Source organism: Oryctolagus cuniculus, chromosome 9, assembly GCF_964237555.1.
Source record: "Oryctolagus cuniculus chromosome 9, mOryCun1.1, whole genome shotgun sequence".
NCBI classification, from domain to species: domain Eukaryota; kingdom Metazoa; phylum Chordata; class Mammalia; order Lagomorpha; family Leporidae; genus Oryctolagus; species Oryctolagus cuniculus.
Window position 1 is genome coordinate 53,843,446 of NC_091440.1, and position 72,089 is coordinate 53,915,534.

A 72,089-nucleotide genomic window follows, 5' to 3' on the forward strand; every position below is an offset into this window, starting at 1 on the left:
TCTAGATTGCCAAGCAATGCTTGCATAATTTTTCCCACCAACATTGCCAATTCTTGAAATATATAGCCAGGCAATATTTACCCAGAGCAGGCAATTTTTAAAATTATTTATTTATTTGAGAGGCAATGAGAAGCAGAGAGAGACAGAGGTAGAGAAAGATGGAGGCATAGAGTGGTAGACAGAGAGAATTTCCATCAGCAGTTTCTCTCTCCAAATGTGTGCAACGGCCAGAGCAGGGCCAGCCTGAACCCAGGAGCTGGAATCTTACACATGAGTTGGAGAGACCCAAGTCCTTGAGTCATCACTGCTGGTGTTGGAAGTGGAGAGGAAACTTGAGCCCATGCATTACTATTTGGGGTTATGAGTATTTTAACTGCTAAGCCAAATGCCTTCCCCTTGGCAATTATTTATTAATGAGCAATCATTCTTTTCTTAGCCACTTGTGCAACTATTAGTAGTATTAGAATTGGTAATCATGGAATTTAAAACATTATGGGGAATTTAGGGAAAGGAAGGTATTTTCATAAAGTAAAAATTATTTTACTTCATATAGAATGTAAATACATAATAAAGGTTATTTAATGTAAAATACTTTGTACTTCTATGTTTGTGGGATGGTTATAATTTGTTTTACATTATGCAGACTGAAAGGGTTTTCTGTTTTGTTTATAGTTCTACATCACTATATCCCTCAAATCTCTCTTTTTTTTATTACATGAAGATACTAAGTTCTATGTCCTGGTTATTACTCTGCTAAAATCAGCCTCTTAGAGTTCTTGTTTTCATAAGGAATTGTGATTTGGATGCTTTAGATACAAAGAACTTTTGATAACATTTATTTATTTTTATTTTTTAAAAGATTTGCTTATTTTATTTGACAGAGTTACAGAGGGAGAGAGGAAGAGACAGATCGCAAGAGAGATCTGCCATTGCTGTTTTACTTCCCAAATGGCAAAAACGGCTGGACTGGGCCAGGCCAAAGTCAGGACAAAGCTTCTCCCAGGTTTCTTAGGTGGGTGTCAGAGGCCCAGGCACTTGGGCCATCCTCTGCTAATTTCCCAGGCCATTAGCAGGGACCTGGATCAGAAGTAGGACAGCCTGGACTCGAACTGGCACCCATATGGGATACCAGCACTGCAGATGGTGGCTTTACCTGCTGTGTATGCCCCAACCCGGGCCAGAATAACATGCATTTAACATATTTGAATATTCCAAGTATTTGACACTTTTCTTCAGTATGTAGAGTTAACATGTTTTAGAATTGCTTTAGAGGCTGGCACCCTGGCTCACTTGGTTAATTCTCCGCCTGCATCGATGGCATTCCAAATGGGCGCTGGGTTCTAGTCCTGTTGCTCCTATTCCAGTAGAGCTCTCTGCTGTGGCCCGAGAAGACATTGGAGGATGGCCCAAGTGCTTGGGCCCCTGCACCCTCATGGGAGATCAGGAAGAAGCACCTGGCTCCTGGCTTCAGATTGGCGCAGCACTGGCCGTAGCGGCCATTTGGGGAGTGAACCAATGGAAGGAAGACCTTTCTCTCTCACTGTCCATCTCTGTTAAAAAAAATTGCTTTAGATAACCTCTCAAGTCAGATGCAGCCATTTCACATATATATATGTATGTATATATGGTTCTATCTTCTTTAACAAGTGTTAAAATGCACAAGTCCCAATTTTTTTCACATTTTGAGATTTCTTCAACATTTTCCCACAATAACTTCTTTTTTTCTCCCCCACCCATTCTGTGTCAGTTATGCTGACTGCCTCCAGTTAGTTTTCTCTTTTAAAGTTATCTCCAAGAGAAGGAGAGTGACTTTTAATTGATTCAAACATAACTGGGCACATGTATATAAGTATATGATAAATCCATGTCTATGTATATAGTGGGTTCCTGGTACAGACTTCTAACTCCTTTTCATCAAAGAATTGTTGAAAACCCTATTCAGTGCCAGGATAATGCTTTCAGTTTGTTTTAGCCTGAGATCATTCTTACTGTATTGTACAAATCAGTTGCTCTTTCTCTGTTCATGACACTTTGTGTTTATTCTACACAGTCTTTGAGAAATATTGCTTCCTTGAATCATTACATGCAGAAGAGATTTTGTTGTCACCTATTCAATTAAAATAACAAAAATTAAATTTAATGAAAACCACAAGCTTCTGTTGTTATTCCTATAAAGCAATGATTTGGGTAGTAATTTTTATAATCTACAGTAAAAGATAATTATTTGAATCTTGATTCTATAAAAAGTCTATTTGAACTAATTAATTTTTCAAATGATAAGAACTCTTTAAAGTAATTTAAATAACAATTATTTTATTAATGTTTATTTGGAACAACAACATGTGTTTTTAAATCAAAGAAATGAAAAATATCCATATTTCACAGACCTCCAGAGGTCCAAGTGTAAGCATGAGAGGGCTTTAAAATAAGAGTCTCTCCCCCATGAGGATAATATGAGTATTTTAGCTACTCCCTTTACATAAAGAACTCATAAACCAAGAACCACGGGATAAGAGACTCTGTGGACACTATGGATGCACTTTAGAGAGTCTCTGCTCCCACTAGACCTGTGATGTGGTTTTCCTTATGCAGGAGTAGGTTCACAGCTCTCATTATATTTTTCTATGACTCTATGTTGCAAACATTTTATGAGCCAATAATAAAAATACAAGCTTGAGAATGCCATAATAATTCTCAATGAAGCTTTCATTCATCAATTTCATCAAGATTACCTGCAATTTTTGTTGGAATTCTGGAGAATTAAAACATTTTCTAAACAAAAAGCTGTAATTTTATTTTTTCTTCACTCCATTCTCCTCCCATGATCGGATATTCTGATGGAGGAGACTGCTGAGACTGAACTTTTGGTGGGAATATCAGTACTACAACGTAAACTCTTGGTTTTCCTGCCAGATGCCTTTATTTTCTTCCTCTGTATTTTCTGTTCTCATGGGCCAAGAATGATAGTATCATTACCCATTTTTAATTGGAACACTGAATAGTGGTTGAGTACTGAGCAGAAAATACATCACCCAATGTACATTTCACACTTCCTTATGTCTATACTATAACCTACTTCCAGTTTTCAATGGTCTTGGGTTGTGATTTTATAAATATTTCTATGTTCAACTTGTGTAGGCTTCATATTTGTAATGCTGTTTTTATAATGTACTTTTTTTTACTGTATTTAATGTGGTATTGCCAATAGATAACTTGAATTACATAAAGGGTAGTAAAATTGGGACTAACTGACAAAAATTAAATACTGAGCTAGATCTTTTTTAAAAAGATTTACTTACTTATTCATTTGAAAGGCAGAGGGAGAGAGAGAGAGAGAGAAAGAGAGAGAGAGAGAGAATGAGAATCTTGCATCTGCTTGTTCATTCCTCAAATGGCCGCAGCATCTGGGGGTGGTCCAGGCTAAAACTGGGAACTAGCAGCTCCATCTGGGTCTCCCACATGGGTTTCAGGGACTTAAGTACTTGAGCCATCATCAGCTGCTTCCAAAGTACGTAAACAGTGAGATAAATTGGAAGTAGGGCAGCTGGTAATCAAACTGGCACTCCAATATGGGATGCTGGTATCTTAAGCTGTGGTTTAACCAGTTGTGCTACAAAGCCTACCTCTAAGCTAGCTATTTAACTTACACAATCTCATCTATTAATTCTAATAAGCACATAAGAGAGGCGTGATTTCCCCCAATTTGTGTGACATTTCTGAATGTTTGAAATGTTTGGAAATTGAATTTTTTTCATTAATTTTTTTAACACACTCATTTGAACATGAAAGCCAGCAAAAAGATATTCATTGAACTTTCTTGATATTTTCCAGAATCAGCAATTAACTGAAATCTAATATGTGTTAATATAATCATGAAATGCTAAGAATCTTCATGGGTGATGGACTAATTTGAATTCAATCATTAATTATTCTGAAGTATAAGATCACTAGTTAGTTAATTATAAATTTATTCTTTTTTCTCAAATTTTTTCTTGTACCAGGGTATTGCAATAGCACTGCTGAAATTCTAGTCTTTTGTTTGATAGTGCTATCTTTGATTTGCAAGGAACCCACATGAATTTTTTAATCCTGTTAAGAAGAGAACAATAATTGCTTCATAGAGCAGGCAGGGAAAGCAGTATAACTGGCAAGGATACTTGAAGAACGAAGCTGTGACTGGCATTCTGTTTTGCTTTGGTAGTGTTGGTGGCATGAAAAAGAGCAAGAGTAGAAGTGACTAATTTTACCTCCCAGCTCACAGTTTCATCATGTATCTTATTGTTTGCTATTCTGCGACACCAGTGAATTATACTTCTGCACCTTTTTCTGGGTAATTACAGAGCACATGTAAGTTAGATTATGAGAGCTATTATAATCTTGTCAGCATGTTTGGCTAAAGTCTTTTATTTCATGCTTTTTTGTGTAAAGATTTTTCAGAGGACAGCATTTTTTAAATATTGTTATTCTTCATTGACCTAATCACAGGGAAAAACAGCAAAAATGTATACTACTTGAGGAATGGCAATAAAAATTGATAATTAAAAAATTACTCTCGCAGAACTCCAATAAATAATGTCATTTATGGTTTCCTGACTTGCGGATGTCTTTTCCTGTTAAAATAGAATTGTAGAAACTTGCCTATATTTGGATGCCTAAATGCTTCTGAAGAACTCAGGTCAAAATTGATGGAAAATTTTAAGCCTGAGTATCCGTGACAATAATGTAACTATAAAGTGGTTAAGCTCAACAAACAACTCTTATTAATTAATATCATAAAGCAATAAGCACTGTGATAAGGCCATGATGAGGGGAAATTCCGCACATACCAAGAGGAGTTTAAGACACATTAGGACACTGTCAAGATAGAAGAAATCAACTTATGATAACTTTAGGAGTGAATATCCAGGGTGATGAGTCTCAAGCAGAGCTCTCCATCCTTCTCAAAGTTGTTAAGGAACAATGGAGACCTCCCTGCCTTTTTCTTCCCCTGGTGCTTGGCTTCAATCTAAGGAATGAGTTATTTGATGTCATCTGCTTCATGAGTTGTTTTCTAAATAAGACTGTGAATCTAGTACTTCATTCTAAACTTACCAAACTCCCTACTTTAATGGACATAGACAGTGCTTGGAGTTTATAGAAAATTGAGATTCCTGAAGTTCAATAGCAAGTATGGATTTAGCTTAGAACCATCGTTTTACACAGGTATGCCACATAGTTGAATAAAGCATAAAAGGGAAACAAAATCATTTTTCACTAGTGGTAATTCCATATGAAGTTACATTGATGTAATAAAATTTCTCAATATACTCAAATTTATTCAGCATCAACTCTATGAAGAAAGCTGCCATTCAGAAGTATTATAAGTACACATCATTAGATTGTATGTATCTAGATAAATGTTTTTAATTAAAATACATAAGCTTCTAATCAAAATAAACTCCTTTAAAATACAAAAAATAGTGACTTGTTAATTTTTTGTTATAGATTTTTTTCTTTCCAACTTTCATTTAATATATATAAATTTCCAAAGTACAACTTTTGAATTATAATGGCTTTTCCCCCCATAACCTCCCTCCCATCTGCAACCATCCCATCTCCCACTCCCTCTCCCATCTCATTCTTCATCAAGATTCATTTTCAATTATCTTAATATATAGAAGATCAACTTAGTATATACTAAGTAAAGATTTCAACAGACTGCAACCACAAAGAATCATAAAGTATAGAGTACTGTCTGAGTACTAGTTTTACCGTTAATTCACATAATACAACACATTAAGGGCAGAGGTCCTATATGAGGAGCAGGTGCACAGTGACTCCCGTTGTTGATTTAACAATTGATACTCTTATTGATAACATCTGTAATCACCTGAGGCTCTTGTCATGAGTTGCCAAGCTATGGAAGCCTCTTGAGTTCACCAACTCCGATCTTTTTTAGACAGAGCCATAGTCAAAGTGGAAGTTCTCTCCTCCCTTGAGAGAAAGGTACTGCCTTCTTTGATGGCCCTTTGTTTCCGCTGGGATCTCATTCACAGAGATCTTTCACTTAGGTCATTTTTTTTTTTTTTTTGCCAAAATGTCTTGGCTTTCCATGCCTGTGAAACTCTCCTGGGCTTTTTAGCTAGATCTGAATGCCCTAAGGGCTGATTCTGAGGCAGGCCAGAGAGCTGTTTAGGGCTTTTGCCGTTCTATGAGTCTGCTGTGTATCCTGCTTCCCATGTAGGATCATTCTCTCCTTTTTAATTCTATCAATTATTATTTACAGACATTGGTTTTATTTATGTAATCCCTTTGACACTTAATCCTATCTTTTTGATCAATTATGAACTTAAACTTATCACTTGAACAAGTAAGATGACATTTGTACATGCCACCTTGATGGGATTGAATTGGAATCCCCTGGCATGTTTCTAGCTCTACAATTAGAAGTAAGTCCAAGTGACCATGTGCCAAACTGTTCAACTCCTCCCTCTCTTATTCCCACTTTTATATTTAGCAGGGGTCACTTTTCAGTTAAATTTAAAGAATAATTGTGTGTTAATTCACCCAATGGTATTAAGTACAACAACAACAACAACAACAACAACAAAACACTAAAAGGAATAAAATAGTAAGTAGCTCCTCGACAGTCAGGAAAAGGGCTGTTCAAGTCACTGTTTCTCCTAGTGTCCATTTCACTTCAACAGGTTTCCTTTTAAGTGCTCAGTTAGTTGTCACCCATCAGGGAGAACATATGATATTTGTCCCTTTGGGACTGGCTTATTTCACTCAGCATGTTTTCCAGATTCCTCCCTTTTGTTGCAAATGACCAGATTTCTGTGGTGTCTGTTGTTACATTTCCTTTTTCATCTCTGATTTTATTGATTTGAGTCTTTTCTCTTCTTTTTTTAGTTAGTTGGGCTAATGGGGTGTCAATTTTGTGTATTTTTTCTTTTTTTTCTTTTTTTTAACTTTTATTTAATGAATATAAATTTCCAAAGTACGGCTTATGGATTACAATGGCTTCCCCGCCATAATGTCCCTCACACCCGCAACCCTCCCCTTTCCCATTCCCTCTCCCCTTCCATTCACATGAGGATTCATTTTCAATTATCTTTATATACAGAAGATGAGTTTAGCATACATTAAGTAAAGATTTCAACAGTTTGCTCCCACACAGAAACATAAAGTGAAAACTAATAGATGATTTTTTAAATGATGATGAAATCAGATCAGACCTAGTGTCATGTTTCATCCCAGTGAGAGTCAAGTTGGGAATTGATAATTTCTTCTTCTTTTTTTTTTTTTAACAGAAGATCAGTTTAGTATACATTAAGTAAAGATTTCAACAGTTTGCACTCACATAGAAACACAAAGTGAAATATACTGTTTGAGTACTCATTATAGCATTAAGCCTCAATGTACAGCACATTAAGGACAGAGATCCTACATGAGGAGTAAGTGCACAGTGACTCCTGTTGTTGACTTTACAAATTGACACTCCTGTTTATGGCATCAGTAATCTCCCTATGCACCAGTCATGACTTTCCAAGGCTATGGAAGCCTTTTGAGTTCACCGACTCTTATCTTGTTTAGACAAGGTCATAGTCAAAGTGGAGGTTCTCTCCTACCTTCAGAGAAAGGTACCTCCTTCTTTGAAGACCTGTTCTTTCCACTGGGATCTCACTCACAGAGATCTTTCATTTAGGTGTTTTTTGTTTGTTTGTTTGTTTGTTTGTTTGTTTTTGCCAGAGTGTCTTGGCTTTCCATGCCTGAAATACTCTCATGGGCTTTTCAGCCAGATCCGAATGCCTTTAGGGCTGATTCTGAGGCCAGAGTGCTGTTTAGGACATCCACCATTCTATGAGTCTGCTGAGTATCTTGCTTCCCATGTTGGATCACTCTCCCCTTTATTTATTCTATCGGTTAGTATTTGCAAACACTATTCTTGTTTATGTGCTCCCTTTGACTCTTAGTCCTTTCATTATGATCAATTGTGAACTGAAATTGATCACTTGGACTAGTGAGATGGCATTGGTACATGCCACCTTGATGGGATTAAATTGGACTCCCCTGGTATGTTTCTAACTTTACCATTTGGGGCAAGTCAGCTTGAGCATATCCCAAATTGTACATCTCTTCCCTCCCTTATCCCCACTCTTATGTTTAACAGGGATCACATTTCAGTTAATTTTTAACACTTAAGAATAACTGTGTATTAATTACAGAATTAAACCAGTCATATTAAGTAGAACAGACAAAAAAACTACTAAGAGGGATAATGTATTAAGTTGTTCATTAACAAAGGTGACTGGTACGGACACGGGTTTCTCTCTCTCCACTCACCTCTCAAAGGCGAGCAAGACAAAGAGCAGGTGCCATCTTGGACATACGTCATAAGCAGAGCGACCTCAGGTCTGCACCGGCCCTGAGCCTAGCAGAAAAACCTGACTCTGGGTGGGGCGAATTAACAGGAGATTAGGACCTAGTAAATTTGTGGTGCTACTGAACTGAGACTGTGAAAAATGAGACAGTGGGGGAGAGAACTCACAGAATTCACGTGAGTACTCTCCAGAGAAGCTAAAATTCCATAAATTTGGCAACACAGTGGGAGACTGAAGGAGAATTTGAGCCCACTCTGAGGGCTGAACAGATTCCCTGTGTGGTCCTTGGGAAAGAGCTTCCGATCTCTGGCTCCTGTGGGTATATCCTTTGCCTGCTAACTACCTCCAACTTCATTCAGCTGTGCGGAATTACTTCCCTTTTGAATCAAAAAAAGAAAGAAAGAGAGAGAGAGAGATCTATCACGCCTAACCTGGGAGTGTCACCTTTGGCACACCAAACAGAGCTCTCAGGCCACACCCATCTCAAGCCTCTAAGGCTCCATCAAAAACAGACAGTCCACTTAATCTAGAGTCATAGTATAACAAGAAAAAGCACAACAGTGAAGAAACCAAATATCTCCAATATGCCAAATAACAAACGCAAAAACCGAGATAATAGAAACAAGGAAGTCACCATGATGCCCCCAAATGAAAAAGAAACCCAAATTCAAGATTATGAAGATGATGAGATAGAAGAAATGCAAGAAGCAGATCTCAAAAAATTGATAAGAACATTAAGAAGTTCTGAAAAACAAATTCTTGAACTACAGAAATCCTTAATTGACAAGATAGAAAATCTCTCTCGTGAAAATGAAATATTAAGGAGGAATCAAAATGAAACGAAACAACTAGTACAACAGGAAACTGTGATAGTGATGAGAAATCATAATGAAGTGAAAAATTCAATAGATCAAATGGAAAACACAATAGAGAGCCTTACAAACAGAATGGGTGAAGCAGAAGAGAGAATATCGGACTTAAAAGACAGAGAACAGGAAAGGATACAGTCAGAACAAAGAAAAGAGGAGGAAATTAGAAATCTAAAACATATTGTCAGGAATCGTCAGGATACTATTAAAAAAACCAACATTTGGGTTCTAGGAGTTCCTGAAGGCATGGAGAGGGAGAAAGGATTATCAGGCCTTTTTAGTGAGACACTAGCAGAAAATTTTCCAGGTTTGGAGAAGGACAGAGAAATCCTAGTACAGGAAGCTCACAGAACCCCTAATAAACATGACCAAAAGAGATCCTCACCACGACACGTTGTAATTAAACTCTCCACAGTGAAACATAAAGAAAAGATCCTAAAATGTGCAAGAAAGAAACATCAAATTACTCTCAGAGGATCTCCAATCAGACTCACAGCTGACTTCTCATCAGAAACCATACAAGCTAGGAGGGAATGGCGAGATATAGCCCAGGTACTAAGAGAGAACAACTGCCAGCCCAGAATATTATATCCTGCAAAGCTATCATTTGTGAATGAAGGTGAAATAAAGACTTTTCATAGCAAGCAGAAATTGAAAGAATTTGTCGCCACTCGTCCAGCCCTGCAAAAGATGCTTAAAGATGTGTTACACAAAGAAACACAGAAACACGGTCATCAATATGAAAGAAGGTAAAGGAAGGAAACCTCACAGCAAAAGATCACAAGGAATTCAAAGCATATATTAGAACTTATCTTTGGCAAATGGCAGGGCAAAATTACCACTTATCATTAGTCACATTGAACGTTAATGGCCTGAACTGTCCAGTTAAAAGACACCGATTGGCTGATTGGCATAAGGAACAAAACCCATCTATTTGCTGCTTACAAGAAACGCATCTTTCCAACAAAGATGCATACAGACTGAAAGTGAAAGGCTGGAAAAATATATACTATGCCAACAGAAATGAAAAAAGAGCGGGCGTAGCCATCTTAATATCGGACAACATAAACTTTACCACAAAAACTGTTAAGAGTGACACTATATAATGATTAAGGGATCAATACAACAAGAAGATATAACAATTATCAATGTATATGCACCTAACTACAGGGCACCGGTTTATCTAAAAGATTTGTTAACGGACTTAAAGGGAGACTTAGACCCCAATACAATAGTACTGGGGGACTTCAATACTCCACTCTCAGAAATAGACAGAACAACAGGACAGAAGATCAACAAGGATACAGTAGATTTAAACGACACTATAGCCCAAATGGATCTAACAGATATATACAGAACTTTCAATCCTACAGCTAAAGATTTTACATTCTTCTCAGCAGTACATGGAACCTTCTCTAGGATTGACCACATACTAGGCCATAAAGCAAGTCTCAGCAAATTCAAAAGAATTAGAATCATACCATGCAGCTTCTCAGACCATAAAGAAATGAAGTTGGAAATTAGCAACTCAGGAATCCCTAGAGCATACACAAACACATGGAGATTGAACAACATGCTCCTGAATGAACAATGGGTCATAGAAGAAATTAAAAGAGAAATCAAAAATTTTCTGGAAGTAAATGAGGATAACAGCACAACATACCAAAACTTATGGGACGCAGCAAAAGCAGTGTTAAGAAGAAAGTTTATATCAATAGGTGCCTACATCAAGAAATTGGAAAGGCACCAAATAGATGAGCTTTCAATTCACCTCAAGGATCTAGAAAATCTGCAGAAAACCAGACCCAAATCTAGTAGGAAAAGAGAAATAATTAAAATCAGAGAAGAAATCAACAGGATTGAATAAAAAAAAAAATTACAAAAAATCAGCCAAACGAGGAGCTGGTTTTTTGAAAAAATAAACAAAATTGACACCCCATTGGCCCAACTAACTAAAAAAAGAAGAGAAAAGACCCAAATCAATAAAATCAGAGATGAAAAAGGAAACGTAACAACAGACACCACAGAAATAAAAGGAATCATCAGAAATTACTACAGGAGGCCGGCGCCGCGGCTCACTAGGCTAATCCTCCGCCTTGTGGCGCCGGCACACCGGGTTCTAGTCCCGGTCGGGGCGCCAGATTCTGTCCCGGTTGCCCCTCTTCCAGGCCAGCCCTCTGCTATGGCCAGGGAGTACAGTGGAGGATGGCCCAGGTGCTTGGGCCCTGCACCCCATGGGAGACCAGAAAAAGCACCTGGCTCCTGGCTCCTGCCATCGGATCAGCACGGTGCACTGGCCGCAGCATGCCGGCCGCGGCGGCCATTGGAGGGTGAACCAACGGCAGAGGAAGACCTTTCTCTCTGTCTCTCTCTCTCACTGTCCACTCTACCTGCCAAAAAAATAAAAAATAAATAAATAAAAATAAAAAAAAAGAAATTACAAAATTGTATGCCAGCAAACAGGAAAACCTATCAGAAATGGATAGATTCCTGGACACATGCAACCTACCTAAATTGAACCAGGAAGACATAGAAAACCTAAACAGACCCATAACTGAGACAGAAATTGAAACAGTAATAAAGGCCCTCCCAACAAAGAAAAGCCCAGGACCAGATGGATTCACTGCTGAATTCTACCAGACATTTAAAGAAGAACTGACTCCAATTCTCTCAAACTATTCAGAGCAATCGAAAAAGAGGGAGTCCTCCCAAATTCTTTCTATGAAGCCAGCATCACCTTAATTCCTAAGCCGGAAAAAGATGCAGCATTGAAAGAGAATTACAGACCAATATCCCTGATGAACATAGATGCAAAATCCTCAATAAAATTCTCGCCAATAGAATGCAACAACACATCAGAAAGATCATCCACCCAGACCAAGTGGGATTTATCCCTGGTATGCAGGGGTGGTTTAATGTGTGCAAAACAATCAATGTGATATACCACATTAACAGACTGCAGAAGAAAAACCATATGATTATCTCAATAGACGCTGAGAAAGCATTTGATAAAATACAACACCCGTTCATGATGAAAACTCTAAGCAAACTGGGTTTGGAAGGAACATTCCTCAATACAATCAAAGCAATCTATGAAAAACCCACAGCCAACATCCTATTGAATGGGGAAAAGTTGGAAGCATTTCCACTGAGATCTGGGACCAGACAGGGATGCCCACTCTCACCACTGCTATTCAATATAGTTCTGGAGGTTCTAGCCAGAGCTATTAGGCAAGAAAAAGAAATTAAAGGGATACAAATTGGGAAGGAAGAACTCAAACTATCCCTCTTTGCAGATGATATGATTCTTTATTTAGGGGACCCAAAGAACTCTACTAAGAGACTATTGGAACTCATAGAAGATTTTGGCAAAGTAGCAGGGTATAAAATCAATGCACAAAAATCAACAGCCTTTGTATACACAGACAATGCCATGGCTGAGGAAGAACTTCTAAGATCAATCCCATTCACAATAGCTACAAAAACAATCAAATACCTTGGAATAAACTTAACCAAGGACGTTAAAGATCTCTACGATGAAAATTACAAAACCTTAAAGAAAGAAATAGAAGAGGATACCAAGAAATGGAAAAATCTTCCATGCTCATGGATTGGAAGAATCAACATCATCAAAATGTCCATTCTCCCAAAAGCAATTTATAGATTCAATGCAATACCAATCACGATACGGAAGACCTTCTTCTCAGATCTGGAAAAAATGGTGCTGAAATTTATATGGAGGCACAAGAGACCTCGAATAGCTAAAGCAATCTTGTACAACAAAAACAAAGCCGGAGGCATCACAATACCAGATTTCAGGACATACTACAGGGCAGTTGTAATCAAAACAGCATGGTACTGGTACAGAAACAGATGGATAGACCAATGGAACAGAATTGAAACACCAGAAATCAATCCAAACATCTACAGCCAACTTATATTTGATGAAGGATCTAAAACCAATTCCTGGAGCAAGGACGGTCTATTCAATAAATGGTGCTGGGAAAACTGGATTTCCACGTGCAGAATCATGAAGCAAGACCCCTACCTTACACCTTACACAAAAATCCACTCAACATGGATTAAAGACCTAAATCTACGACCTGACACCATCAAGTTATTAGAGAACATTGGAGAAACCCTTCAAGATTTTGGCACAGGCAAAGAATTTCTGGAAAAGACCTGGGAGGCACAGGCAGTCAAAGCCAAAAATTGGGATTGCATCAAATTGAGAAGTTTCTGTACTGCAAAAGAAACAGTCAGGAGAGTGAAGAGACAACCGACAGAATGGGAAAATATATTTGCAAACTATGCAACAGATAAAGGGTTAATAACCAGAATCTACAAAGAGATCAAGAAAATCCACAAAAACAAAACCAACAACCCACTTAAGAGATGGGCCAAGGACCTCAATAGCCATTTTTCAAAAGAGGAAATCCAAATGGCCAACAGGCACATGAAAAAATGTTCAAGGTCATTAGCAATCAGGGAAATGCAAATCAAAACCACAATGAGGTTTCACCTCACCCCGGTTAGAATGGCTCACATACAGAAATCTACCAACAACAGATGCTGGCGAGGATGTGGGGAAAAAGGGACACTAACCCACTGTTGGTGGGAATGCAAACTGGTCAAGCCACTATGGAAGTCAGTCTGGAGATTCCTCAGAAACCTGAAGATAACCCTACCTTTCGACCCAGCCATCCCACTCCTTGGAATTTACCCAAAGGAATTTAAATTGGCAAACAAAAAAGCGGTCTGCACCCTAATGTTTATTGCAGCACAATTCACAATAGCCAAGACCTGGAACCAACCTAAATGCCCATCAACGGTAGACTGGATAAAGAAATTATGGGATATGTACTCTTTAGAATACTATACTGCAGTAAGAAACAACGAAATCCAGTCATTTGCAACAAAATGGAGGAATCTGGAACACATCATGCTGAGTGAAATAAGCCAGTCCCAAAGGGACAAATACCATATGTTCTCCCTGATTGGTGACAACTGACTGAACACCAAAAAGGAAACCTGTTGAAGTGAAATCAACACTATGAGAAACGGTGACTTGATCAGCATAGCCCTGACTGTTAATTTTATTTATTTTTTTCAAAACACCAGCTCTTTGTTTGGCTGATCTTTTATAATCTTTTTATTCAATTCTGTTGATTTCTCTAATTTAGTTATTTCTCTTCTCCTACTAGTTTTGGGTCTGTTTTGCTGCAGTTTTTCTAGTTCCTTGAGATGCATTGATAGTTCATTTGTTTGGTGCCTTTCCAATTTCTTGATGTAGGCACCTATTGCTATAAACTTTCCTCTTACCACTGCTTTTGCTGTATCCCATAAGTTTTGATATGTTGTGTTGTTATCCTCATTTACTTCCAGAAAGTTTTTGATTTCTCTTTTCATTTCTTCTATGACCCATTGTTCATTCAGGAGCATGTTGTTCAGTCTCCATGTGTTTGCATAATCTCTAGGGATTCCTGAATTGCTAATTTCCATCTTCATTCCACTGTGGTCTGAGAAGATGCATGATATGATTTTGATTCTTTTGAATTTGCTGAGACTTGCTTTATGGCCTAGTATGTGGTCAGTCCTAGAGTAGGTTCCATGTACTGCTGAGAAGAATGTGTATGCTTTAAGTGTAGAGTGAAAAGTTCTGTAGATACCTGTTAGATCCATTGGGCTATGATGTCGATTAAATCTGCTGTTTCCTTATTGATCTTCTGTCTGGTTCATCTGTCTGTTGCTGAAAGTGGAGTATTGATGTCCCCCAAAACTATTGTATTGAAGTCTAAGTCTCCCTTAAGTTCCTTAGCATATCTTTTAAATAAACCGGTGCCCTGTAATTAGGTGCATATATGTTTATAATAGTTACATCTTTATGTTGAATGGATCCCTTAATCATTATATAGTGCCCCTCTTTGTCTCTCTTATCCGTTTTTGTGTTAAAGTTTTTTTTGTCTGATATTAAGATTACTACATCAGCTCTTTTTTGGTTTCTGTTGGCATGGAATATGTTTTTTCATCCTTTAACTTTTAGTATGCATGCACCTTTGTTGGAAAGATGTGTTTCTTGTAAGCAGCAAATAGATGGGTTTTGTTTTTTAATCCATTCTGACTTGCTAATTATTATAGCATTAGAAAAGGAAGATCAGCAGACCTTAATATTGGCAACCTCAGCTTGCATAAATGTTGTGTTGGTTTCAAAAAGGTAAACCAGGAAGATAAAATAGATAATTATGTAAATTAATTAAAATTCAGGAATTGAATCCCCCTTTGCATGAATCAATTTGGAGAAAAGTCTATTTTAATCCATCTTTATCCCCCCAGGGATTTGATATCAACTTTATCAATATCTTCTTGACCTGCAATTCTAGGAAAAGGGAAACCTATATAGTCATATCAGGGTAACTGACAGTAGCTTTGAAAATCTGATTTTGAATATTTGATAAAGAAAGAAAACATGTTTTGTTTCTATTTTATTCATTGCTATATTGTCCATTCTCCATTCATATCTCATATTATTAGAATGAGGATGTACGTAACTAATGAGAAAATGAATGAAATTAAAATTAGGCAATATATTTATTTTCAAGAAGGAAAATTTAACTAGAAGCCAGAGATCATGAGGGAACAAGTCCAAGCAAAGCAAAGCTAAAAGTTAAGAATATCATGCTGTAGAATATGTTAGAGAATCTCTATAAAAGAAGTTAAAATTTGCTTTCTGAAATTTTAGATTCTTTTGTAAAAAGGATATATACACATTCTATACTTCAAAGTACTCCCTGAATTTATCTTGTCACACTGTGTCAGAATAATTCTTCTACACCGTGACTTCCCTCCTATAATAGCCTAAGTGTTTGTCTTACAGTCTTTGATTCCTTAGTGTTTATGACAAGATCTGAAACATAGTAGGAGTATGGTAGATATTTGTTGACCAAATGAATAAATAAATTGAAATAGTCAAAGACTTCAGCTGTTGCAGGCTGCAGGAGGTTGGTGTGGGGAGTTAGAAGTCTGAATACTTTCATATTGACTGGCTGATAGAAGAAATCACACTTTTGTAGTATGACTGTAGAATCTCCAAGATACTATTAGAATATCCAGTATGGTAGTTACATGAAAGTTATATATATCAAAGCTCATAAGCTAAACATTTAATATTTGTGCATTTCAGTCCCAAAAAAAGAACTGAAATAAATTTTGAACTCCAGTTAGTGCAATTTTTGCAAAAGTATAAATTAATAATACTGAAAACACTCCATGTATTCTAGGTTTGACAAGATTGTTTTGGAAATGATGGAGACCAACTTTCTCACTTCTAAGGGAGAATGAAAATAAAAAAAAAGAAGACAATAATGGAATCGATGATGTTGGATTGGAATTAGATTTGTCAGTATGGACCTCATTGCCTGTGTCCATACACCTGTTAGATAAATATGCAGAGAAGTAATTACAGATGTATGTGTTTATGTATGTCTTAGCATATATATCCTTGTCATGTCTGCTGAGATAGCTTGGAAGTAGTGACAATCCAATAATAATGAGCACACCAAATGCCAAGATCTTGGAACAGCATTTAGCTGTTCATGAATGAAAAGCATCAGGACTCCTTGATGAAAAGGCTGATTTCAAGGCTGAATAGGGAAAGTACAACCTAATCCTGTGGCATTGTCTTGCACAAGAAACATGGTGACATATCAAAAGGACACTGGAGTCAATCCAAAGGCTCTCAGTGAGCAAATAAAAGGAAATTGAGCGTAAAAATCCATCATAATTGCAGTGTAAGTGTCATATAACAATACCAAAAATTGGGTAGCTTAATCATCACTCACCTCTCACAGTGTTGATAGATAGGAAGTGCAAGATTAAGGAGCCAGCAAATCTGGAAGTCCTGTTTTACAGATGGCAGTCTTCTAGTTGTATCCTCATATGGCCAAGAGAAAAATTATCTCTCATGTTTCTTTTCATAAGAATACTAACCCCATTCATCAGTACCCTGCCCCAAAGCCTAGTTTTATTTTTCTTTTCTCTTTTGGTTAAGCAGCACCTAGGTGGGATGCTGGCAGTGCAGGTGACAAATTTACCCATTACACTACACCAGCTCCTAGCTAGCTTTCTTTTCTTAGGATTTATTTATTTATTTGAAAGGCAAAGTTACAGAGAGACAGAGGCAGAGAGAGAGAGAGAAAGAGAGAGGGGAAGAGAGAGAGAGAGAGAGAGAGAATCTTCCCATTCACTGCTTCATTCCCTCAAATGGTCACATGGGACAAAGCTAGTCCTATCTGAACCCACGAGCCAGTAGCTTCGTCTGGGTCTCCCATGCAGGTGCACAGGCACAAGCACTTGGGCCATATTCTGCTTTTTTTCCCAGGCCATAGCAGATAGCTGAATCAGAAATGGAGCAGACAGGTCTCGAACTGGTGCCCATATGAGATGCTGGCACTGCAGGCAGTGCCTTTACCCACTACACCACAGCACTGGCCCCATAATTTCCTTTCAAAGGGAACTTAAAAATATCAGGGTGACACAAACAGTCTGTAGCAGAGAACATCAATGAAAATACCAATAATCATTATAAATTGTATAGCTAAGCAGCAAATAAACAATATGATGGCATCAATATTGATAGTAATGAGTAAAATAGGTATCTATGAGCCCATCCTGTTATAGTACATAAATAAACGAATAGTTTTTAAGGGAAAGCTATTCTTTTATTCATTATTTTTTAAAATATTAGTTGTTTAGTTTTTAACAGATTCAATATAGTTCATAGATGCAATTCCTTCCTATATCCATCCCTCACTTTCCATTCGTTCTACTCTCTTCCTTTTCCTTCCTTTCTCCTTCCCTCCCTCCATCTCTTCCTCCCTCCTTCTCTTCCTCCCTCCTTCTCTTCCTCCTTCCTTCCTCCCTTCCTCCCTTCCTCCCTCCCTCCCTTCCTCCCTTCCTCCCTTCCTCCCTTCCTCCCTTCCTCCCTTCCTCCCTTCCTCCCTTCCTCCCTTCCTCCCTTCCTTCCTTCTTCCTCTCTTCCTTCTCTACTTTCCTTCCTTGGGAAGCTATTAATTATCATGGGATGCTAGCTTACAATTGTATAGAAATTTAGAGCTAGAAAATGTATGCTAGGATTAGTAGGTGAAAATTTGAGAAGCAACAGGGTATTTCACTTGTCTCAAAGTATACTCAATACTCAAGTTATTTACTTATTATAAAAGGAAACAACGTCACAGTGGAAAAATATTTTAGAATCACCTTAAACAAAATTAATATCACCAACTTTAGGGAACTTAACCTGCCTCCTCACATGATGCACTGAAAGACAAACAATTCTGAGATATTCCTCTCAATAATGTATACACAAAAATATTGTGCAAACTTGCTGGCTTATGTTCTTGTAAAGTTTTATTTTAATTTAGTTAGGGAGAGAGAGAGAGAGGGAGGGAGTAAGAAAAAGGGAGGGAGGGAGAGATCCTATCGAGGGGTTCACTCTCCAGTGCCCACAATGGTTGGAGTTAGGCTGGGGTTGGGCAGGAACTGGAGCCAGGAGCTAGGAACTCAGCCTAGTTCTCCCATAAATGTGGTAGGAACTCTACTACTTGAGCCATAATCATTGCCTCCCAGTGTGTGCAATTGCAAGGAGCTGGAGTCAACAAATCAGAGTTGAGAATTGAACCCAGGTACTCTGATGTAAGACATATACTTCCTAATTTAACCTCTAGACTAAATGTCTGTTCCATGTATACTTTAAAAGTACTGAAATCAAGGATGGCTAAGGAATTGTTCTAAGGATTTTAAACAAATATGACAACTAAATGTTGACCTGAACTGGGTACTTCTTAGAAAAAAAGTTAGTAAGGATATTATTGCAGCATAGAGAAATTTGAATATATTCTGTGTCCTATGAAATATTTCCTACCTTGACAATTATATTGTGGCTACACATCTAGCTTTCAAAAATATTTTCAAAAATATTTCAAAATATTTTCAAAAATATTTCAAAAAAATATACACTGAAGCTTACTGGTTAGAGAAGCAAGACATTTCCAGTGAATTCTCAAATGATACAGAATAAATTATATATGTATATTTGTGTTTAGAGAGAATGATAAAACAGAAATTAGGATGAATTGTAACATTGTTGAAAACAGAATAAGAACTATGGGAGGACCTCCTTATTGGTATTCAAAATAACTTCTGTATATTTGAAAGTATATCAAAATTAAAAGATATAAAAATAAAAATAGGGGCAGGCATTTGGGGCAGCAAAGATGCTCCTTGGTACGTCTGCATCCCTGAGTTTGAGTTCCAGATTCTGATTCCAGCTTTCTGCTAATGTGCTGGAAGATGGATCAGGAACATTCACATGGGAGACCCAGATTGAGTTACTATCTCCTTGCTTCGGCCTGGCCCACATCTGGCTCCTGTGGGCATTTTGAGACTAAACAAGCAGATGGGAGACCCCTCTCTCTTTGCCTTTCAAATAAAATAATTAAATAAATTAATAAATAATGAGACAGGGACAATAAACCTAAAAATAAATGTTTTAATATTTTTATAATGCCTGTGACATCACCAGGAGCCAATGAAATTTCAAATAATAAATAGCTGCTAACAAAGGTGTGCAAAGTGCACAGTAGCAAGAAAAGCTAATGAGTGATGAGAGAAACGGAGCATTTGAGCTGCTGCCCATCTGCCTGTAACACTGATGATGCTCTGTGAAGAACTCTTACACTTCCCAGTTGTGAATGGAATCTCCTTTAAAAAAAAAGCATTTGCTTTTAACATGTTTATCTGATGTTTTAAAAGTTAAAATACAATTCCATACTTGATTAAATTAAAAAAATAATAGAAGCCTGAAAATCCAGCTTGTAAGTGTTGTCTGACATGAGCCGGTGATTTTGATTCAATATCTGTCTTTGCGCAGTGGACACATATGGTTTGTAGTCACAGACCCCCAGGGTTGAAAGGTTATCTTGTTATCCTCCCTATTCCATGCTTAAATTTCCTGTTCACCTTTATTGCCAAGCAGAATATGCTAATATTTTTTCAGAGATTTTATTTTAAAATGTAAGGATGTCTAGATTAGTGAGAATACTCTTTTTAATACATGAACACACACACAAACACACACACGCACAGAAACTCTGAAGAACTTAATAAAATCTCTTCCTTTTTAAAAGTACATCTAGCATCCCTAAGAGAAAATATGGCCTAAGGGTGGTATTTAGGTGAATTCTTTATAAAATCTCTTGTAACATTACATTGTGACTAACATGATTTTTTTGTTGTTTGGATAGTCTAGCCTGGACAGGTTTTCTCTTTGTTTTATATTAAAAATCATCTTGCAAATAATTATATTTTTGTCTAGTTTTTTTAAATCTGAAACCAATTATGTTGGATTTAAATTTAACATCATCTTTTTCATAATATTATTTTGTTATGAAGGCCAGGGTGCTTGGGATAATTGCTCTACAATATTTCAGATCTCCAGAATTTCATTGTTTGTCAGATTTAAAGTGTAAATTGTTTGGAAAATATTCAAGAGAAATTAAAAACGCATTGACTTATAAAAAAAGACTGGCTGTCAAGATTCCACTGATGTCTACTACACTGTCACTATTTGTATTACAATTCTTCCTTATGTCTCCCTTTCTTTGACTTAAACATGCCAAATGCAAATTCCCTGCTTTTAATTTTAAACTATTAAATGCAGTTAATGAATACAAGACCCTTTCCCCCTTTAACAGTATTCCTCTTCATCCTCTAATATTTTAATGAAAGACCTGCAGAATGTTAACATACAATTTAAGACTTATATATCCTTGTCAAGTACATGAGCTTATCTTTGGTATTTCTAGACTTACTATTCTCATTCCTTTTCTATAGATATTCTCTCTCTTCATTACAAATTGCCACTGTGTCTTTCTTTTACAAAGGATTTTAAAATCATCATTCACTATTAAATGTAGTTACTGGTTACTTGAAATTCTTTGTAATTCAGAGCATTATAATTTTAATGCGATTAGAATTTAATACTACAGGTTTGACCTCTACAGTCAGTCTGGTCATAGGTTAGGGAAATACTATTGGAGTCAGGTATCATCCTGTTCCTTCTAAACTTACAGAATTACTCATTTTCTCTGCCTCTGCAGAAAAGAAACAAACAAAAACAAAACCCACACACACCTCTGTTTAACCAGGAAATGTTGCATAATCAAGCTAATTAAAAATTCATTAAAACAGTTGGAAGTTAGAAATATCTAACACAGGCATTTATCAGATAATCCTTTAAAAAACATATTTTGATGTTTAAACACAGAATACATTAAAATATTTTTATTGATAGATCCAAACTTTTTGGAAATGCATGGATAAAACATTTGTGCTTCATTCAAATCTTCCTCCTAGTCTCTCCCCCATGGATAATCTGACATTCAATTTTTGAGTACATTTTCAATGTATTTACCTACATGAATAGTTTTACATATGTAATTATTTTCAAAATGTGAATTGGACATACTTTCCACATAGCTGTGCTACTTGTCTTCTCATATAAAAATATGTCTTAGAGATTTGTCCGTGTTTTTAAAGCTTCAGAGTGTTCTGTACTAGGGATGCACATAAATCTGTTTAACAACTTCTCTGAGGTTGCTCTTAGAATCCACCAGCTGAAGGTTGCCAGTAAGGTACTTGTAGTCAAAAAAATAGATAAATGAATAAGAAAAGTTGGCTAACTGGGCTGACTGACTGAAGGGAATGCAGGGGATCCCTGCAGGGCATCTGTGGGTCTGAATGGGGGGATAGTCTTTAATTCTTTTGAATTCATTCTTTGTAGAGGAAGTAGCCATTTTTCAAATTTTGAATTTTTACTTATTTGAAAGGCTGAGAGAAAGATACAGAGAGAGAGAGAGAGAGAGAGAGAAAGAGAGAGAGAGAGAGAGCGCTACAATCCACTGATTTACTTCCCTAGTGCCTACAACAGCCAGGGCTGAAGTCAGGAACTGGGATTTCAGTCCAGGTCTCCCATGTGGGTGGCAGGGACCCAACTACTTGAGACATTTTCACTGCCTCGGGCTGTCTGTATTAGAAGAGAGCTGAGCCAGGAATCATCCAGGAACTACACCCAAAAACTTCAATGTGGGAAGTAGATGACTTACCTACTAGGCTAAATACCCAACTCCCTTATTTTTCAAAAGTTAAAATTCAATCTTTTTTAGTTGAATCAATTTTTGTATCATTTTAAATGATTATGTATCAGTCTTTTTAAGCATATAATTTATAAATACCTATATAATTTATCTTATATTAATTATATTACTATTAATATTCTATATTCATCTTTTAATCTTCTTGATTATTTAAAAAAAAAAAAAACAGGCAGAGTTAGACAGAGAGAGAGACAGAGAGAAAGGTCTTCTTTTTGCCGTTGGTTCACCCTCCAATGGCCGCTATGGCTGGTGCACCGTGCTGATCCGAACCCAGGAGCCAGGTGCTTTTCCTGGCCTCCCATGTGGGTGCAGGGCCCAAGTACTTGGGCCATCCTCCACTGCACTCCCGGGCCACAGCAGAGAGCTGGACAGGAAGAGAAACGACCAGGACTAGAACCCGGTGTGCCAGCACAGCAGGCAGAGGATTAGCCTAGTGAGCTGCGGCACCGGCCTTGATTAGTGTTTTATTTTGACTTTTTCACCTAAGGTGACTTGAATATTTAATGCTTTAATAGGATAATATGGCTAGGCTATGTCTTCATGCTTATTGTTGAGCAAAAATATTTCCCAGAAACTTCATGCCCTTTGACATGCACATTGCATTCTTCCACTACTTCAGGAAAAAAAAATTTCTCCTCTAACATCTTTGAAACTTATTCTGTTCCAATTTTTCTTTTGCAAATATGTTGCAGTTCATAGATTATTTGTGAATATCTATATTTTTTCTCAAGTTTATCAGTTTTTAATGTGTTAATTGTAAGCAGTAAAAGTTGTTTTTTTTTCTTTGAATAAACATATTAATGACTTATTGTTTTATTGTATTTTCTAAGAGTACAATTAAAATAGTGAAGGATGACATGGTGTTAATACTGCTAATTTTAGTAGGGTTACTTCTTATTTCTTTTAAGCTGTTTCCCTTCTAAATTTCTTTTTTTGTGGTTTTTATGGTGAAAAAAACATATATTTAGAATTAGCCAGCTGGACTCCATTCAGATGATCCCAGTTTTGTTGGCAACGTCCAGAGCATCATAGTCAGGAGCCAGCGCACATACGCCTTCTTCTCTCCGTCAGGGCTGATCAGGGTGTTGACTTTGGCCACATCAATGTCATAGAGTTTCTTCACAGCTTGTTTGATCTGGTGCTTGTTGGCCTTGACATCCACAATGAACACCAGTGTGTTGTTGTCTTCTATCTTCTTCATGGCCGACTCCGTGGTCAGGGGGAACTTGATTATGGCATAGTGGTCAAGCTTGTTTCTCCTGGGGGTGCTCTTCTGAGGGTATTTGGGCTGCCGTCGGAGGCGTAGTGTCTTGGGCCACCGGAAGGTGGGGGACATGCGGATCTTCTTCTTCTTGTGGCTGTGGACGCCTTTCAGCACTGCCTTCTTGGCCTTCATGGCCTTCGCTTTGGCTTCGACTTTAGGAGGGGCAGGAGCTTCCTTCTCTGCCTTTGGCGCCATCTTGGTGAAAAAGCACCCTTCTAAATTTCTTTAGGAAAGCTATCTGATCCTATTTACTTTTCCTTCATTTTAAAAGCAGAAATTGATTTTGCCTTCTTTTCTTTATTTTTCTTCTTTAATCAGCTAATGTTAAATATTTCATTAACAGATTTCCATAGCCTTGGCAGCTCATAATAAGAGCCTAGGGTAATTACTGATGCCATAAACAAGAGTGTCAATTTGTTAAGTCAACAATAGGAGTCACTGTGCACTTACTCCTCATGTAGGATCTCTGTTCTTAATGTGCTGTACATTGAGATTTAATGCTAGAACTAGTACTCAAACAGTATTTTTCACTTTATGTTTCTGTGTGGGAGCAAACTGTTGAAATCTTTACTTAATGTATGCTAAACTGATCTTCTGTATATAAAGAGAATCAAAAATGAATCTTGATGTGAATGGAAGGGGAGAGGGAGTGGGAAAGGGTAGGGTTGCGGGTGGGAGGGACGTTATCGGGGGGAAGCCATTGTAATCCATAAGCCGTACTTTGGAAATTTATATTCATTAAATAAAAGTTAAAAAAAAGCAGAAATTGATTTTGCCTTCTTTTCTTTATTTTTCTTCTTTAATCAGCTAATGTTAAATATTTCATTAACAGATTTCCTAAATTTCTGTACGTTCTGGTTCACTATATTGATAATGGTGTACTGTTCTTTAAATACACTTTTATATTTAATTTAGTAACACTTCATTTTGGCTTGCAAACATGATTAGTCTACAATTTTCTTAGTTGATTATATATATTATATATATAATACATTATATATATATATATATGTAAATAGCTTTGCAAATTGGATTTATGCTAGTGTCTTATAATGGGCCTGGAATCTTCCCATCTTTTGTTTCTGTCCTCAATGTAAATATGGAGGTAACGTTCAGTAAAACCCAGTTGTAATTCTGCCTTGAGAATTTCATTACAAACTAAAGACCTTTCTAGTTTCTTAGATGGTAAAGCTTCTAGTCACCTTTTTACTTTTTCTGGAGCTGAATGTTGGTGATTCCCACCTTCTCACTTATTTTTAGTTTCTAGTCATAGATACTTGACAAATTGTGAAAAATATGCAACAATTTAGGCTTCCTCCAAAAGTCCATAAAAATCATAATCTTTATTGTTTCCTATACACTGAATATTATTATATTCTTAAATATTTGCCAATTTCAGATGAAAAAATTTACCTAGGATTTTGCTTTGCACTTCTGACTGAGGTGGGAAAAGCAAAGTGTTTTTCATATTCTCACACACTCATTCATCACACTCAATACTGAACACATGATACTTCACCTTTGGTCACAGCATATTTATGAGATTGTCCTCTTGAGAAATTTTCCAGTAAACACCAGCTTGATTATTTAGATTTTTAAAAATATTATTTATTTTCAAGGCAGAGACAAAAAGAGATGGGCCAGTTTTGTGGCTGGGGCCAGCACTGTGGTGCCACCTGCGATGCCAGCATCCCATCTCAACTGCTGACTTGAGTCCAGGCTGCTCCACTTCCCATCTAGCTCCCTGCTAATGTGCCTGGGAAGTAACATAAGATGGCCGAAGTGCTTGAACCTCTGTCACCCTCATGGGAGACCTGCATACAGTATCTGGCTCCTTGATTCACTCTGGCCCAGACCTGGTTGCTGCAACCATTTGAGGACTAATGAATTAGTGGATGGAGAATCTCGTTCTCTCTCTGTCTCTCACTCTGTGTCACTCTGCCTTTCAAAAAGTAAAATAAAAAAAGGAAGAGAGGGAGCTCCTATCTGTTGATTCACTCCCCAAATGCCTTCAATACCCTGTGATGGGCAAGGTTGAAGCCAGGAGACAGGAACTTAATCCAGGTTTCCCATAAGGTTGGCAGACACGCTGCTACTTGAATCATCATTGTTACTTTCCAGGCAAGCATTTTCAGGACGCTGGAATTGGGAGCAGAGCCAGGATTGAAACTTAAGCACCGTGGTGCGTAATTGCATGGGAACTACAAACAGCATCTTAACTGCTGCAACAAAACCTGTCATATAATTCCAAATCTGTGTACCTGGAGGTAACGTCAGATTGCACAGAGGTCGAAGGTGCTGTTCCTCAAGATTGCTCCACTCGAGAAGCCAGGTGCATATCTCAGCTTGTGACTTGCTTCTGAATGACTGGCCGTAAATCAAGGTTCCTAATATCCCTGACTCATGTTCCATTAACTTTCTAGAAGAGCTCACAGAACCCAGGGAAATATTTTATTTACATTTACCCATTTATTTTAAGGGATATATTTTTTTAAATGGAATGCAGCTGAGTAGATGGGAGAGATGTTTACTGCAAGGTGTGTATGGGGATGCTAAGTCTTTTGTATCACTTGTTTAGTGACAAATAAGGTATTTTAGTGTGCCTTCACTGTATAAAGGAAATCATAGACTGGGTGGCTTAAACAACAGAAATTTATTTTTCACAATTCTGGAGGCTGGCAAGTCAAAAATCAAGATGTGTCCTATTTGGTTTCTGGCAAGAACACTTTTGCGGGTTACACATAGACACCATCTCTTTTTGAAATTACCTGGCCTCTACTCATTGCATGTGTGTGAGACAGCAAGTTTGCAAGGACAAGCGTGCCTCTTCATACAAGGATACTAATATCATACGGGCCCTTTCCCTCATGACCTTAATCTAAACCTAATTCCTACAGGCCCCTCTTCAAATACCTTCACATTTTTTTTTTTTTTTTTTGACAGGCAGAGTGGACAGTGAGAGAGAGAGACAGAGAGAAAGGTCTTCCTTTGCCGTTGGTTCACCCTCCAATGGCCGCCGCGGCCGGCGCGCTGCGGCCGGCGCACCGTGCTGATCCGATGGCAGGAGCCAGGAGCCAGGTGCTTTTCCTGGTCTCCCATGGGGTGCAGGGCCCAAGCACCTGGGCCATCCTCCACTGCACTCCCTGGCCACAGCAGAGGGCTGGCCTGGAAGAGGGGCAACCGGGACAGAATCCGGCGCCCCGACCGGGACTAGAACCCGGTGTGCCGGCGCCGCTAGGCGGAGGATTAGCCTAGTGAGCCGCGGCGCCGGCCCAAATACCTTCACATTTGAGATTAGTGCTTCAATATATGACTTTGAGGGGTGGGGATGGGAAGAGAGAATTCAGTTGATACCATAAGATAAAAGGAAAAGTTTTTATTTTATTTTATTTTATTTAATAAATATAAATTTCCAAAGTATAACTTTTGTATTATAACGGCTTTTCCCCCCATAACCTCCCTCCCACCTGCAACCATCCCATCTCTCACTCCCTCTCCCCAAAAAAAACCTACATGAAAGATCTCTGCGAGTGAGATCCCAGTGAAAAGAATGGGTCATCAAAGAAGGAGGTACCTTTCTCTGAAGGGAGGAGAGAACTTCCACTTTGACTACGACCTTGTCTAAATATGATCAGAGTTGGTGAATTCAAAAGGCTTCCGTAGCCTTGGCAACTCATGACAAGAGCCTAGGGTGATTACTGATGCCATAAACAAGAGTGTCAATTTGTTAAGTCAACAACAGGAGTCACTGTGCACTTACTCCTCATGTAGGATCTCTGTCCTTAATGTGCTGTACATTGTGATTTAATGCTATAACTAGTACTCAAACAGTATTTTTCACTTTGTGTTTCTATGTGAGTGCAAACTGTTGAAATCTTTACTTAATATAAGTAAAAAAAAAACATAGTGAATGGCAATAGAAACTTTCAGTACAGTTTAAATGCATTTACAAAAATCAGATATTATTTAAAAATCTTCAAAATACCTGTGGGCCTCAGCACAGGAATTCCATTTTTATAGGTTTATCCAAGTATTGAAGCTACTTTATCCATAAGGAAATACACTGATTCATTATCTACTGCACCAAAGTACTGGAAACAACTTGATTCTCCAGTAATCAGAAAAAATTAAATAAGTTATAACACATATATTCAATGAGAAACTATTCAACTCTTTTTTTTAACTTTTATTTAATGAATATAAATTTCCAAAGTACGGCTTATGGATTACAATGGCTTCCCCCCCATAACGTCCCTCCCACCCGCAACCCTCCCCTTTCCCATTCCCTCTCCCCTTCCATTCACATGAGGATTCATTTTCGATTCTCTTTATATACAGGAGATCAGTTTAGCATACATTAAGTAAAGATTTCAACAGTTTGCTCCCGCACAGAAACATAAAGTGAAAAATAATGTATGATTTTTTAAATGATGATGAAATCAGATCAGACCTATTGTCATGTTTAATCCCAGTGAGAGTCAAGTTGGGAATTGATAATTTCTTCTTCTTTTTTTTTTTAACAAAAGATCAGTTTAGTATATATTAAGTAAAGATTTCAACAGTTTGCACCCCCATAGAAACACAAAGTGAAATATACTGTTTGAGTACTCGTTATAGCATTAAATCTCAATGTACAGCACATTAAGGACAGAGATCCTACATGAGGAGTAAGTGCACAGTGACTCCTGTTGTTGACTTAACAAATTGACACTCCTGTTTATGGCATCAGTAATCTCCCTATGCACCGGTCATGAGTTTCCAAGGCTATGGAAGCCCCTTGAGTTCTCCGACTCTTATCTTGTTTAGACAAGGTCATAGTCAAAGTGGAAGTTCTCTCCTCCCTTCAGAGAAAGGTACCTCCTTCTTTGAAGACCTGTTCTTTCCACTGGGATCTCACTCACAGAGATCTTTCATTTAGTTTTTTTTTTTTTTTTTTTTTTTCCAGAGTGTCTTGGCTTTCCATGCCTGAAATACTCTCATGGGCTTTTCAGCCAGATCTGAATCCCTTTAGGGCTGATTATGAGGCCAGAGTGCTGTTTAGGACATCCGCCATTCTATGAGTCTGCTGAGTATCTCACTTCCCATGTTGGATCACTCTCCCCTTTATTTATTCTATCAGTTAGTATTAGCAGGTACTAGACTTGTTTATGTGCTCCCTTTGACTCTTAGTCCTTTCATTATGATCAATTGTGAACTGAAATTGATCACTTGGACTAGTGAGATGGCATTGGTACATGCCACCTTGATGGGATTAAATTGGAGTCCCCTGGCATGTTTCTAACTCTACCATTTGGGGCAAGTCAGCTTGAGCATGTCCCAAATTGTACATCTCTTCCCTCTCTTATCCCCACTCTTATGTTTAACAGGGATCACATTTCAGTTAAATTTCAACACTTAAAAAATAACTGTGTATTAATTACAGAATTAAACCAGTCATATTAAGTAGAACAGACAAAAAAACTACTAAGAGGGATAATGTATTAAGTTGTTCATTAACAGTCAGGGCTATGCTGATCCAGTCACCGTTTCTCAACTCTTTAAAATGTCATTGAGAAAAGAATATAGCACATGGAGCAATTTATACTTATATTACATTTTGCAATTAAAATATAAGAAGAATCTAATCTATGTTGAGAGCAATCTAGGAAAAGTGACTTTGAAATTATAATTATATGTGGCCAGAACTGTGGTGCAGTGGGTTAAAGCCCTGACCTGATGCACCAGCATCCCATATGGGCACCGGTTCTAGTCCCGGCTGCTCCTCTTCTGATCCAGCTCTCTGTTGTGGCCTTGGAAAGCAGTGGATGATGGCCCAAGTGCATGGGCCCCTGCACCCATGTGGGAGATCCAGAAGAAGCTCCTGGCTCCTGGTTTTGGATTGGCTCAGCTCCTGCCATTGCAGCCATCTGGGGAGTGAACCAGCACATGGAAGACCTCTCTCTCTGTCTCTACCTCTCTCTGTAACTCTTTCAAATAAATAAAATAAATTTTAAAAAATTATAATTTGACATTTTTATGACATTTTTCTAACTATTTTAAATATGTGAGCTCATTTACACCTCATAACAGTCCCAGGGAATAAGTATCATTATTATTAATTCCATTTTAGAAGTAAGGATATAATATACAGAGATGTTAAGTAATTTGAAAAGCATCAGTGAATGAAGAAATATTCAAATACTGGCTACCTAAAACAAGAGATAACATTCAGGCACACCTATAGTTATGTGTCCAGGATAGCATTTTTCACCTTTTAAAATTTTCTTCTACATTGTATATTTTATATGTATAACTTACATTATTCTTTACTGAATATCAGCATCCTTTTTTTTTAAAGTGAAACTAAATAAAATAGGACCTTGAGACATTAAGGTAAACAATGCTATTTCCTTTGAACTTGAACTCCCTTGAGTTCTGCCTTGTGGAGAATCTCTTGGTACCCTGGTATCTGATTAGTTAGAAATGAGGCCCAACATTGATGTTGAATTCTTCTGCTTGGCAGACAGCATACAAGAGTATCATTTAATTGCAATACCAGGAGGCTAACAGAAAAAGATGAGATCACACTGAAGCCATTAGTCTCAAGGAATAGGTAGAAATCAGCCAAGTGAAAAGGAAGCAGGTGTCTAAGTTAGACAGGAAGAGACACAATTAGTAGCTCCCTGGATTTGTACAGGAGCCTCCTGAGGCTCATGCAACCACTTCCCAGCAGGTGTGCAGTCTGATACTTCACACAGCAAGCTGAGCCAAGGGACTTCAGGGTAGCAGTCACTTAGCTGGAAACAGGGTTGCTGCTCCAGGGAGGAGTGGTATATGTGGCAATGGCCTTGCAAATCCCTGAAGAGTGCTGCTCCATTTCCCTGGGCCACAGTCTCTGCAAGGTATGTTGTAAACACACCTTGGAAATGCATCCGTTCTACTGTCATTTCCATCTTGGCATAGCACTTCAGCAGCTTGTTTCAAGTCACATCAAGTTCAAAATGCTCATACTGAAGTACAACCTCAGGTCACAATATTCTATAACCTGTGTAAGTGGCTGAAATCACAAATGTGATCACTTCCTTCCATAAGTCACTTCTTAAATTGTGTAACGTGCTTTGCCATTATGCAGTCAAAATTAACAACAGAAAGCTAAGGCACTTTCATTTGCAAGATGAACTGAGCTAACAATCTCATCGTTTAAAGTGCTGAATCAAGTGAGATATCGAGACATCTAACTTTCAAGTTTTATTCACATGTTTTAGATGCACTCTTAACTCCATTCTCTATTCCGCTCAGTATAAGTATTGTCAAGGAGAAAGGATACCTGAATATAAGTGTTAAAAATAAAATCACAAAGTTTACTTTACATGTGCAACGCCTAGGTTAAGGGATATCACAAGTATTATCCTGTCAGAAATATTCTGCTTGGAAATGATTGCCATATTACGTCCTTTAGGTAACAAGTTCCCTTCAGCAGACTGTTCTTTACACTGTAAGGTGCATGCATTGTCAAACATTTTTATCTGTTTTTTTTTTCTAGGTAACAGTTTAAAACAATCAAATCTGATTGTACCTTTTTCTTAAACTAAGTAAATGACTTACCAAATGTTATAGGGTAAATATTCAGATTCTTCATTTGACCATCACGATGTCAAACAATATGCGTCTCCAAATTCATCCATTAGATGAGTACAGTGGAAGATGTGGAGCAAGTATAGATTACAGATAGCTATAGCTATATAGATAGATATGGATATTAGAGATAGATAAATAGATACATGGATAATAGATATTGACATCTCCAAGGGCAAGTGCTTTATGTTATATATGCTCAAGCAGATTTTAAGGTTGCAAATCCATTTTGAGTGACTTTCTGCTCTAGAAAGTAGTTATAATCTGACAATATTTGTTCACAGTAATGCCCAACACAAACATATATAGAGCTTCAGTGTTTTAAATGATATTAGTACCAAATCATCATGAAGACAACTGCTACATAATCCCTCTGTTGTCTGCATACACTGTATGTCAACACAGGGGACACCTGCCTGAATTTTCAATGTGTGTCAATTATGGATTTGAACAAACTAGGCAGCTCTAGAAAGTTTCAATGTTTATAAAGATAGAAATTTTACCTAAGCCTGCAGTCAAAGGGAATACTGCTACATATATTTAGAATATTAACACTATGTCCTTCCTAATGATGTTTTCTGATCAATATTTACCATGATATGCTAACACTGTCTGCAGTTGGAGAGGAGGACATAAAAACAGTTTAATACTAGGCCCACAATTTCTGGTAACATTCATGACCCCTGGATAAGTCATTTAACTCTTTTACAGTCAATTTCCTAGTGTCTAAACTATCTTACATCTGTCAAAACCCATAAGCCCATGAACTGCCTTTCTATTATTCATCCAGTAAAATAATTTTTAAACTTCATTACTATTCAAGAAATGGGGATGTCCAGCATTGCATAAACTTATTTCACAGAGATTGCATTGCAGATGGCAAGAGATACAAAATGCATGGAACTATTGTAGATTATGATTTGTATTATCACAGAAAAGATAAGAAATAGTTCTCTGGAATTTCAAAGAGACATGTATTGCTTCTGACAGTCAACAAATAATAAAAATGTAGAAGATGATAGACAATATGTTCAGACCTTGAGTTTCATGGATCAAAAAACAGACCTGTTCTAATATTTGTGAGATCCAAAGCAAATATATAAATGGAGGTCTACATGTCATGTGTCTGATCATGAATTAGACTAATAAACTACTATATAAAGTATTCTGTTGGGCTATCATGATGAATATAACTTCATCATGACCTGGAAGATCAGATTCAAATTGAGAATTATGACTCCTAGACATCCAGGCCCCTGACTTCTGGCCCCTACTGCTCTATCCTCTCCCTTTGTTTTCACCTCCTTCTCTTCACCATGGGCCATGGGGCTTCCAGTACATCCAAGTGGACACTCCATCCTGAGTGCCCAAGTTTCTTTGATGAAAGCAGAAGCTAACTTTGCAGTCTCAAGGAGGATTTTAATAAATGGCATTTAAAACACTTCAAGCAGAATTATTAAAATTTCTAGTAGAAAGATATTTCCAAGTTTGGTTGCATATATCGAATTGCTCAGTTTGGCTACAGTTTCAAAAAAAGAGAAACATGTTAACCCCACCCCCATAAAAATAAGCCTAGATAATGATGTCACATGCTAGAAAGTTGGAATTTTATTTGGTAGGCAAAGAGAGATTTGAAGGTTATTGAGCAGGGGTGACATAATCAAAGCTGTACTTTAGGAAGATTAATTTGGCAGCTGAATATGGAATGAGTAGATTAGAAGAGAGACTGGAGGCAGGAAGAAGAGTTATAGCAGTAGTTTAGGTAAGCAGTAATAAGACTGTTAACTAGGGCTGGGGTAATGTACGGAGGAAAGTGTGGTGTAAGGCAGTAGAGAGAAAGAACTGAGAGCCCCTGAAGAATCACTGCTAATGGGGGAAGATGGGATGAATAAATCAAAGAGCACTCAAAGGTCTTGAAGCTTCTGTGACTGCAAAAGAATTCTCAAACACACCAGTAAGAAGTCAGGGGGAGGAGCCAAACTGTGAGGTGAAAATTGTGGAAGGCATTGGCATACCTTGCCTTAGCCACATTAGCAAACCTCCATCTGGGTAAAAATGCCATTGAGGACTTAAAAATTCAAATCTGTTGGCTGACACCGTGGCTCACTAGGCTAATCCTCCACCTGCGGTGTCAGCACACCGGGTTCTAGTCCCAATCAGGTAGCCGGATTCTGTCCCAGTTGCTCCTCTTCCAGTCCAGCTCTCTGCTGTGGCCCGGAAGTGCAGTGGAGGATGGCCCAGGTCCTTGGGCCCTGCACCCGCATGGGAGACCAGGAGAAGCACCTGGCTCCTGGCTTCAGATTGGCGCAGCATACCGCCGCAGTGTGCCGGCCATAGCAGCCACTTGGGCGTGAACCAGCAGAAAAAGGAAGACCTTTCTCTTTGTCTCTCTCTCTCTCTCACTGTCTATCTCTACCTGTCAAAAAAAAAAAAATCAAATCTGTGACATAGGAGAACCATCAGGAAATCATACAAAGAATTACTCCTGAGTCCAACCTTGTTTTAAATCTGTTGTATAAACCATCTTCCTGCAGTCATGTTGTCCAAAGACCTTTAAAATTTTTCTCTGGTTCATAGATTAGTGTCTTGGTTTGTCCAGTTGCTAAAAATATGTATGTGTTCTGAAAACATAGTTATTTACAGACTTTGGGCCAGTCAATTCACTCTGGCAAGATCTACCTTATAATCTACAACACAGTAGCCTGCTTTGTCAGGATTTCGTGATAACAGTCCAATTTTCTTCCTGGCATAAATCATTTCCCAGTATCACAGTGTTTAAATTCTGGAAATTTTGACTTTGTCCAGATTTAGTCTGTGTGCGGTTGTCCAACTTAATGCTTACAAACAGTGAGTCAGTCTTTCGGGTGACATATTCCTCAAATCTACTGCGATGTGCCAAAAGTTCTTGCAGCTCAGGGGTGAAATATCTATTGGTTGATTCTAAAAGGCTTTACTTGTGTTCTCATTCATATTTGTCAGTAGTCTGTATGCAAACACACACCCCCAACACACACACACACATACACACACACACAGGGCTCATGATCTCAAGCAATGGTAAAGATGACTTAATTAAGTTAATGCTTTTCCCTCTGTGTCTGCTCACTAACATTACCTGGAAATTCCTCTTCAGTTGTCCTTGATTCACCCAATTTTTCAGATATTGATGGAAAATCCAGAACAGTTGTTATTCACGCCAGTGTGGGAAAAGAAGCCTTATTATGGCGAGGAAAGCTGAGTCTTTTGGCAAACAAAAGCAGGACTCAGCAACCATGCTAGCTGCCTTCTGGAAGGAATTAAGGCAGTGTGCAGTTGTTTTAGATGGTTACACTCAAATCCCTTCACTTGCCTTACCTTTAGAAAAAAGCCAGATACCATAGCCTTTTTCTCTATCAATGGCTCAGCTTCAGAACTGATAGATACATCTGTATTTAAATGCTACTTTTTAATTTTTTAAATTTATTTTAGTTATTTGAGAGGCAGAGAGACAGAAAAAGATTTTCCATCCAAAAGTTAACGTCCCAAATGTCCACAACTCCTAGGACTGGGCCAGCCTGAAGCAGGGAGGCTGAGACCCGATTTCTGCTTCCATTGTGCCTGTCAGGGTTCCAAGCACTCTATCATCACCAGGGTGAACATTAGCAGGGAATCAAAAACAGAGCCAAACTCATACCCAGACATTCCAATATGGAATGTTTGCCCCTCCAAGCAAGGTTTTAATCACAAGGTAAATGCTTGTCCCTAAATATTTCTTTGTAGAGCTCCCCTTTATCATATATCTTCAACCCCGGCAGAATGGAGAATGTTTGGTTAATAATGATGGTTGTCCCCTAAATATGACAGAGTATAAGGGAACTGTGGGTGTAGGAAAGGAAAATACTAAAGATTAGTGTTGGCTCTCAGATAACAAAAGTATCAAGTAGGAAGGAAACCCACAAAACACTAATGAAAGAATAGTTCATAAAACACAATATACAGTAGAGAAATAACTAAATATATAAATTATATCTACTTCATGACATTTAGTGGCTTTTAGGTCAGTCAATTGCCTACACCCTCTTGAAGCTTACCAAGTTCTGAAAAGGAGCAGCTATTGGATGCTCAGCTTCTTCACTCTTACTGGAATAAATGCTTTGTTCATCAGAACATTGTGCTACTTCTTATAGAGCTTACAAATTTCCCTTGATCTTTTCTTTACCTTTTTAATCAATTCCCAATCTGTCTTACTTCTTATCTGCTCTTTACCTAGTGAAGTCCCCACAGACAGACTCTAGTTGCTTGCTAACTTCCTAACTCTTCAGGATGACCTTGACCTTGAGCCTTAAATATACAAATCTATAATTCAAGAGTGACTTTGAATTGGCAAGCAGTTGTCAAAGAGACAAACACAGATGTTCCCAAATGTTTAATTCCCTTGAACATGTAAAAGAATGTTAAAACTAAATTTCTAAAAGACTAGGAAGAAGAGAAATATTTAAAAAAAAAAAAGAACAAAGGAAAACACCATAGGGAAGACATCATGGGCAGCATAAGAGAATCCATTCAATCTGTGTGTAGACCATAGGATACAACTCATAAGCAGTATTAGTGATTCTGGAGATCGCCTGGTTTCAATATTTTCAAAAAGAAGTAAGGAATCTTTTTAATCTTTCTCTTCTCTGCTCACTATATGATCTTCATTTTCTGAAAATTTTCCATGCCAAATTACACTGAGCAATATTTGTTTCCTATTTTTACTAATAGAAGAGATGATAATTAAACATTGGATCAATAATTGCTACAGTTAAATTTACCATTTTAATTAGATTGCTAAATGTTTTTTGAAAATTCTATGAGAATTCTCACCAGTACCCTTGAATTTCCTAATAGACTGATGTTCTCACATTTGGAAGCATTGCTTTAAAAATTATGCAGGTAAAATAAGCTAAAATGTTGAGTTGAAATAGGTCACTAAATCCAGAGTTTCATCAGATGGGGACTGTGTTTGGGACTAGAACCAAAGGGAAGGTGATCCCAGGCAACAGACACATCTTAGTGAATGAAAGAAACTAGGTGAATGAGAGCAGTCCTGAGACAGATATCAGAGTCACAGGCAAAGGGGGAAACAAGGCCACGTAGTCAAGCCACGGAACAATCCTCACCGAAGCTGAAACCGTACTAAGAGGGCTATGGCTGGTTGTGTGCACTAGTCAAGCAACCTCCCCACGAGGGAGTGGGTAGAGATCAGGTTACAACAAATGCAAGTGTGGAAAAAGTGCATCTAAACACAATTTGGAATAATTCAGGACCTCCAGGATATGCTGTGATTAGGGGAGATAAGTCATTCTGTTCTTGAGGAATGATTCCTAAGAAGATTCTCACAAAAGCTGTTAAAAGCCAAAAAGAGTAATAAAGAGTAACATCCTCAAGCATTATAAATTAAAAATAAAATAAATTAAAAGAAACACAGGTTTAGCTCCACTAAACACAGATATACAATAGTCCTCGGGCATAGCACAGCAAGATTTCCCATTAATTCAAATGGGACAAAATGAGAAAGAAAATTCACATCAGAAGGCTCATGAAATAAAAATGTCAGTCCTAGCAGTCAACACAAGTTTACAGTCAGGGCTCAAAGCCTCCCGTGCCTGTCTCAATGGGATGTCACCTTAATGCCCTCTGCTCAATGCCCTATTGTGTCTGAGTTTTTCAAGTTTGATCTTTCACTGTGAAGCTCCTCTTCATGATTTCACTAAGGCAGAATGCAGTGTCCTTTTGAAGTAATTGTTGCTTGGTGAATATTTTAAAGCTAAATCTGTGTTATATAGGATGTATAAGCTGGGCATTTGTACCAGTTTAAAGAAAGGCGTTAGCAATCACATCACATCTATAAGCACTATTAATGTCAATGGAAAGTCCCTAAGCCTGATGATCTTCATACATCTGTTAAAACTGCTGGAGCAGAATAGACAATAAAGAAAGAAGGCAACCAAAGTATGGAAAACCAGCTTGTTGCCAACAGGCTAAACAGACATAGAATTCTTTGCTTTTGAACTTACATGTCAATGATCTATAGGATAATCCATTAAAAACATCAATATCAGGGTCAATGCTGTGGCATAGTGAGTTAAGCCACCAGCTGTAGCACCGGCGTCCCATATGGGCACCTGTCCCAGCTACTCTGCTTTCAATCTAACTTGGGCCATCCTCTGTTGCTTTCTCAGATGCATTAGCAGGGAGCGGGACCAGAAGTGGAGTACCGGGACTCAAACTGGGGCCCAAAGGGATGCCAGTGCTGCAGGCAGCAGCTTTATCCACTACACCACAGCACTAGCCCTTGAAATTAGTATCTAGGCCGGCGCCATGGCTCACTAGGCTAATCCTCTGCCTGCGGCGCCGGCACACCGGGTTCTAGTCCCGGTTAGGGCACCAGATTCTGTCCGGGTTGTTTCTCTTCCAGTCCAGCTCTCTGCTGTGGCCCAGGAAGGCAGTGGAGGATGGCCCAAGTCCTTGGGATCCTTCTCTCCCTTTTTTATTCTATCAGCTGGTATTTGCAGACACTAGTCTTGTTTATGTGCCATTCACTATGTATTATCTTACAAATTTATATGAGACCTAAATAACATTATAATATTATCATTTTATTGCTTTCATTGTTAGAAAGTAGAGAAAATTTCTTTTTAAATATCTACCTGTGTGTCCCAAGAAGGGAAACTGATGAGAATGCAATAAGTGACACACCTAATTAAAACTGAAACACATTATTAAGTTTCAGTACTGAGCATCACTTTTACTATAATGTGGCTGAAAATCTTACAGTATCTCCTGCCCTATTTATTTTTATACATTAACTTAACATAACGGTTTTTTTGATACTGTCTTAAAGACCTGCCATTGTACATTCTGAAATTATTTCATGGCTTTCCTTATTTTGAAGTCTGCTTATAGTACTTTTCCCATGCAATTTTATTGCAGATTTTCCCCCTAATCACTCAAAAATATTTCCTTTTTGTTGCTTTATTAATTTTGTAAAAAATGTTGAGTTTTTAGCAAGTTCAATATATTTCATAGCTACAATTCTATGAATATAATGATATTCTATTTCTCCCTTCTCCTATCCCTCCCCTTCTCTCCCTCTTATCATCCCTCCCTCTCCCTCTCCTTCTTCTCTCCTTCACATTTGTGAGGACATATCTTTAATTTACATCACAGTCAAATAAAAAGCAAAAAGGCCTAGTTTAGTGGAAATATAGGCAAAGGCTATAAACAATAAGTAAAAGGAAAAATGACGGCTGGTGCCGCGGCTCAATAGGCTAATCCTCCGCCTGCGGTGTCAGCACACCAGGTTCTAGTCCCGGTCTGGGTGCTAGATTCTGTCCCAGTTGCTCCTCTTCCAGGCCAGCTCTCTGCTGTGGCCCGGGAGTGCAGTGGAGGATGGCCCAAGTGCTTGGGCCCTCCACCCGCAAGGGAGACCAGGAGAAGCACCTGGCTCCTGGCTTCAGATCAGCGCAATGCGCCGGCCGCAGTGCGCCAGTCACGGCGGCCGTTGGAGGGTGAACCAATGGCAAAGGAAGACCCTTTCTCTCTGTCTCTTTCTGTCACAGTCCACTCTGCCTGTCAAAAAAAAAAAAAAAAAATTGAAAAGGAAAAATCACTGTTTCACCAATATACAGTAAATTTCAAAGTAATCACAGATCATTAAAACTATAGTTGTATATCATTCTTGTTGGTTGCTACATTCTTGGGACATGAAGATGAATGAGAAATGGTCCTTATCCTCAAAGAACTCTGACACCAGAGAGAAAGAGAGACACGCAGATGTAAGAGGGAAAGGATCAGTAGAAAACTTTCTATATTAGGTGATCTGAGAGTTGAGAGACAAGAAATTGTCCAGTTAAAGAGGGTGTGATGGGAGGCATTCAACAAAAAGGATTTGTGTCCTCTTTGAAAAGTTGCCTTTGCTGAAAAGTTTTTTTTTCTATTTCCTTCTAGTAAATTCTATTTAAAGATTAAATTATATGCTAATTTTGCCAAAATTGTGTTAGCACAGTGTTAAGAAGAACTCTGGGACTTTGTGGGAGCTGTGTAATAAACAGATGTTTTTATTCTTAATCTCCCCCATTGACAACGTTGACAAGGCTGGTTTCCTAAAGTGAAATCAGGGTAAGAAGGTGGCTATTAACAATGCTTTCCTGAATTGACATTTCATCTGGACTTGGAATCTCCCAACCTTCATCAAGCCCATTGTTCCTTTCTGTCTCCACCTCCCCAGAGCTCACTTGCATTTTAAAGGGAGGCATGATGCAAATACAAATACACAACCTGCATCTTGGATTTAGAACTGGGTTCTAATTCTCTAACATTCCCTAGCCTTATAATCTAGTTTAAGTGACAAATTAGTCTTGCTCTTCAGTATAATCTAAGAATGACAATTTAAGCAAATAAAAATACAGGATACTTAAACTTGGGTTTCATATTTTAAAACAATGAATAATTTTTACTATATGTCCTGATATATTTAGAATATACTTAAACTGAATAAATTAATTAAACTGGATAGAGACCCTGAAATTCAAATTGAACTGGATGTCCTATATTACACTGGCAAATCTATCCTAATTCTTACAGCACAAGTCACTTAAACTTACTGCTGCATGACTCCTCACTTTGGATTCCATCTTGCAAGAGCTAAATCTTCCTTAGAGGAGAGCTGCTCACCTGTGGAAAGCAACACTGCATCTGTCTAAGTAGCAACAGGAAGAGGGGAGAGAACATTGACAATGAATAGAGGAAAATATTCCTTGAGAAAGGAAAAGCTCCACTGCTTCATGCATTTAACAGAAACACCGCCTTTCTACAACTTGTGCTTTTGAATAACATGGGCGAGCTGAAACTGGGCACTATAGTAGCATCATCAGGTAGTAACATTTTCCAAGATTATTTATCTTGTTAGAACTGCAAAATAAGCCCAAAACCAATGTAGAGGTGAAATGCAAGGATAGCTCCCTAGATCGCTTCCTTAGTAAAAACGTGAAAAGTGACAGCTTTCAATACTCCCCAAAGTAGTCCTGCTCTGCTAAAGTGTGACTTCTGGGAGTTACATGACTTAAGATGCAGGCAGGCAGCATGTGCAAGGCCCCTGATACATTCATCTTGACCTCTTGCAGTGTGTAATTGTTGAGAGAAGTGGGAATCATAGCTATAAAGAGTCTTTGCTCATGACGATTTCCACAGTGGCCTAAATCATAGGGGTGGAACTGTGCACCGAAGAGGAAGGGAACAAAGTCAGACAAGAATCAAAGTATGGCATTATGTACCTGGTCAGTGGGTGGGGCTAGATGGCAGGGGAGTCTTTGCTTGCACTTGACCTAACTTAAAGGGACAAATGGCTTTAAGTTTCTGAAGATGCTTAAGCACAAAAAGAAGAAAGCCTGTATTCACCTATCACCCTAAGTAAAGGTTTACCAGATGAAACCACAGGTGTTTTACTCAAAAGAATATGAGGGGAAGACTTGACTCAGTTTAATATTTCATTTGTTCCTCGGAAAAGTCTAGTCATGGACATTCCCAGGCCTTTATAGATTTTATACAATACCTAGTGTTTAAAAGAAGCTTTGCCATTCCTTATTTCTATTTCTAAATATACTTAAGCCTATCAGTTTTAAATACACTATACAGTTTACACTATGTCTCAAAAATATTTTATAAATATTTGAACATTTTTATCAACCAAATGTTTGAGCATTTATTTATTGAAGTTCAACATTTTCATGTTCTGCACATTTTTTGCAAAGAATTCCTCCAGCATTCAAAGATTCAAAAGGCTATGCAGTATAATGCTTTCTGAATTGTAAAAAAGGAAACAACATTAAAAGCTCAAAATGTAGAATCATAATATAAAACATTTGCAATACATATTGATGCCAATTAAACAGGTCTAAATAATTAGTATAAGTATGATAACTTTTATCAATATTTAAAAATAATATTTTATCACTTGCTTTTAGTAATGTAGATAGGAAGTGGGGAAAAGCTCAGAAAGAAATATCAGGGCAGAGAGTCTAAAGAGGAATCTCAATTTTGATATTGACAATTAAGATGTGTAAGGAGAAGTATTTTTATTTTAAATTGTATATCTTTAATATCCCTGAAATTTTAATAAAAATGTATCATGTAGAAAACAAAAGAATAAATGAAATAGATAAAATTGTTTCATTGAACATTTATTTTCTTATGGTAGGTCAAAAAATCTCTGTACATTTCTCAATATTAAAACTCAATAACCAAGGGGAGTATCATGGCATAGTAGGCAAAACCACCGCATGCAATGCCAGCATCCCATATGAGCACAGGTTCAAGTCTCAGATGCTCCAATTCTGATCCAACTCCCTTCTAATGCACCAGGAAAAGCAGCGAAAGATGGACCGGGGTAAAGCTCTAGCTCCTGGCTTCAACCTGGCTCAGCTGTGGCCATTGCAGTCATCTGGGTAAGGAACTAGCAGATGGAAGATTCTCAATCTCTCTCTCTCTCTCTCTCTCTCTCTCTCTCTCTCTCTCTATGTGTGTGTGTGTGTGTCCCTCTCAGTAACTCTGACTTTCAAATATTCAAATAAATAAATCTTAAAAAAAAACTCTAGTCTATATTCTCTACAGTTCAAATGCTAAACTAAAACTTAAAAATCAGAAATTTAAAGAACTTCTGATTTACTATTTAGTAAGCATGGATATCAAAACTAGTGTTAAAACCCTTGACATTTCTTTGGTATATGTTATATCCTTTAAAGCCACTGTCAAAACTTTATAGAGTTAATAAAGGTGGTCAGATATAGGATATATGTGAAAAAAATCAATCTCTATTCTAACCAATGGTTGTCACTAAGCAACATCATGGGAAGCATTGTTTATACTCAGTAGCAACTGAAAAACCTCTCATATATTATTTAAAAATAACCTTCAGAAGAAAATGGGTAAGATCTATAGAGAGAACTTGATAAAACTTTACTGAGAGAGATAAAATATTTAGGCAAATGAAGAGCTATACCATGTTTCTGAATGCAGAACCTGAATAATGTAAAAATGACTCTTCTTCTTCCCAAATTAATGTGTAGGCTTACAATGGGACAAAATGCTCTTAGAAAACTTAATTTCTATGCATCCCTCCCTATTTATATAATTTTGATTCCACATGCTTCTACTATCAAAGGAAATTATTAAGATTTTCTATAAATGTATCTTCAACAATATTATTGAATTGTTGAGTAATAATCGCTTATTTATAACTGGGAATATGATGTATTAGATTAAAATCTGTGAGTGTGTGCTTACTTATGTGTGTGGGGTGGACAAAAACTCTTGAAGTTCTCTTTTGGTCAAAAATGAAAGAGACTGGATTTCTGTTGAGGGATGATATGTTCAGATGATAACTCTATTTGTCACTTGCCCACATTGCTGAAAATCTTGCCAAACATTTAGCACTTTTAATTTTAAATAGCCTTTTAAAGAAATCTTGGAGTTTCTTTACCAAGGTGGTTGTAGGGATTATTGGGAAGGCCGTATCTCTGTCCTTGTGTACCACTGAAGACTTCACATTCACTTCAAGGCCTGTCCAAAGGAGACAGTTGTGCAGCCCAGGATCTTGCCTCTTCAGAGTGCTTGCCCCAACACCTGATGTTTTCCACCGATCATTGCATATACAAGAAATGAAAGGATTGCCAACAGGTTTTGAGAATACATTTGGTGTGATCCAATGAATTACTGAAATTCATATTCTACATGAAATTTACTTTGTGGACAGCTGAAGGTTCTTTGCACCATTTAGGTTCAGCTGAAACTAAAATGGAATGAGGACACCACTGATCTGCCAGTCTGGAGACACTTGCCACACATACTAAGATTTCATAAAAAGTAAAAATTAACAGTTGTTTGAGCCTCAAATTTAAAGTCACCAAGACGTATACCTTCTACTTTGGCAACTCAGTTAACCATGGAAGTGCCAGTGAAGAGGGAAATACAATGTATGGAGGACCATAGACTTACTTCTTGATGTTCCTGCCTTTACCTGCTACCCCCTTGAGTGTGAGTGTGACCTACAACCCTTTAAGTTACACTGACAACAAGCCAGGTTAACAAGATAAAAACGATTAGAAATGTGTTAACACGTGCATTGTGCATGCACATGGGATTAGTTACAGATGAGTAACTCAAAGCATGATTAGAATTTGGGGTTGATATATTTAATGAACTACGGGAATGTTATGGAGAAAAAAAAAGGACACTTAGGGAAAAGAAAAGAAATGGGCCTTTGGGACTATAGATGGGAGATATGATAGTTTGTAATAATGTCTGTTTTGGTGGGGTGTTGACCTCTTCTTGTCTCTGACAAGATTGTAATTGCTTCTGCGGAAGGGATTTATGATAATTGAGTTCTTTTGGAAGGCTCTGTTTTTAAACAGATAAGGTATTTCAGGAACTCAAATTCCTTCAGTTCAAAATAATTCTTATGCCACACTGGCATAGTTTGGAGTCATAAATCCTATTCTGACCAACTTCCCTTCTAACCAATAGAATACAACAGGAGTTACAGACATGATTGGGAAATATTATACGAGACTCGCCTTGCAACTTCTTGCTCTTACTAACTTCTGGCCTTGAAGAAGCAAGTGACATGTGACCGGTCCATGAATGGAACCATTTGGCAAGGAATTAAAGAGGACGTTTTGTGGCTAAAGGCAGGCTCTGGCTCACAGTTAGCAGGACATTGAAGGCCTCTCTTCTATAGCAGCAAGGGCATGAATTCTGCCAGCAGCTTAAAAGAAGCATCAATGTCTTGTCTTTCTCACCAGAGTTTCCAGATGAGCGTGCAGCTTGCTGACACCATGATGACAATCTTGTGAGACTCACAGCCGAGGACTCAAACTATGTGAGTACTCCAGGTGCCATAGAAACTCTTAAATAATACATGTATGTCATTTTTACCCAGTTAAGTTTTGCTAATTTCTTACACAACATGGAAAACCAATACAATCAGATTAATTAATTATCTAAATATCTTCATTGAAGCTTGAGCAAGGTTAAGTAAATGAGCTATGCTTATTTAAAAAAAAACAGCAATTATCAAATAAACTGTGACACAACTAAGTAAACATTCAAAAGCATGTACACAAGATTACAATTGGAAATACTATATTGGTAAGTTAGTAAAACTTCATGGAATCAAAAGTAACTATAAGAACATTCATTCAAGGGCTATTACTCTTCTGATCCTGCTCCCTGCAATAATGGCAGAGGAAAATGGCCTAAGTACTTGGCTCCTTGACACCCATATAGGAGATCTGAATGAAGCTCCTAGCTCCTGAATTTGGCCTGGCCAGCCCAGGTCATTCAAACCTTCTAGGGAATGAACCAGAGTATGGAAGAACTGTCTCTGTCTGTAACTCTGATTTTCAAATAAATAAATAAATAAATCTTTAAAAAATTTCACTCAGATGTTATATGTTGTACCAGAAGCATGGCTTATAGAAGATGTTTATTTTCTTTGCCTTATCTTTTTCTGAAGGTTCTGCATACAGAAAGTATCTTATGGAGACAAAATTAGCTCGTTTTTCTTCCATTTGGGTTATGCAGTCAGACCTGCACTTGATTAGTGAGAGATCCATGTCACAATGCCCTTAGAAGAAATTTAGATGAATGTGCAGGACAAGCTCAGAACCTGACTACTTAATTGGAATGCCCAACTTTGCTGGTTATTAGCATCCAGACTTTGGCAACTTGCTAATCATTTGCTTTTTATTTTTTCTCATCTGGAAAATTGGGGTACTATCACAAAAGACTTACCTTTTAAATTGCTATACTGTTAGATAAATTAATATAATGTGTCTAAGAATGAGAAATAATAATAAATGGTTTTTTTTTCCTTTAACAAAAAATTAGATAACTAAGAAAGGAAGAGAGGATTTCAATCTTCTCCCAATCAAATTCTCTCGCTTTTCAGTAAATAGCTTAGAACTGGAAAATTCCATATGTACAAGGGTGCCTCAAAAAGTACATGGAAAAAATAGGATTAAAAGATGAACTCATTTTGGTGTGAAGAAATCTGAAATCTGTGCATAGTTTTCTCATAATACATATTTTCCATGAACTTCTTGAAGACTCGTGTGTGTGTGTGTGTGTTTCACATATAAGTCAAATGATATAGGAGATATATTATGAGAGCAGTAGAGAGTGTCATTCTTCATCTTTTGACATTTATTTGACATTTATTTTCCGTTCTGTTTTTTCTTAATATAATAGAATAATAAAACTCTGGAGCTGGGAAGACCTTGGATATCATCTAGTGTACTCTCTGTGGTTTTCTATTTCTTTTTTTGAGTATAACTGGTGATGGAACTGTGGGAATGTTAACAATGAAACCATCAGAAAGGCTTGCTTTTTATTTCATCTAAAAGATCATAAAATCCAGGAATTAATGACCTCCTTATTCTCTCTCTGTCTCTCCCACTGTCTTCTTTTCTCTCCACCCTGCACCTCCCCCGTCCCTTACCACACAGACACAGACACAGTGAATATTTATGCTTGTGTTTGTTTTCCATTCCTTTAGTTACAAGCTCACTTATCAACAGTGTCAGAGCATTTCCTTTCTTGGCTTCTTTCTGAAAGAAATGTTTATTATGAATTTTTAAAATCCACAACCAGAATAGGATTTCATAAAAGAAGTGCTGACAGAAACTTATTTATTCTCTTGAGAATGCAACACTGTGCATAATAAACATTTAGTAAATTGTTAAACAGCATATGATGAAATGTTAACATAAATAAAAGAGAGTACTTAAATGAATTTTCGCTCTTTTTGTTTTCCCCTTGCTGAGCTACAAAGCCATTTTAATAAATAAAAAGAAAATAGTAGGAGAAGTGAGAGCAAAATTCACAAGGCCAAGTCCATCCCTCCTCCAATTCTTTTTTCTTCATGGCTTTTTGTTTGTAAGAACTTGTGTTTTTAGGGAACAAAAATAACAGTCACAACTACAACAGTAATAACAACAGTAACAACAAAAGGTAATTCGCAAAGAAAAGCAGAGTAAAGTGGTTTTTGATAGACAAATTTGTGGGCAGCTTTAGCTACTTAAAGAATCTCTTTATTCATAGTATAATACTCTATCACAGACAGTAAGGAGCCTTTTTATGAGTAGGGTCATTAAAAATCACTCCCATAAAAGTTTACTGGAAAAAGATACTCATGTGTACCACTTGGCACATTGACACATTCATTATAAAATGTAATTAAGCGTTATTTTAGAAAAGGCATGGTAGCATTTACAATTATTAAAATGCTCAAAGTATCTGAAAATTATCTTTTGTATATAATTCAATTGGTAGCATCCTGTTCAAATTTCAAAAAGGACATATTCACAAGAAGAGTGTTTGCACAGTTTTCAGAGTAATAGGCAGCTATCATGGTAAGTGACTTTATCTGAATTAAAAATCTACTAACAATGCCACTTGAGAACCAGAATCTAACTTTTCTAAAAGTTCTATTTTCTCCCTTTTTGAAGATTTTATTGGTGAGAAAAGCTCTTATGCTGTGAACTTACTAGAATTGCCTTTCCTCTATAAACATATGAAGAAATTGAATCATATGTGTGTAGGTGTATTTATATCCACATATTTAAATATGCTTAGTTCTTAGATTTTACAGATTGGCCCAGAGTACAAAGATATGAAGTTTAAGCATTCAGTTCTAAGTGGTTCTGGAACTCATTTTCAGCAAACACTGGGATGGATGTACTTCCTACTAGAAGATCTTCAACTCAGATTACAATAGTTGTTATTAAATTCTGAGATTTGGCACTGAGTTTTGTTAAGTAGAGACTATATTTTCTAATTGCCTCTGCTAACTAACCTAATGATAATTTAAAGAAGCAATATATCTCATGTCCTATGGTTAACATATGATAGAGGCTGGAAACTGCCCTCTGACCTCATATTACACAATCCACCCCTGTCTATGTGATAGAACACATAAAAGAATCTTAAAAATTGTTGAAATATGAGAGATTCTGGGGTGTAGATGTGATTACAGAGAACACATTGCTTGTCTTTAGGAAAACTTCCAAATATGGGAAACGGCTCTTCATATTGTCATTGAGATGTCAATGAAATGCCCAGACACTTGCTCCATCAGTCCAGCTGGCTAAAGGAACATATTTTTGCCTTGTTCCAAAGGCCCTCTTTTATGGTCTGATGCCAATAGCGATGACTAAGAGGGAAAACAAAACTTTTTCTCACCTCTCCAATTTCATTGGGAATATTTTTTACCACTCTTAATCTTTATATTCAGGATCGCTGCATAACGTGCATATTTCTTTGCCACTACTATGAGCTAGTACAGACTCTATCACATAGACAGGGGTGGATTGTGTATTACAGAGGTTGTAATATGAGGCCAGAGGGCAGTTTGCAGCCTCTATCATATGTTAACCATAGGAAATTGAATGAGATATATTGCTTCTTTGAATTATCATTAATATTTTAGCATTATATATAATATAATATTATTATTGAACATTATATATGTAATAATATTATTGAACAAAGTAAATTGCAATCAAGATTCTGAGCTGGAAAGGAAACAGAAGCATGGGTGTCTTAAATATCTGGTACTTCCTTTCTTTTCTAATTTTTTTTATAGAAAGCTAGAACTCTATTCACTTATATTAACAAAAACATTTTTAAGAGCTAAATTAATTTTTTCCAGGATAAATTTGTCAAATTTATTTTGATAGTTATGTATTTATACATTGCTTTCAAAAAGTAAAATGATCTCTGTTCCTTTTTAGAAACATGTTTTCTGTCTCATTTTTCTTTTGATTCATTTTTAGTTGACTGCCTAGTAAGCCATTAGAGTATAGTAACAATTTTGGAGAATTCTCTTGATACACAAGATTTAGCATTTTTAAAGCATATATGTTGCCTTATGATCAATGAAACATATTTTATCTCTCAGAAAACAGGAACTCTCTTTGATAACCTATTCTTCCACTTTCACATGAGTTCAAAAAATCATAGAAAAAAGAACAACACAAAATATGGGGAAAATTTTAATTTTCAATAGAGATTCAGAAGAAAAAGCCAGTCATCATGATTGAGGGACGATAGAAGAACTTCTTTGGATTAGATAGCTCCATTGCTTTAGAGTAATAAATAAGCAACTATTCCAAAGAGCAAGTTGTTGTAGAGCAAAAGATGGATTAGGAATTACATGTGGAAGCAGAATTACTGATCAATCATTTGCAATCTAGTGGGATAATAACATCTTTACAATATTCCTTGAAACATTAAAAATATATATGAAATAGATCGCAGGATATCATTCTCCTATGACCCAGTTCTACAGTTAAAGTGGTATGTATCTAGGGATTTTACATACTGTTGATTTCACATATTGCATTCTGATTGTTGCTATTTCAAAACATTCCATTACTCTGGAATTCAAACATATTTGGCATGGCTTCCTTTGATTTTGGTACTTTTGGTTGTGATTCACTAAAAACCAAAACAAGAATTCTCTCCATTTTTGTTTATTTTTCAGATTCTCATTTTTCTTAGCTACTTCAAAGTGAAGTGTGAAGTTATTTTTCCTACTCAAGAGAGCCTATTAAGAAATACTGGTTACAGTCAGCATATATTTTTTTCCCACTGTCTATGGTGACTGAATGTTTAATTAAGAGAGTCTGGAAAAAATTGTTTTGGGTTAAAAACATGTACTGACTGCACTGGAACGTATACACTTCAGAAGTTTAAGCACTTTACACCGACCCTGGGTCCCCAGAAACCAGAACTAGACTAGGCACACAATGATGCTGAAAAAATATTTGATAGGATCATATGTGATAGAATCTTCTGTGCAGTCTAAAAGCCATATTCGTTATAATTAGAAACATATGTTACTGCTACTTAATTTTGAAACAAGGGTCAGTGATTTAAATGATTTTTTCACGATCACACAGCAAAGTTAGCTTACAGCCTGTCTTGTATCCCAAAGTAGCTGAAAATCCAAAGTAGGTAGGCTTGTTGGGATAGCTTTCTATAAATCTTTTTTCAAGAGGTGTTGAGGCTGGCACTGCGGCTCAACAAGCTAATCCTCCACCTAGCAGCGCGGACACACCAGGTTCTAGTCCCGGTCGGGGCGCCAGATTCTTTCCTGGTTGCCCCTCTTCCAGGCCAGCTCTCTGCTATGGCCCGGGAAGGCAGTGGAGGATGGCCCAAGTGCTTGGGCCCTGCACCCCATGGGAGACCAGGAGGAAGCACCTGGTTCCTGCTTTCGGATCAGCGCGGTGCGCCGGCTGCAGTGCACAGGCCACGGCGGCCATTAGAGGGTGAACCAACGGCAAAAGGAAGACCTTTCTCTCTCTCTCTCTCACTGTCCACTCTGTCAAAAAAAAAAAAAAAAAAAAAAAAAAAAAAAAAAAAAAAAAAAAAAAAAGAGGTGTTGAACAACATCTTTGGGGAAAATACATGAGAGGGAAAGAGGAACCCAGCCGTGATGCACATGGCCTTGGAAGCTTTCCCAAATTGGAGGAAGGTGCTCTTCTGTGTCTAGTGTAATGGCTTCCATTAGAATCTGTCACCAGTCCAGTTCCACAGATTCATAAGTGAAAATCAAAGAAACTGATTCTCTAATATCTGTAGAAACCTTTGGGACATAGCAGAATGACTTTGAGTAACCTCTAACACAATGTAGCCAATACTATGAAGAATTATTTCATTAAACTCATTACTACCATACGGGGGAATTTAGTTACAATGATTGCTAAATACTACAGAATATAAATCTATAATACTCCCCATATATTTCATAATTGATTCAAGAATTAAAAACATGTAGCTTAAGAGTCTGGTAAATTAGGCCAGCGCTGCGGCTCACTTGGCTAGTCCTCTGCCTGCGGCGCCGGCACCCCGGGTTCTGGTCCCGGTTGGGGAGCCGGATTCTGTCCCGGAAGCTCCTCTTCCAGTCCAGCTCTCTGTTGTGGCCCGGGAAGGCAGTGGAGGATGGCCCAAGTGCTTGGGCCCTGCACCCATGAGAGACTGGGAGGAGGCACCTGGCTCCTGGCTTCAGATCAGCGCAGCGTGCTGGCTGTAGTGCCCATTTTGGGGGTGAACCAACAGAAAAAAGGAAGACCTTTCTCTCTGTCTCTCTCTCTCTCTCTCACTGTCTAACTCTGTGTGTCAAAAATAAAAGAGTCTGGTAAATTAAACATATGATAAAATATATTTAGTGATTTATTGATATGGAAGGCATAATGCTGTTGTAGGTGATCTAATGCTTTTGTCTCTAATAGAGAGTGATTAAGTACAGATTGTAAGAGAATAAATATACAAAAAATAGATTTTCACAGATACTCTGTGTCAAATGTTGAATCTCAACAAATATACTTTATTATTAACTTGTCTAGATCATTACTTCAATATGTCATTTGCAAAGTCACTAATTTGACTTCACAATATAATTAAGGTGTAGTGTTATTATTTTCCATTTAATAAAAATAGAATCCTTGGAAAGGGTCAAAATTTTATAGTAACATTTTGCTGATATTTATACCAAGCTGATATTTACTAAAGAAAATTGCATTTTTTAACTTCCTTAAATCCATATATTTAACAGTGATTTTTAAAAATGCTCAAAGCAGGTGAATTTTTGCTGATTTAAGAAACCAAGTTTAGAGTATTTCATATTGAATAAAAGCTCTATATAATAATAAATCATATGTAGCATATGTCTAAATTGTATCTTTTTTTGCGTGTTGTCTTTGGTGTATTCTCCTATAGTACAAAAGAAAGTGTGTCTCAAATTGTGTATATATAGAGACTTTGGAAATATCATTTAATTGTCTTTCTCCATCCTTGAAAGAGTCTGTTGAGGATTTTAATAGATGAGGTTCAACATTGTTCCCCTCATGGGTTGAGAGGGGCAGGTGGAATGGGAGATAAAATAATGTAATGAAATACTCATGAACTCTGCTGGGACCCTAAATTATTTTAACTGCCTAGTTCTATCATAGTGCACCTACTAGGAACACATATTTTATTTTTATTTGAGTATTACTGATGCTGTATTAGTGAACCTTTGCTGCATTTATAAAGCATATGTGGTTTTAAAAATTGGGTTGTAGGAGTGGGCATTTGACACAGTGGTTAAGTCACTACTCAGAATTCTCCCATTTTGTATCAGAATCCTTGGATTCAAATCCTGGTTCTACTTTCAACCCAGCTTCCTGACAATGCACACCATGTAAGGCAGTAGATGATAATTCAAGTGCTTGGGTTTCTGCCACCCACATAGGAGGTCTGGATTGAGTTTCAAGCTCCTGAGTTTAGCCTGGCTAAGCCCCAACTTCAGCTGCTGTAGACATTTGCAGAATGAACCAGTGGATGAAAGATCTCTCTGTGTTTGTCCTTCTTTCTCTAGCCTTATGACTCTTCTCAGATGAGTATTTTTTTTTAAGTTGGGTTGCAGAAAGATACAATGTTTTCACTAAAGACCAAAGCAAAATTTTTCTGTCATGGGTCTCTGTAGCCCTTATTTTCTTGGGAAGTAACAGAATGGAACATACCATGACTCACTCCCTTATTTCTTCATTTCTAAAGTGGGCATGGTTATATCACTATATAGAATTGGCATTGTAAGGAGGATGCCAAGAACTTATAATTATGAAATCTTGTGACTATGCCATTATTAACAGCTGCAGCAGGTTGAATTACTAAATTTTGCTCTTTTTTTTATTGATTACAATGACTTCCCCCCCATAACGTCCCCCCAACCCGCAACCCTCCCCTTATCCACTCCCTCTCCCCTTCCATTCATGTCAAGATTCATTTTCGATTCTCTTTATATACAGAAGATCAGTTTAGCATACATTAAGTAAAGATTTCAACAGTTTATTCCCACACAGAAACATAAAGTGAAAAATACTGTTTGAGTACTAGTTATAGCATTAAATCTCAATGTACAGCACACTAAGGACAAAGATCCTACATGAGGAGTAAGTGCACAGTGACTCCTGTTGTTGACTTAACAAATTGAAACTCTTGTTTATGGCAACAGTAATCACCCTAGGCTCTTGTCATGAGCTGCCAAGGCTATGGAAGCCCCCTGGGGTCACTGACTCTGATAATTTTTAGACAAGGCCATGGTCAACGTGGAAGTTCTCTCCTCCCTTCAGAGAAAGGTACCTCTTTCTTTGATGACCCATTCTTTCCACTGGGATCTCACTCGTGGAGATATTTCATTTAGGTTTTTTTTTTTTTTTTTTTTTTTTTCCCCCCAGAGCGTCTTGGCTTTCCATGCCTGAAATACTCTCATGGGCATTTCAGCCGCATCCGCATGCCTTAAGGGCTGATTATGAGGCCAGAGTGCCGTTAGGACATTTGCCATTCTATGGGTCTGCTGTGTATCTCACTTCCCATGTTGGACCATTCTCTCCCTTTTTTATTCTATCAGCTAGTATTTGCAGACACTATTCTTGTTTATGTGATCCCTTTGGTTCTTAGTCCTATCATTATGATCAACTGTGAACAGAAATTGATCACTGGGACTAGTGAGATGGCATTGGTACATGCCACCTCGATGGGATTGAATTGGAATCCCCTGGTATGTTTCTAACTCCACCGTTTGAGGCAAGTCAGCTTGAGCATGTCCCGAACTGCACATCTCTTCCCTCTCTTGTTCCCACTCTTATATTTAACAGTGATCACTTTTCAGTTAAGTTTCAGCACTTAAGAAGAATTGTGTATTGATTACAGTATTCAACCAAAAGTATTAAGTAGAACAAACAAAAAAAATACTAAGAGAGATAACATATTAAGCTGCTCATCAACAGTCAGGGTGAGGGCTGGTCAAGTCACCGTTTCTCATAGTGTTCCTTTCTCTTTAACAGGTTTCCTTTTTGGTGCTCAGTTAGTTGTCACCTATCAAGGAGAACAAGTGGTATTTGTCCCTTTGGGATTGGCTTATTTCACTCAACATAATGTTTTCCAAATTGCTAACAGGGATCACTTTTCAGTTAAAATTTAAACAACTAAGAACAATTGTGTGTTAATTACAGAGTTCAACCAATGGTACTAGAACAAAAAAAAAATTCTAAAATGGATAAAGTATTACATTGTACATCAACCATCAGGACAAGAGCTGATCAAGTCACTGTTTCTCACAGTGTCCATTTCACTTCAACAAGTTTCCCCTTTGGTGCTCAGTTAGTTGTCGCCAATCAGGGAGAACATATGATATTTGTCCCTTTGGGACTGGCTCAATTCTCTCAGCATGATGTTTTCCAAATTCCTCCATCCTGATGCAAATGACTGGGTTTCATTGTTTTTGACTGCTGTATAGTATTCAATAGAGTACATGTCCCATAATTTCTTTATCCAGTCTACTGTTGATGGGCATTTGGGTTGGTTCCAGGTCTTAGCTATTGTGAATTGAGCTGCAATAAACATTAATGTTCAGACAGCATGTTTGTTTGCCAATTTAATTTCCTTTGGGTAAATTCCAAGGAGTGGGATGGCTGGGTTGTATGGTAGGGTTATATTCAGGTTTCTGAGGAATCTCCAGACTGATCTCCATAGTGGCTTAACCAGTTTGCATTCCCACCAACAGTGAGTTAGTGTCCCTTTTTCCCCACATCCTCTCCAGCATCTATTGTTGGTAGATTTCTGAATGTGAGCCATTCTAACTGGGGTGAGGTGGAACCTCATTGTGGTTTTGATTTGCATTTCCCTGATTGCTAGTGATCTTGAACATTTTTTCATGTGCCTGTTGGCCATTTGGATTTCCTCTTTTGAAAAATGTCTATTGAGGTCCTTGGCCCATCTCTTAAGTGGGTTGTATGTTTTGATGTTGTTGTGTTTCTTGATTTCTTTGTAGATTCTGGTTATCAACCCTTTATCAGTTGCATAGTTTGCAAATATATTTTCCCATTCTGTTTGTTGTCTCTTCACTTTCCTGACTGTTTCTTTTGCAGTACAGAAACTTCTCAATTTGATGCAATCCCAAATGTTAATTTTGGCTTCGACTGCCTGTGCTTCTGGGGTGTTTTGCTCTTAAAAATTCAAGTCAGGGGCTGGTGCTCTGGCGCAGTGGGTTAACGCCCTGATCTGAAGTGCCAGCATCCCATATGGGCACTGGTTCAAGTCCTGGCTGCTCCTCTTCTCATCCAGCTCTCTGTTGTGGCCTTGGAAATCAGTGGATGATGGCCCAAGTCCTTGGGTCCCTGCACCCGCTTGGGAGACCCGGAGGAAACTCCTGGTTCCTGGCTTTGGATCTGTGCAGCTCCGGCCATTGAGTCCATTTGGGGAGTGAACCAGCGGTTGGAAGGCCACTCTTCCTGTCTCTACCTCTCTCTGTAACTCTGTCTTTCAAATAAATAAATAAAATAAATCTTAAAAAAATCCAATTCAATCCTTTGCCTTCATTAACCTTTTTTCCTATAGCTCGATCCCCATCATTAACACATTCAATTGAAAATGCCAAGATATTCTAGCATTAGGTAGGAAGTGTGGATATATGATTCTGGTTAAGTATATGTTAAAATATTCAAATATTATGAAGTTGCTAATAAAATTCCTTCTTGTTTTTATGTGGATTTAGCATCATACTGATGAATCATATTTTATGTTGTCAATCAATATTCTGTCCCTAGATGTGTTTGACAAAAGATGTATCTGAGGGAAGATTCTTGACTGGCAGTGGAGAAATTGCCCACAACCAACACAGAAACCCCTCTGTTATTTGAAACTTAACAGCCAGAAATTGATTTGGTTGTCACTAGTATTTTCCCTCAGGGGAAAGAACCTCATAACTAAATTTATATTTTAAAGAGCCGATATTATGAAGTCAGAAAACACTGAATTTAGTCTCTTAATTATGTTGTAATGCTAGTAAAGCCATGTTATGCTCTGGGGGGTGGCAATATCAATTTCAGTCTGGAGAAAAAGGTAAAAATCGAGCTAGTAAAATTGGTTGAAGTACAAATGTAAAACTAGAAAATCTATTTTTGAATGTGAAAATGACAGCAAATATTAAATTAAAGGGACATTTTATATGCAAATATATCATATGCTGACATTCTTAGAGCTCAGTTAAAAAAAATTACATGTCTATAGGTGGAAAAAAACATTATACCATCACAGTAAACATTCTAAATGGCTACTAGACAAATTGTTAGCAAACAAAATGTTAAATAATTGCGAGACAGTGATAGTCTAATATTAAATGTGAATTGTTGCTTCAGTTTGCATAGAGTGGAAAGAATAATAAGGTGGCAGATTCTTTTAAGTTGTTTTGACTTGCATCTTTCTAGGTATATTAACTTACCATTCATTCCTTGTCTCAGTGAAGTTTTGCAGTCACACACAGGGGTCCATATTTAAGGCAGGGGGTAGAGAGAGGCACAGTAGGTTGGAAAAGCTCAGGATCCATTTCCACAGCTTAGCCTGGGGTAAAGCATAGCTAAGCTTTGAGATACCACAGAGGAAATTCAGGAGCAGAATGATTTTCTTCAGGAAGGAGAAAATGGCAGAACATTTTCTCACCCTGTTTTCAGGCCCTTCATTCAAAATGTGTTTATCAAACACTATGAGGAATATGCATGAATAATTTGGGAAATGGGGAAAGGGATAGAATGATAAGACTTTGGAACAATTCATGAATAATTTTCATAACATTAGGGCAGCTAATGCAGCCTATGCTATGAATTATAGATCTCAATTTATATCAATAGTCTACTTTCATCAAAGCTATTTTACAATAAGAATTGTTGCAAGGCTTTATCTTTCCCCATAGCATTGATTTTTTAAAACTTTTGTTTAATAAATATATGCTCACTTGGACTTACCCCTAATGGTAGAGCCAGAAATGTGCCATGGGACTCCAAATCCCAGTAAGTTGGCATGTGCCAATGCCATCTTTCTAGTTAAAGGGATCAGTTTAAGTTCATAACTGATCATAAAGATAGGATTAAGTGTCAAAGGGATCACATAAATAAGACCAGTGTCTGCTAATATAATTGATATAATTAAAAAAGGATAGAATGACCCAACATGGGAAGCATTGATATTTTATCTTCTTCTTGTTACTCTTCACTGACTTTTCCACTTTAATAGTACCTTCTTCAGAGAAGTAGAAACAACCTTGAAATTCATTTGATTTTGCCACAGTGAAAACTGAATTTATATTGGATTAATTCTGTCTCTGAAACTCCCTAAGATGGAAGAAACAAGAGTGAGTTTGAGAAACTGAAATGTTTGAGAAACTGAGATGTGTACAACATTCTCTAGTTGTAAAGAATGTAAATTGCCTCTTGTTGGGAAAGAACATCTACCTCAAGCCTTGAGGATCATTGCCATATAACAAGGCCTATGCTTGTCACAAAAATAGTTCAATACATCAAGGTAATCAAAGTGTGGCTTCTATGTAACTCAATCTCTGGGCAAGATATCTTATTTGCTGCATACCCATAAAGAACTAGATTCTTGGCCCTACAATTTTTCTCTTTCTTTTTTAAGCTTTATTTATTTATTTGAAAGAGTTACACACAAAGAGAAGCAGAAGTGGAGAGAGAGAGAGAGAGAGAGAGAGAGAGAGGTCTTTAATCCATCTATTGGTTCACCCTCCAGTTGGCCGCAATGGCCGGAGCTGTGCCAATCCGAAGCCAGGAGCCAGGAGCTTCTTCCAGGTTTGCCACGTGGGTGCAGGGGCCCAAGGACTTGGGCCATCTTCTACTGTATTCCTAGGCCATACCAGAGAGCTGGATCAGAAGTGGAGCACCCGGGACTCGAACCGGCCGGCACCCATAAGGGATGCTGGCACTGCAGGCGGCAACTTTAACCATTATGCTGTGGTGCCAGCCCCCCTACATTTTTTTCTTTAACATAATTCACTGCTTCTGTTGGTATTACCTGATTTTTTATGTCCTACTGTGAGAATTGTGTCTGTGAAAACTAACCTAACTATACTGGTCTGCTACTTCTGTCATGATAATCTTGCTCTAATCCACACATCCTATATCTCCTGTAAGCATCTGCCATAGTCTGCTTTCTGCTGCTACAACAGGACACTTCAGACTAGGAAATATACAAAGGAAAACAACACAGAGTTTTCAAGGCTCTTGGGCACCTGTGGAGGGCTTTCATGCTACATCATAACATGGCAGAAATGCAAGCGAGTATAGATGAGATAGGGAACAAGAACAAGAACAGAACAGCCTACCTCTAAATATCAGAAAGTGGCAATTAAATGTCAACATGAGTTTTGGAGGGAACATTCAAACCACATGGGTATCCATGTAACAGTTGAAAGTGTTAGTGGGCAAGTGGAATAAAATTCAGATTATTTCCAGCTCTTGAAATCTTAGGGATTCAAAGGTTAAAACAGAAAATTTGTTAGAAGAGGTAAATTTGGTTTAAGTATATAAATTTTGGTATCACCTACATAAAGGTGAAAATTGAGATAGCGGAATAGATGTAGTTGCCTAATGACAGAGTCGAGTCACAAGAGCATCTCAGTTAAATTTGGACTTGCTCTAAGTCTACTAAATAAGGGTTTGGCAGCGGAGCATGAGCTAGAACAATGACATGGAAAGACAGACCAGAAAGGTAGAAGGTATAAGAGAAGATTGTTGTTTCATAGAAGCCAAAAGGAACAACCCTTTTCAGCAAAAGGATGTGTTTAACACTTTCCACTGACCAATTCAGATGATGGTAAAAATGCCCATTCAATTTAATAATAAAAGAAAGACATAGGGGCCAGTGCTGTGGCTCACTAGTCTAATCCTCCGCCTGCGGCGCCAGCACCCAGAGTTCTAGTTCCGGTTGGGGCACTGGATTCTGTCCTGGTTGCTCCTCTTCCAGTCCAGCTCTCTGCTGTGGCCCGTAAGGGCAGTGGAAGATGGCCCAAGTGCTTGGGCCCCTGCACCTGCATGGGAGACCAGGAGGAAGCACCTGGCTCCTGGCCTCGGATCGGCCGTAACGGCCATTTGGGGAGTGAACCAACGGACGGAAGACCTTTCTCTATGTCTCTCTCTCTGTCTCACTGTCTAACTCTATCTGTCAGGAAAAGAAAGAGAGAAAGAGAGAAAGAGAGAGAGAGAGAGAGAGAGAGAAAGAGAGAGAGAGAGAGAGAGAGAGAGAAAGAGAGAGAGAAAGAGAGAGAGAAAGAGAGAGAGAAAGAGAGAGAGAAAGAGAGAGAGAAAGAGAGAGAGAAAGAAAGAGAGAAAGAAAGAGAGAAAGAAAGAGAGAAAGAAAGAGAGAAAGAGAGAAAGAGAGAAAGAGAGAAAGAAAGAAAGAAAGAAAGAAAGAAAGAAAGAAAGAAAGAAAGAAAGAAAGAAAGAAAGAAAGAAAGAAAAGATATAGGAAGTTACTAGAAGGTGAGTGAGCTGAAAAAGTGTATTGAAATGTTGGGAAAGGATGTAGTTGACAGTGATGTGACTGACAAGTAGTGATTGAGCACACAAAGGGAATAGATAATCTAGAGCACTCATTTCTCTAGATTTCAGGAAAGGATGCAGTAGGATGAGGAGGCATTGAATGAGAAGAGATTGGATCAATGCATTGAAAGTATAGCTTTCTCTCCAGCTTCTATCCAGAGGAAGAATTGGTTTTGCATTTTTCAGAAAGGAAGGAAAATCGGTGGGTATAGACAATATAGGATTTTATGTTTGTTAGTTGGAAGATAAAAATTTCTGATGACTTTGTTTTCTCTTAGAATAAAAAAGACATAATATGTACTGACAAGTCCAGGGCCTTAAAATTTGAAAGAGGTAGAGGATTTTTTAAAACATGCTTTTATACAGCATGAGTTAGTCAAACAGAGCATTAGGGTGGCAGGGTCTGACAGTATTGATTTCACTTTTCAAGGTCACATATTTATAATAAAAATTCATTGGTGACTTTGTCCAGCAGCATTTATTTGATTTCCAAAGCAAATGAAATTACCATAAAGCTGGGATCAGTTAAGGCTGTAGTCTTCAACCATGGACTGTTCACTGGGAGCACTTGAGTGATTTGAACATCCTGATACTCAGATCAATGGAAAAAGAATTTTCACAAGTGAGACCATAATTTCAAACATGACTCCAATGGGGGACCTAAATTGAGAACCCATAAGGAAAAGACAAAAACAGATATCAGACACTTTGCATGTTAGTAATACAACTGTACCTGAAGTCAAAGTTTTAGCTATTCTGGGTAGACGCCCTGAAAAATCTAAACCCTCCTTGCGCCCTCTCTAGATACAGAGCGGTCAACTAGTGAGTCTGCTTGGATTCTAAGCTTGGAAAATAGAACAAGGAATGAAGTTCAGCTTTTGGTCAGAAACAAAACAAATCTCTTCAAAATAAATTTGTAATATTGTCTTAAAGTACTCCACAGAAATTTATAGCTTTAACTGTTGAGTCATTCTGGTAGCATAATAAAAAAACTCAATAATATTCAATTTGAATTTGACCAAATGATATTTTTGGCTATCAAATTGTAAAAAAAAATCACTTCATGTTTGATCCTGTGTATCACTTGAAAATATTTTATTTTGACAAATTTTGATCTAACAATATCCACAAGGAGGTGGAATATATTTTCTCTCATATGTCTTTCTTTGAGCCCACTGGAAGTGTGAGATTCTTTCTAGTTAAGGTTAGATATTGGTGTTACAGAACAAATACTAGTTCTGATAGTAACTTGAGTGCTAGTTATGTCAATCTAAATTTGTTTAAATATAAGTTGAAAATTTAATCATTACACTTCATTTTATTTGTTTATTTTTTATTATGCATTAGAGAGGTAGAGAGACAGATTGGGATTGGGACTGAGAGAGAGAGAGAAATAGAGAGAGAGACAGAGAGACTGACAGATACACAGAAAAGACATGGAGAGATCTATCTACTCCCTAGGTGCCTGCGATATTCAGAGCTGGACTGGGCTGAAGCAAGAAGCTAGGAGCTCAATCCAGGTCTCCCACGTGGGTGACATGAATCCATGTTGCTTGAGTCATTGCCTATTGGTCTCAGACTCTACAAGGGCAGGAAGCTGAAATCAACAGCTGGAGCTCTCATCCCTCTCATATGGGATGTGGCAATCTTAATCACTAGGATAAATGCCCATTTTGAGTTTCCATTTAATGAAAAGAAGCTCACTTAAACTTTAATAGTTTGCTAAATTTTTAGTTGGATTAATTTCAGCTACATTTTGCTTCAAACCTTATTGCTGCAAACTTTGGAAAACAATATTGTTCTAATTTTCTGCTTTAGTAAGTATGATGTGGTAAACAAATAATCCAGTATCTTCTGACAGTCTGAGGCTTCTGTATTACCTGAACATTATAATTCAGATCATCAATTTTAATTGAAAACTATTACAAAACTAGAACATTGAGGCAACTTTGTATTCACCACAAACTATTTCTGAAGTTATTTTTTTTTTTGTTTGCTTTGTATTTAGTTAAAATATATGGTCATACTTTTTAGTTTCTTATTCAAGAGTATGGACAATTTCACTCTACATATAGACTCAAAAGTAAAGAAAACACAGGTAACAAAAACTTGGTATGTAAATGTTTATAGCAACATTCTAACAGTAACAATATTAGAGTGAGTCAAATGTCAATCATGTAATGAATATAATAACAATGTGATGTAACAATGCAATTAAATATGATTTGATAAGAAAGGGAATGAAGTACTAATTTATGCTACTATATTAATGAATCTTGACAATATATACTGAAAAAAGCCAGTCAAAATCATATCATATATATTTGTATCAAAGATATATTTATTTATTTGAAAGTCAGAGTTACACAGAAAGAGAAGTAGAGGCAGAGAGAAAGATATCTTCCGTCTGCTGGGTCACTTCCCAGATGGCTGCAAAGGCAGGAGCTGTGCCGATCTGAAGCCAGAAGCCAGGAGCTTCTTCCAGGTCTCCCATGTGGGTGCAGGGGCCCAAGGACTTGGGCCATCTTGGACTGCTTTCCCAGGCCACAGCAGAGAGCTGGATCAGAAGTGGAGCAGCTGGAACTCGCACTGGCGCCCATATGGGATGCTGGCATTGCAGGTGGCAGCTTTACCCACTACGCCACAGCTCCAGCCCTAAAATCGAATATTTTTTGATTTACTTTATTGAGACATCCAGAATATGAAACTCCATAGTGATTGAGAGTAAATTAATGCTTGTGTAGACCTGGAGTATTGGAAACTCAGTGAAAATGTGAAATGACTACTAAGGGCATGGGTTTTCTTGGAGGGGATGATAAAAATGTTATAAAGTTAGATAATGGTGATGACTATGAGACTTTGTAAATACACACACAAAAAAATCACTGACTTACCCACTGTAACAGAACAAATAGAATTATTTATAAACGTACATCTCAATAAAGCTGTGATTTTAAAAGAAGAGGTGGGCAGTTTAAAAAATGTTGAATATTCTCATTAATTTAAATCTTATTCTGTGAAACTATGTTTTCTTCTACTCTTTTTACTTGTTCCAGCTAGCGTGAATTATAGTTTCCCCCAAATGATGAATTTTTAAAACACTGTTTGACGCGCTCCTCCTAAATTGGTTTCTGACTCATCTGTTCCTCAGAAGTTGAGCTTTTCTCTATCAATAGCTTTAGCCTTGTGAATCATATTTCTAAAATTTCTGTTTCTGTCGTTCTTTTAAAAATAACTTTCTGGAGCTTCTGTAAATGGTTTAGTGATAACATTTCTGAAATTTTATTACACAACTCTTAGTTTGCTATTGTAAGTGCTATATCTTCCAGGTTTCTCTATAAATAAGATTACTATCATCTTTTACACATGAAATATATTTTGAGGAATCTGTGTCTTTACTACAGAATAAGCATAATACCCTAGAAGTATCTATTCCAATAGAAATAACCAAGTGTACGATGCTGCTTTCCAGATTTTTGTAATTCAATGCAAATGCCTCATTTAAAAGCAAATCCTTCACTTAAAGTTGTTCAGTGGGATGGGACTCAAAATATTCAATCTGGTCACATTTAAAACATTGAAAAATCTTCTTCAGAAGTATTCAATAGTACTAGAGCAATGTTAGATCAATCTGATACAATGTCTAAATTTCTGTGCTAGTGGCTTGTTTATCATGTGCTTTCCTTCAATAGGAAGTTCTTGCCCATCTTAACTATTTGATCCAGAACATATACACCATCCTCTAAAACAATGTAGCTCAAATTTCACCTCATCCCAAGTAATCTTTACAGATAAACCTTTTTAATGCCATCTTGATATTACAACATTTAAATATTAATTCACACAATTTGTGTTAGACACGGAAACTTATAGTCGCTCTCATGCCATTCTACGTGGATCTGATTTGACAATTATATTTCAAGTAACTTATTAGCATACATAGTGTTTTATTGTATATATTTTCTAGAGCATATAAAGTGGATCCAGACTGGATTGTTTATAAGGAAAAAATATATGTGTATGCATATATGTTGTGTGAAAACAATCCATGTTTAGCATGATATATTTGTCCCCTCTGTGCCTGTAGAAGTATTTTCTTTGGAACTATTGCCTTTTGAATAATAATAACAAGCAAATACTAAAAAAGAATACAAGAGAAATTAGATAAAGTAACATTTGGTGTTTAAAATAAATTTTTCTGCATGATCACAATTTATAAATAAGAGGGAGGGTCAGATAAAATCAAAACCAAAATATGAATTTTAGCTTTGACAATATCAAAAGTCAGCATAATAAGTGCAATTTTATTATTTTGGAAGTGACTTAAACCACAATAAAGTCCCTCAGGGGGAAAATAGTAGGAAATTCCTACTGCTGAGTTTCAGAGAAAATGCTGAGGGGGAAATGTGATGTTTGAGTAACACTCCAAACTTATATATTATTGTATTCCTTAGAAAATCGGTGTGAAGTGAGTGGGGAGAACAGGATCCCTGGTGAACATATTTGATAGATCTTGCCACCCACAACTTCTGTAACTACCTTGTTTTCATTCATTTATCAATTCACTCATTCATTGAATACTTACTGGTGTCCCATGCATCCTTAGGTGTCTGGGTTTTAACAGTATTTTTTTTTTTTTTGCTGTTTGTGTCTGTTCAGCTTTTGAAGAAATAGACCAATGTTACTCCTTAAGAATGAAATAACTGTCTATTGTGAAAGATGTAAGTTTTATAGTAGAAGCTTATATTAGTGAAAGGGAGTATACATTTTGATAACCAAGAGAAAATGTAGAACTGGATAAGATGTTGTGTTTTAGGCCATTTCTGTCTTATTTTTTCAACAAGTTTTGATGTATAATCCTTACTATATTCCATAGCCACTGTTTTCAAATCATGTCCTCCACTCTCTCTTAAAGACTATTTCATCAAACTGAATTACTTATTCCAAAACCTCATTGTGCTTAACTTTAATACATGAGTTTTGTTCATCCCATTTCAGCACAATGGTATTTCATATATTACATACTGTGTCATCTGTCATTCTGGGAAATTTCTTCTAGAGGAGGGAACTCGGCACTGCAGTTAAGATGCCACTTGGGGTGTTTGCATCCCTTATAGGAATGACTGGGTTCAAGATCCTACCCCACTTCCAATTCCAATACCCTACTTCTGCATATTCTGGTAGGCAGCAGGTGACAGTACACTTACTTGTTTCTTTGCTGCCCACCCACACGGGATACCCAGATTGAGATTCAGTCTCCTGGTTTCAGCTGGTCCCAGCCCTGGCTGTCTTAAGCATTTGTGGGGATGAACCAGTTGCTAGGATGCCTCTGTCTGTCTCTGTCTCTGCCTTTCAAATAAAATAAATATGTATAAATGTAAAAATAAATAATTTTTTTTTCTAAAAATATACCACTGAGGACCTTTATATAAAGATGTCACTCTATGTTTTCTTTTCTTTTGCAGTTTGGTGTTTTATAATTTATATATTTCAAAATATTTTCTAAGAAAAGTGTGACATTACAGACTTAACAGGATGTCTCCTTTCTCATTCTCATGGCACTGAGTTTGCCAAGTGTTCATCTCCTAGTTCAAGTTCAGAACATGCTTACTATGCATGATGGACTGCCTCCTGCATGCTTTTAGCATGTCTTGGTCTTTACAGTTGTGCCTTCCCCAGTAAACTGCTCCAGGACATCCCTTCAGATTTCTCTTTCATGTTGCATTCTAGTCTGGCTATATTCTTGTGTATAAGCAGGAGAGTGCCACAATAACAAGTGAGAGACTACCAAAAGGAATTCATTTCCATTAACAAGAAACCTCCAGTTCCAGAACCTTCTGGTTGATGAAGGAATTGTGTTATACTGGGTTTTAAAAGACATATGTCCAATATCGGTTGGAGATTTCTTTTCAACCCTCTACTTCATTTGGTCACCACATTTGATTATCTGTTGCCTTCTAGCTTCAGGAACTGCTGCTGTCAAATTTGAAATGAGATTCTAACTATTTTCCTGGAGGAGCGAGGGGAACAGCATGAACAGTGATTCAAAAATATTTAAAATATGTTTTCATGTGTTAAGTAAGCAGACATATTACATGAGTATATATCATCTTAATGCAAAATTGCAGGATGCTTTAAGCAGTTTTCCTTAAAAGATTCCTAACAGCTCTAGACAGATATGTTTTTCACTTTAGTTTTAAAGGCAGAAATGACAGCGCTCTGAATAAAAATCAAAAGTAAATTCTACAATCAGGAGGCCTACTTGCTGCAAGCTCTTGTTGCATAGGACTTGAGATTATACATTGGGCAAACTAATAGCCTGCTGATTTCCACCTCAGTGAGTGACAGGAGACCCATGGTGACAAAAGATCTAAAAATATACGGGGATTTGGCCATTAAAAGCCTTATCAGCAAGTAACAAAAATCAACAGAGCTTTAGGATTGCCATTGCAGGGATTTAAAAAGGTTCCTAGCAAGGGAATATTACTAACCATCCTGATAATCTGTTGACATACAACGGAGGCCGCCTCTGTCACCACTTTCTGGCTGAGAGCTTTAGGTGATGAAAGGCAGAGTGTTGGGAGGTGGGGCATTGCGCTAATACTGACAGCCCTGCGCCCATGCTGAGGGCTGTGCTGAGGAGGCCTGGGCTCCACATCTGTCTGGCAGTTTAGCAGTTGCTCTCAGGTCAGCGGGTCATTAGATTAGCATCCTTCTGAAAGAGGGCTGTATATATTTCCATATTCTCTGTAGTGTCTCAGTAGCTAGTCATTGATTTTAATACTGTGAATATTAATCACAGCCAGTTAATACTATCTGTTGCTGCCACCCCCACAAGTGCCTCTAATGGCACACAAAATCAAGTAGAGAAATAGGAGTGCATTAACATATCTATAATCACTATTTGTGGATTTGAGCCATTCCCACTAAGGGGAAATAAAAAATGTGTGCCCAAATATGCTTGGGTGGTGCTAGGAAAGTTTGGCAAGCAGTGTTTCCTGTTGCATTTCTCTGTCTCCTGATGTGACACAGCGGAGATCAGTTAATGGATTGGTAAATGACCACAGTTGCAAATTCTCATCATTTTTTCCTTCAAAGGTGTATTAATTTATTTGAAAGAGTTACACACACACACAAACACACACACACAGAGAGAGAGAGAGAGAGAAAGATCGGGAGAGAGAGAGATCATCTGCTAGTTCACTCCCCAGATGGCTGCAATGGCCAAAGTGGGGTCAGGCTAAAGCCAGGAGCAGGAGCTTCTTTGAGATCTCCCACATGCGTAGCAGGGGTCCAAGCAATTGGGCCACCTTCCATTATTTTTCTAGGCTCTTAGCAGGGAGCTGGATCAGAAATGGAACAGATGGGACTTGAACTAGCAGCCATATGGGATGCCAGCATTACAGGCAGGGGCTTTACCTGCTACACCAGAAATCTGGCACCAGAAACTCACTTCTAATCTGATCTGTCCACAAAGGATGGAAGAATCAGAGATAGCTTTTTTTTTTAAAGATTTATTTATTTATTTGAAAGTCATAGAGTTACACAGAGAGAGAAGGAGAGGAAGAGAGAGAGAGAGAGAGAGAGAGAGAGAGAGAGGTCTTCATCCACTGGTTCACTCTCCAGATGGCTACAACAGTAGAAGCTGCGTCAATCCTACGCCAGGAGCCAGGAGCTTCTTCTGGGTCCCCCACTTGGGTGCAGGGGCCCAAGGACTTGGACCATCTTCTACTGCTTTCCCAGGCTACAGCAGAGAGCTGGATTGGAAGTGGAGCAGCTGAAACCCAAACTGGCGCCCACATGGAATACGGGCACTACAGGCAGTGGCTTAACCCTCTACGCCACAGTACCGGCCCCACAGAGAGCTCTTTTTAAATTTTTTTATTAATATAAAGAGAAGAGGTTTTATGCATTCCATAGGTACAGTTCCAAGAAGACAACCAAAATTCCCTCACTTCCCTGCTCACCCCAAATCTCCCTTCCACCCTCACCTCTCTTCATTAGTTTTTGCAAAGACATAATTTTAACTCACTCAATATTCACAGGCTTACTTTGCCTCTAATCATAATATTTAACAAATTAGTAAGAAGACTACAGTTCCATAGAAGTTCAAATAAGGGCTTAAAAACAACAATCATATCCCAAAAGACTATTTCATTGCTATTCATTTTTTTGGTAATTCTATATTAACTGCCACATATTGGAGAAAAAAGGATATCTGTTTTTGAGACTGGCTTATTTCACTAAGCATAATGGTTACCAGTTGCATCCATTTTGTTGAAATGGACAAGATTTCATTTTTCTTTACAGCTGGGTAGTATTCCATAGTGTATATATACCAAATTTTCTTTATCCAGTCATCAGATTATGGACATTTGGATTAATTATATTTTTTATCTATTGTGAATTGAGCTACAATAAACATTGGGGCACAAAAACTCTTTGATATGCTGATTTCATTACATTTGGCTATATTCCAGGAATGGGACAACAGGGTAATTTGGTAGATCTTTTTTCAGATCGGTGAGGAATCTCCACACTATCTTCCATAATGGTTGTACTAATTTACATTTCTACCAACTGTGGATTAGGGTACCTTTTCCCTCACAGCCTTAGCAGCATTTATTGTTTAGATTTTTGATTTTTGGATGATAGCCATTCTAACTGGGTGAGGTGATACCTCACTGTGTTTTTTTAAATTTTATTTATTTTTAATATTATTTAAGTTATACAAGTTCCATGTGTTTTACATATACAGATTTAGCAATATAGTGATGCTTCCAACCCCACCCTCCAACTGCCCACTCTCCAACCCTTCTTGCACTTCCCTCTCCCATTCCTACTCTTAATTTTTATAAAGATCTACTTTTAGTTTACTCAATGATTGTAAGGTTAATCCTACAGTAAGTACAGAGTTCAACAGATAGTATGAAGAAAAAAGCACTGTTCCTCAACAAAGAGACAGAGGCTATAAGCAGTTATCAAATCTCAAAATGTACATTTCACTGATCCATTACATTTAGATACTCTATTAGTTGCCCCAGATCAGAAAAAATATATGGTATCTGTCTTTTGGGACAGGCTTATTTCACTAAGGATAATGGTTTCTGGTTGCATCCATTTTGTTGCAAAATACAGGATTTCATTTTTTTCTTATAGTTGAGTAGTATTCCATAGTCTATATATACCATATTTTTTTATCATGTCATCGGTTGATGGAGATCTGGATTGATTACATATCTTAGCTGTTCTGAATTGAGCTGAAATGAACATGGAGGTATAGATAACTCATATACTGATTTCTATTGGTTTGAATAAATTTCCAGGAGTTGGATGGCTGGGTCATTTGGTAGGTCTATGTTCAGTGTTGTGAGGTATCCCCATACTGTCTTCCACAATGGCTGTACCAGTTTACATTTCCACAAATATTGGATTAGGGTACCTTTTGCACAACATCCTCACCAGCATGGGTTGTTTGTTGATTTCTGTTTAAGAGTCATTGTAACAGGGGTGACATGGAACCTCACTGAGGTTTTGATTTGCATTTCCAATATGGTTAGGGATCCTGAGCATTTTTTCAACTATCAGCTGGATATTTGAATTACCCTTTTTGAAAAATCTTTGTTCAATGGATTGGATTAAGATGGCAAAGTAGGGAGGGAGCTTGCTATTCTAGAAGATAATTTTTAAAAAGTGTGTAGAGTGCAGTCTCAGGGAAGATTTAAAGAGAAAAAAGCAAAGAAATCTCTACACAAATTGGAGGGACACATTGGACTTACGTGGAGGGTGAGGGCATGCAGAACTCAGGTCCCCAGTAGCCAAGAGCCTCCATACCAGCAGTGGAGAGTGAGGTGAGACCTTACTACAGCAGCCCAAGCCACTGGCAAAAAAAGCTTCAGGAAGAGCCTAGAGGGAATCTTGCATGGGGCTCTGTGGGGGATAGTCTCTCCACTAAAAAGGAGGAGAAAAGACAAAGTGGGGGGAGGGGCACATTTTTCTCTCCCCAGTCACCCCACAACGGTGTCTTGTAACAAGGCGATAGAGAGTAGATGCCATTTGGGGCACACATAACAGCTGGGCCAACTCATGTCTGTGCCCTGCAACCAGTCAAATGGAGACTCCTGAATATGCTGGGGAGAACAGACAGGACTGGGTGCTTGTGACTGTGGGAGGATTGTGTGCCAGGACTGTGAAAACACTGAGGCTGTGTGGGAGGACTCAGGATACAGCTGGGACTCTGGGCAGTCACTGTGGGATGCTCTACCTGATCAGAGCTCCCTGGTTTCCTGGTGAGGGATGTTGCTGGAGAATCTGAGCTTATACTGAGGACTACACAGATCCTTTTTGTGGTCTTTGTGGTTGAGCAGATGAATAATACACCTACGGGAGCTAGTGCCCAGGCATTAGTCTCCTTTAAGAGCTCAGCTGAGTCTATACCAACAGACAAGAACAAAACTCACCTCCGATTAAAAAAAAAAAGAGAGAGATTTACTTGAAACTGGGCGTGTCACCTCAGACATGCCCTTCACCATGGTGCACTGAACAGAACTGCTTGGCCACACATACTACATACCTCTATATAGTCCCTTGTAGGAGACACCACTAGTCCACTAAGACATAGTCCAAAGATAAAAACTGCTGCAGCAGAATCAACAAAGAAGAAGCCAATGAGTATCTCCACAAATACCAAGTAACAAACACACCAATTCAAGAATTGTGAATAAGGAAGACAGCATCATGCCCCCAAAAGAATACAATACTTCAATACTAGATTGTGAAGATGATGAAATTGAAGAAATGCCAGAAATGGAATTAAAAAAATTGATCATAGGATTACTTATAAGTGATCAGAAACAAATGCATGAACTAATGAAATAAATACATAATAAGAAAGGAAATTTTTCCCACAAAATTGAGATCTTAAAGAGAAATCAAAATGAAACCTTGAAAATGAAAAATTCAATAGAACAAATAAAAAATACAGGGGAAAGCCTTAGAAACAGAATCATTGAAGCAGAAGAAAGACTATCCAACATAGAATATAGAGCACAGGAAATTATATAATGAGGCCAAACATGAAGAAAAAATTAGAAAACTAAAAAACACTGTTGGGTATCTATAGGATATTATCAAGCAACCCAATATATGGGTTTTAAGAGTTCCTGAAGGCATGGAAAGAGAGGATTAGAAGGCTTTTTTAGTAAAATAATAACGGAAAATCTTCCCAATTTGGAGAAAGAAAGTGATATCCAAGTACAGGAAGCACATAAAACTCCTAATAGACATAACCAGAAAAGATCTTCACCATGACACATTGTAATCAAATTATCCACAGTAAAACACAATGAAAAGATTCTAAAATGTGCACGAGAGAAACTCCAGATTACTTTCCAATTAGACTCACAACAGACTTCTCATCAGAAACCCTACAGGCTAAGAGAGAATGGGGAGATATGTTCTCAGTCTTAAGATAAAAGAACTGTCATCCCAGAATATTACACCTAGCAGAGATCTCATTTGTGAATGAAGGTGAAATAAAGACCTTCCATGACAACATAAATTGAAAGAATTTGTCACCACCCATCTAGCCATGCATAAGATGCTTAAGAAACATGGAAAGATAGTTATCACTATGAAACAAGGTAAAAAAAAAGAGAAATATCCCAGTAAAAGTACATAAGGAATCCAAAGTAAAAAATAGAAATATGTATGGAAAAAATGGCAGGGCCAGGTCATTACTTATCGGTACTCACCTTGCATGTCAATGGCCTCAACACTCCAGTGAAAAGACACAGACTGGCTGAATGGATTAAAAAATAAAATCCATCTATTTGCTGCCTACAAGAAACACATATCACCAACAAATACACATGCAGACTGAAAGTGAAAGGATAAAAAAAGATATTCCATGCTAACAGAAACCAAAAAAGAGCTGGTGTAGCAATCCTAATATCAGATGAAACAGAGTTATACAAAAAAAAAAAAATCTGTTAAAAGAGAAAAGAAGGGCACTATGTAATGATTAAGTGATGAATCAAACAAAAAGATGTAACTATTATAAACATCTATGCACCTAATTACAGGGCACATGGCTATTTAAAAGTAATGTTAAGAGATCCAAAGGGAGACATAAACTAAAATACAATAGTAATGTTGCCCCCCTACTTTCCATAAGCCACTTTCAGCAATCAGACAGAAAATTAGCAAGGAAATAGCAGAGTTAATTGACACTATAGACCAAATAGACCTAACAGATAACTACAGAACTTTTCATCCTACAGTTACAGAAAACACATTCTTTTCACCAGTGCATAGAACTATCTTTAGGATTGACCACATGCTACCCATAAAGCAAGTCTCAGCAAGTTCAAAAAAATTGAAATCGTACCATGTATCTTCTCAGACCACAGTGGAATGAAGCTGGAAATCAGCAACTCAGGAATCTCTAGAACATATACAAATATATGAAGACTGAACATGCTCCTGAATGAACAAGGGAAACCTAGAAAAAACAGATAAATTCCTGGACACATACAATCTTTTAAATTGAACCCTGAAGACAGAAAAAACATAAACAGATCCATTTCCAAGGCAGAAATTGAATCAATAATAAAGACCCTCCCAATAAAGAAAAGTCCAGGACTGGATGGCTTCATAGCTGAATTCTACCAGACATTTAAAGAAGTTTTAATCAAAACAGCATAGTACTGGTACAAAAACAGATGGATAAACAAATGAACAAAATAGAAATTTCAGAAGTCAATCCAAGCATCTGCAACTAACTTATATTGGACCTAGAGGCTAAAACCAATCCCTGCAGCAAGGACAGTCTCTTCAACAAATGGTGCTGGGAAAACTGGATTTCCACATGCAGAAGTATGAAGCAGGACCCCTGCCTTACATCTTACACAAAAATCCATTCAAAATGGATTAAAGACCTAAATCTAAGACCCGAAACCATCAAATTATTAGAGACATTGGGAAAACCCTGCAAGATATTGGCACAGGCACCCCCCCCCATCATTAAAAGTTGTGCTTTAGCATCATTGGAACAGTGACATTTTGTGCTTTACATATGTATTTTTTTTGCAGGCTGAGTGGACAGTGAGAGAGAGAGACAGAGAGAAAGGTCTTCCTTTTCCATTGGTTCTCCCTCCAATGGCCACTGCAGCTGGTGCACTGTGGCCGGCGCACCATGCTGATCTGGAGCAAGGAGCCAGTTGCTTCTCCTGGTCTCCCATGGGGTGCAGGGCCCAAGGACTTGGGCCATCCTCCACTGCACTCCCAGGCCACAGCAGAGAGCTGAACTGGAAGAG